This window comes from Lottia gigantea (genome assembly GCF_000327385.1).
Source record: "Lottia gigantea unplaced genomic scaffold LOTGIsca_3, whole genome shotgun sequence".
NCBI classification, from domain to species: domain Eukaryota; kingdom Metazoa; phylum Mollusca; class Gastropoda; family Lottiidae; genus Lottia; species Lottia gigantea.
The window spans coordinates 2,110,152-2,162,006 of NW_008708986.1; the positions used below are offsets into that span (position 1 = coordinate 2,110,152).

A 51,855-nucleotide genomic window follows, 5' to 3' on the forward strand; every position below is an offset into this window, starting at 1 on the left:
TTATAGAGTATTATTCACTAATTAATAGCACTTTGCTTGTAATTGTGTTAGTCAATGATGATATTACGTGTAGCTTCATTCTTAATGTATTCAGGAATGTACATGATTTTTTTACTTCTAAGTTATACGTACAGCACAGAATACTTTCATAAAAGTGTTACATGTAGGTATTTGTAATTTTAACAGCTTCTAGGCTTAATCATAGTGCCAAATAAAACAGCAAGTTACAATTCTGTAATCATTAAAAAAGGTCATCTGACAAATTCGATATGTTGATAATTGTTAAAAAAAAATTGTCCCAATTGAATATAATTTGGCAAAATAAGCAAATAAGCTGAAGCATATCAAAGTCCAAAGATCTTGTTAGTGTTTTCAGAAAAATATGAGGATTATATCAGGTAAGATATAAAAAAAAACTGGCTTCTAGGATCTATTACCATCACTTTAATACAACAATCACAAATGTCACCCTACATTGGCTAAAAATGAAATATTTTCTACTTAAGTCAATTGATTTACTTTCATTTTTAATCTTATTCTGTTGAATAATGCATACATTGAATGCTATACATTGCACATCACTTGTAACTCTATGTAGGGTGTATGAATATTTTAGACCTATAATATAATTAGGAAAGTACCGGTATGTAGAAAATGATACAGCTTTCTCAGATGTTCGTATGAAAATAGCTGTGGATTAAACCTTTCCTATTCCTGCAGAGTTGTGTATAAGTCTAAATAAAAGCCATAAAGTTTGATGTCAAATATTGAATATGAAAATGAAAATCTAGAATTCCCCAATTAATCTTTTTTCTTGATGTGCCATTATGTCATAGGGTCATGTGAACTAGGGCCGGTTATCAATTACCAAATTGAGATTGATTATAAATGATTAATAATCGAAATGATTTAATTGAAAAAAATGCCAGTAAATTCTAAGTTAAAAACATGCCAAAATTATTAATTTTATGGGCTATATTTGCATATATTCTTGCTTTGATCAGTTATTATAGCTTATTTGGGCAACTTGGGCAACTTTGTGTTAACGGCAAACAATAACAGGAAGAGTGGAGAAAATGTAACTTCGTCATATAATCGATTACTGAATTCCTAGTACAATTTTTTCCAATACTAATCTGACAGCTACATCACTTTATACTTTCATTCAAATACTACTAATTCAGTAAACAGGACTGTAAGTGTATATGTACAAGCGATTGGTCATGTTATTGTGTGTACCAGGCCCACTTTGTTGTTCAAGTTACATACTTTTGCCAACTTGACTTTTTTCTGATCTTATCTTGCATCAACCTTATGAAATGTTGTTGTTTATCCACTCTGGCTAATCTTCAAAACTCAAAGTTTACCTGGGCTATATTGTATATATATTTTACAATTTCAATATACCAGAATTTGGTAATTCTTGTACAATACCTAGAATTTGAACTGATACAGATCCTATACACGTCAAATTTTAGAAATGACACCAAATCAAAAGAAATCGGTCAAATTTCATGACTTGGGTTCGAGGCCAAGTTGTCTATTTTTGGAGAGGTTGAGAAAGTGGGTGAAAAAGTTTAAAGGTCCTCACCTGTTGTGAGCAGACATTTCAATTTTCGTTTGTTGAATTCAACTCCTCAGATGATATAGAAGCCAGCTTGAAAACTAGAAAATAAAACGACGGAGTTCAAGTGAAATTCACAAATTTGTTTGGCTTCTGCTAGAAACTCCGGCCTACATGTTGAGGCCGTTTAAAAGTATATTTCCCTTAGAAGTTCACAATATGTCACTATAAATGAATGCTTAACAGATAATGAAACAATAAATCCATTTGGTTGGAAATAAACATGAAATCATGGAAAATAAATCCACAAGACATGCAGACAGCAATTTTTATCCGCCATCTTGGATCTCAGTTACAGTATTTACTACACAATCATGAATATAACCTTACGCGACAGCTGAGATTTTTCATATTCGCCTAATATAAAAACTTTTAACAAATAGAAGCCTGGTGTCGTTGGTTTGTCATTAAAAAAATTGGTTTCAAATTATTATGAAGACAAAATTTGTCTTTGCATGGCCATGCAAGTATATTCTCAATGGACTATTTGAAAGACAGTTCTTACGCGTTGAGTGAAAGAGTTTTGGAGGTACGAAAAGAGTAACAATGTCTCTTTAATGAAAACACAATGTTATACAATGAAAAACAATTTATTTTATAGTATAAAGTTATCATAAATAAATATTCAATAATAGACCGAAACCTTTTACATTAATTAGAAAAGTAATGACAATTTTGAAATTTTTTCTCTTTTCTAATTCTCAATTCCGATGAACTTAGATACACTTCACATAAAGAAATTAGCACCTGCAGAATACTCTTACTGGGTAACAATTATCAAATTACTGTAAATTGCAAACGGCTTCCGGCTCCACTTTGCAGTTAAACAAGTCTGCATCTTTTCCGCAAATTTGTTAAATCGCTGAAATACTGATAGGTCTTAGTGAGGCATCATCGGTGCTGATGGTCATAACTTCTGTAATTTGAAATGTGGAAGGGCATAGAAGGCATGATAAAAAGATATTGGTTTTTCCGTCAACTACGCTCTACCCATTTAAGAACACTTTAAGAGTAATTTCATGGTTTTCGTATAGTCTACCCGAATGCATAAGTTCATAACCTGTCACCGTGAATAAAATGTTAGACCTAAGTCCTATTTTAGTTAATTTGCGGCTTTTATAAACCAATGATGATAAAAACCACCGATATATTTCAACACGGATAGATTTGTCAACGAAAATTTGGAATCTTTCACTTGTCACCTCTGTGTTTATTCTGTGTAAAATGTAACCTAAATGAATCAAATTTTCATTTGTCATTATCCAGCAATTGGTCATATTAAGTATTCAAGGCTAAGGGGAGGCAACCACGTTTCTAATACAAAAATTTATAATCCGAAATTCTGATTGAAAAAAACTGGTTAAGCCGACGGAATAGATTGGCTCTACGGCGATACTGGGTATCAAAACAGTGTGAAAACAAGATAGTTGAATAACAACAGGGACAGGATAAAATAATTTTGTTGCGCTAATCAAATAACCATTGACATCAAGAGAAAATTGGGTAGGATGTCGTATATAGTGATGACGTTTCTTTCATTTATTGGGACCGTTATAGCTTCTGTTTGCACCATACAGTTTTTTTTTTTGTCTTTAGTACGTACGTGTAATTAAAGAAATACTTTACCTGGTAAGACGTCACTATCACAAAAGCTACTAAAATGTAATAGTTACGATAGTGGTGTCATAAAACGCCTAGTAGAATCTTAGTGGAATGGCAAGATACAGACAGGTTTTGTAGCTGGCTTAATAAATCAATGTGCTATTCGGTTACAAACTAAATAATTTATGTATAATATGCAGAACTTACTTGAATATAATTAGCTATCTATTCATTAAAGGAACTTTTCAAGAAGATGCACTGGTCAAGATCCCGGGTCTAAGATCATAGTTTTATATTGCCGAAATATATTAACATGCATGTCGCATTGTTATTTTATTGATGTCATATTGTGTATGTATTTTATAGTGAATAAACCTAATTTCAATTCCAATTAAATTTTCGACTAATTGTGACGACTTTGGGGGCCTAAGTTGGATAGTTAATTGATAGTGGAAAAGTTGAAGTTAAAATAGGTTACCCCCCTTTGGCCATTAAGTCATAGAGTTATAATATGGTTAAAGTAGATATTTTCTATTCATTCGCAATTTCACCTCTGCAAACTTGAGACAAACACATTAATTGTGTCAGACTGCTTTAATTCAACTCAAATTGGATTAAAAAGTCCATTAATTCCTGGAATGTTTTACCAGATTTGAAATTAATTTTTGTGTGGTCTATGAAAATTCCAACTAAATAATACAGGGTTTTGGACTATAAAATTTCTCACGTAAGTTACCGAGTACAACCGAAATCATTCGTGGGTAAACTTCGGAAATCTCCGTCACTTTCCGTCAATAACGGGCACCTGCCGACGCTAACGGATATCCCACAATTCAATTGTCAATGTTCTGTTACTTTACAAAATGGCAGGCAAGTTTAAAGTTGGAGATCTAGTTTGGTAAGGTTTTTGTTTACTATTCGATCATATAAAGTAATCATCGATTTATGCAATTGGAAATGCTTCTGTGACATATTTTCTATATATTTTTCAGGGCGAAGATGAAGGGCTTTCCTCATTGGCCTGGAAAGGTAAGATTTAAACTCGCCGGTCGACTTTCAAAAATTATCCGCATTGTGTGAGAATTTTGATTCAGCAATGAATGGTAATGTAGACCTGAGTTTAGTGTGTCCGTTGATAGATCATTAATATGTGTGTTCGCGATCTTATAAATGATAAGTTTTGTGTTGCAAATTCTGCTTAGGATCGTTATATGGGTGGTGCAAATTTGAAAAGACATGTACATAGCAGAGTTATCTCCCCTTATGGAAATGAAATCTTTCAACAAACAGATTGTTCATGATATTGAACTTGGTAAAATAAAAGGGAAATTAACTCTTAAGCTGGAAACAATCTTCTATTTTGCACATATTATACTGATGAAAGGTGAATTAGTTGTGTTAGTGAAGTTCTTACTGGAAGGATCAGACTACTGTTGCACTGTCCACTGTCATATCATTAAAAATAACATTCAAACGAAATTTCGAAAATGTATTTCATCAAGGCTATGTCGAAGGTTTGAAGGAAATGCAGTCTTGTCAGATTTACCACATTAGTTTTTCGGAACTTGTTTTCTTGGAAAGTGTTTTCTCTGTGAAAATTTGTTTTAAAGACTGAAAAAAACATTCAAAATCAATAGTTCATTATTTTACATTACAATTTTCGTTTACTTTTGTTTGCAGATCATTGAGGCTAAACCTGACATCAAAAGGCCATCAAATAAAAAACCTCACCAATTTGTTTTCTTTTTTGGATCTGAAAATTAGTAAGTATTTGGTTTGATATAAAGAATGGTAAGTTCTATCCATCTCTTTCCAAGAATATGGACTAGAATATTGATTTAAACAGAATCTCATTTGAGTGATGTGAGGCCTTGGTTAAAACCAGAATGAAATACAAACAATAATCACAGTAATTTATTATATTAGATTCACCTGTACATGAATTTAATGTTGTGCCATATTTATTTCAGTGCATGGATAGCTGAGGAAGGTGTATTGAAATATGGTGAGAATAGAGATAAAGGAAATCCTTCCAGCCGAGTACCAAAAGGATTTAAAGAAGCAGTAGAGGCTGCTGATGATCTGTACAAATCCATGCCTGTTGAGGTAAGTAGAGATAAGGGTAGCATCTTGAAAATTATGGTACGTTCTATTTGTCACATTGGTGTAAACATTTAAATAACATTATCAGTCAGTGTTTGAAAATAGAATTTTAAACATCCAAAATTCCATAATTTTTTATTTTGTAAACTGTAAGCTTATTTCAGATAATCTCAAATTTGTGTGTGACATTTTTTATATAAAATATTTCAATTCTTGCTAATTACAGACTGATATAAGCTTACACTCTCAAAATTTGAAATATACATGTAATTATTTATACAATCTTTTTAACTTCCCCTCTCACCAGTCCTGTCTATACCTTTAGATGGCAAATAATCTTCTACATTTTTTTGTTATATTGTTCACATATTATGTCCATACCATTATATTATATGATATGTATTGATTGTTATGTTATCTTTCATAGGGCAAAAATGTAAAGAGGCTTAGGGCCTAATCTTGATATTAAAGATTTCATTATTATTATTATTATTATAGTAATAGTCTTCACAGCTCACCGTCAAATTAGAAAAATCTGCATGATGTCTTTTTAAGGTTTATATTTAATCAATCAGAATACCAATAGTTTTGGTCATTATTTCAGGAACCAGAAGAAGATTTACCCAGTATTGATGAGGAATTGGCTCAAATATTCCCAACCAAGAAGAAGACATCTGCCAAAGACTATTCTCGTGAGCCCCTCTCTGGCAAAAAGGTAGCTAATGTTTTTTTTTTTACTTTTGATAGATTTTGCAGTTGTGACATACAATTTATACACTTCCATTTTACAATTGTCAAGATATATCACTTTCACTAACATTAAAAGGACAGGTGTGGCATTTTCATGGAGTAAATCATACCTTGGTCTCAGAAACATGAATCGTTCCACTAAACTAATCAAGTAATAACGTACACAGCTTACTGTCAAATCCATGTGTATCCATAATTATTTATGTTTGAAAGTTATTTTAATGAATCGTCATTTTGAGAGACTTTTTTATTTTGAATATCTGTTGATGACGTCATATGAACAGCTGCCAGAGAAGATGTCATGGTGTCAGAGACTATATCTACAAGACGTTCAACTTTCGTAAACCCCAAATTTCAGAGAGAAGATAAGCTTGTAAACGATAAATAAAAAGTTAAATTTCTTGTTTGAGGTCTATTTGAAGGAATTGTGCGATTTTTGTACAGTTTTAGTTTTTTAGTTCTGAAGACTATTTACATATATTCAAGGTCCAAATCAACCCCAGGAAATGCTGCATCTGTCTCTTTAACCAACATTAGGTTTTTAAACCAAACCTGGCCTTTGAACATAGTGAGATATAATCTGTAACCTGTACATATAATTTTACTGAATGCTGTGTCTATCGGGCTAAATTGATTTTCACATCATTGTTATGGTCGATTAGTCAGTTATATCTTGTACAATCAACAAAACTTCTCTGTTTTTTCAAACTTCGTATGTTTGTAAAGCTGTATGTTCAAAGAATTAAATTCAACAATTATTTAAATTATACTGTTTTATTGCAGAAGAAATTAAATAAGGTATAATATTTGTGTTAGTGTATGGTATAATATTTGTGTTAATGTATGGTAATAGCTAGATGGGTTTGTTGTATATAGCAATATAGTCATAATACATGTAGTAATTGTTTTCCATTATCAGAGTTTGATTTAGGATGTACACTTTAATACTTATTTAGAAAATTTTCTTTTCATGAAGTCCAATTCATTAGACGTTCCTCATCCAAAGTTTCTTCAATCTCTGGTATATATATCTGTCTAATGCACTTTGAAATAGTCAAGCAACCGAATTACCTACCATTCCCATTTCAACTGTCTGGTTTTCATATCAAATTAAAGTCGGTTAGCTTAAAATTTTCCATGCATAATTTATTTAATGTTTCTCAAGGCTAGATATTCTAAAGCCCTCATATCTAGATATAATGCTGCAGTATTGATATTTGTATTGAAATTGATGTTGTATTAAAATTTCGCGCAAAAAGCTGCAGTATCCATGGTTTTTTCTGAAACTTTGTAGTATTAATATTTGCCTCATATAGCATTGTTGATATTTGTCTCGTATTTGTTGCATATAAATCTAGCAATAGGATTAAATCAACATGTCAACTGCTTTTTCCATATCTCTCCTTTTAATCATCGCCATGAAATTTAACATTTTGTGTGAAAGTTAACTTCAATTATGATTTTCCTTTGTTTTCGTATATTATGTGGATGTGTTTATCATATATTGTCTGTATACTCTGTTGTCACTGTATAACTAATATTACCATACTAACTAATTTTCACCAAATGGATTTCAGTCTTTGTTTATGATTTATCAGAATTAATATGCTGAAATCACCTTTGATTTATATAGATATAGCAAATTTCTAATTCAAGGGACAGGTTTGCCATTTTTGGGGGTTGATTTTTGACTCAAATATGTGTAAATAGTCTTCAAAAATACCAGAAATGTATGAAAATCGCATTATACCTTCAAAAATACTTAACTAGGAATTTCACTTTTTATTTTTTATGTGTCTTTTCTGTATATAACAGAGTCTCAAGAAAATTCGAGTCATGTTTTTAATTTTCAAACATGAATAATTCTAGACACACAGGATTTGAAGGCTCAAATATAAACGATGACCTGTGAACACTATTTCTGTTTCTGAGACTAATATACGATTGGTCAAACAGATGGTGAACTTGTCCCTTTGAGATCTGAATTAGTGTGGTACTCTTAGGAAATACCTAGAGCTGTATTTTAATGAGATTTTTGAACACGCTACTCCATATAGTGAAAAGAAAAATGCATGTGCTGTTTGTTTACTTCTGCTTGCAATGTATTATAATGTCATAGCTTATTGTGATTCTATCTCTATTGCACCTATAGTCTATACTCACTAAGAAAGGTATCATAGATAGAAGACAACGTAGAAAAAGTGAACCCATTAAAATGATTTTTAAAACAAGGGTAAATAAACAGGTGAGATATTAAAAAGAATTGAAATTGGTTTTTGTTGCATCAATTCAGGCTAGGTTCTTGTTTCACAAAAAAAAAAAATGTATGTTTTAGGAAATACATTAAAAAAAACTGTAAAAATGTTTTTGTCAAAAATTAGTGATTGCAAAAATGTTTCTGATTTTGTGAAATTTGCCCCTTGTTTTAATTTTGAAAAGTTTTTTTTAGATAGTTCATGTTTTTTTTTAATTAGATTATGATTAGAATTGTGTTCATTTTGATCACATGTTCATTTTGACAAAATTATGTTGACAGTTAAAAGTTAAAGAAATTAATTAGTAGTTGAAAAATGAACGTTTTAAATTGGGAAGAAAATAATGACATGAATTTGAATATATTTTGTAAATTTGAATATAAAGTAGAATACAAAATGAATAAGAGTATTATGTGAAATTGAAATATTCTCGTACGGTAGTGTTTCTGTAAAAATTGATATATTTGGACTGAAACATAGATTCACTGTGACAGGTTGGTTATTCTGGTTATCTTTAATGGTTGAAGAACTGTGGAAGCACAGAAGATTTGTACTTCATATTTGATATTTCTTCATTTTATTACAGCCAGCAGAATCAACTTCAAAACAGAATAAACCTAGGGTATGTTGCTTTCATTTTTTATTCTAGCTGTGGTTCAAATTAGCATTCGCCCAATTGAATTCTGTTAGGCAACCAAAATCCTAAAAAACGTTACCCATAATGGACGGTCTATAAGTAACATAGACATTGTTGCACATGCCTTTCTACTTTTGTTGGATTATCATGTGAGACTGGATGTCTGAATCTGACGTAATCTGTATCTTTGTTAATTAATGTAATTTTTGATTCAATCAATCATGAAAAATGACAATATTGATATTATCTAAACCCTTATGAAGATTTTGAAGGGTCACTTAACTTGTATGTTGATTGGTAGGTGCCTTACTTGGTATTCTAAATCTTAGCCACTGTTTTATCTTTTCTTACCAGAGCTAGATGTCAGATTGACATTCAGCTATTTACTGAGTCATTTAATTAAAGTTATCGATTAATTTGAATTGAAGTGAATTTTAACAGCATCTTCAAATTAGAACTGAATAGTCTGAGAATTGCTTTAAAAAATGTTAAGTTTAAATCAACATAATTTTCCTCCAAGAAACTTAACTGAAAAAATACCCAAATTTGGCTGTAAATTACTTTTTTATAAACAAATTGACATGTGCCACGTGATTTATTCAACACATAGTCATTCTCAGACTATCAGTATTATTACTAAGCAGAGATTAAATAATCTGTCAAATACCAACAAGTACAAAGAGTCTTTGTTGTATTTTATTCTCTTTCCTATGATACTCAATATATTATTACCAGTATATTATGCTTTGTAGAGTAAAGAAGGTGGAAGAAAAAGTATCAATAAAAGACCATATTCACCAACCTCAAGTGGTGGAAAATCACCAGCTCCACAGAAACGTCCTAAAATATCTAATTCTGTATCACCAACATTCTCTAAAACACCCATCTATTCACCTAAAGCTGATAATAAAATGGCACTATTACGACAAGAGCGAGGATTTCAAGATGCTTTTGATTTTCATGATGAAGAAGATGCTGTAAGATTTTATTATTTACCATTTGATACAATAAAGCAATATTGGTATGCGTTCCAGATTTCAGCCAAATTGGGCGGTGTGACCACCATTATTCAAATGACCATAGCTCAGTAACCGATTAGTCAAAATTGTTGAAATAAGAATTTGGAATATCAGCTTTTTCAGCCCAAATAAGTAAACCAAATTTCAGCAAAATCAAAGAGCGTACGGGTTACTTTTTTTTTGGATGATTTGACGCGGAATGATCCTGTGAATAAACAGATGATGATGCACATGTAGGGAGTAGCATTGGGTATTTTGTAAAGCATACAAAATTAAGGTAGTAAAGCTGCCAGAATTGAGACTTGCCTAAATAAGCTTGGAATACTGTTCATTCTGTGCTGGAAGTTATTTTAATGCTGTACAGAATATTTATTGTAATATTACTGCTGTAAAAAATGTACTGAATGTGATATTACTTCTATTCAGAATGTACTGAATGTTTTATTTCTGTACAGAATTTACTGAATGTTTTATTACTTCTGTACAGAATTTACTGAATGTTATATTACTGTTGTGCAAAATGTACTGGAAGTTATATTACTTCTGAACAGAATGTACTGAATGTGATATTATTGCTGTACTGGATGTAATATACATACGATGACAAGTGTGTCAAGTAACCCTGTTTCAGCAATTTCAAAGTTAATACTCGACCTCTAGCTAAGAAATCTCCATACAGAGAGCAAGACATAGTGGATGAGTTGTTAAATGTGATGTTATATTATTGCTGTACAAAGTGTTATGAATGTGATATTATTTCTGTACTAACTGTACTGAATGTGATATAACTTCTGTACAAGATGTACTGAATGTTATATTAGTGGTGTACAGAATGTAGTAGATGTTATATTAGTGGTGCACAAATTGTACTGAATGTGATATTACTTCTGTACTGAATGTGGTTTTAGTTCTTTACTTAATGTACTGAATGTGATATTACTGCTGTACTAAATGTACTGAATGTGATGTTACTTCTGTACTGAATGTACTGAATGTGATATTACTTCTGTTCTGAATGTGGTTTTAGTTCTTTACTAAATGTACTGATGTGATATTACTGCTGTACTAAATGTACTGAATGTGATATTACTTCTGTACTGAATGTGGTTTTAGTTCTTTACTAAATGTACTGAATGTGATATTACTGCTGTACTAAATGTACTGAATGTGATATTACTTCTGTACTGAATGTGGTTTTAGGTCTTTACTAAATGTACTGAATGTGATATTACTGCTGTATTGAATATACTACATGTGATATTACTTCTGTACTGAATGTGGTTTTAGATCTTTACTAAATGTACTGAATGTGATATTACTGCTGTACTAAATGTACTGAATGTGATATTACTTCTGTACTGAATGTGGTTTTAGGTCTTTACTAAATGTACTGAATGTGATATTACTGCTGTATTAGATATACTGAATGTGATATTACTTCTGTACTGAATGTGGTTTTAGGTCTTTACTAAATGTACTGAATGTGATATTACTGCTGTACTAAATGTACTGAATGTGATATTACCCTCTGTACTGAATGTGGTTTTAGTTTTTTACTAAATGTACTGAATGTGATATTACTGCTGTACTAAATATACTGAATGTGATATTACTACTGTACTAAATGTGATATTACTACTGTACTGAATGTGATATTACTTCTGTACAAAATGTAGCTGGATGTAACATTAATGTTGTACCGAATGTTCACTGCTATATATGATTTTAATGTTTGAATGTTAATGATAGATTTAATGTTTGATTTTGTAGGAAGTACCCAGCACTACAACCAATAGTGTAGGTGTATCATCCTCAACACAAATAGAAGAGAATTTGTTATTGAACAAAGGTGTATTTACCAGCAGTAAGGGTATTGTACCCACTCCATTACGTATTGGTTTCCTAGGACTAGGTATTATGGGACAGGGTATGGTGATGAATTTATTGAGATCAGGACATGAAGTTACAGTGTGGAACAGAACAGTACAGAAGGTTAGTAGGCATGTTTCATTTACTTGGGTCAGACTTTTTAAGGACATAAAGTCATGCTTGACTAACACGATTCAAAATTTCTTAAAAAGATCTCAGAAAAATATACATGTAATGGCATTTGACAAGTTAAAAAATGTAAGGGATTTTCAGTAGTTTTATTGGAATAAATCTATAATATTTTAAGAATAAAAACATTGTTTTAGACATCAATATAGCTCTCTTTCTATGAACATTTATACAATTAGTCATACATATATATATATAGTATATACACTTGAAGCTGAAATAAAGTAACACAATTTTACTGCATGGCACTCTTGCTATTATTGAACAGAAGGTATCAACAATTTACATGATGACTACCATATAATTCTGTAACATGACAAGTTTATATTGCTTGTACTTATTTGGATAAGACCCATTCTGACTCAACATAACAAATAAAAACATCTAATATGATGACATGAGCTCTCAATATCAGTACAGCAATCCAGTTAAAATATAACTGTTAACACATATAAGATTGCAATATCACAATAATCAAGGGGTCAATTCTTCTTTAGAAAATTCTGAAATAAATAATTCTGAATAGTATTGGATTTATTAATGAAATAAAACTAATATAACAAATATTGAATACATGTAAAATTTATACAAAAATTTATATGTTAAATACATATAGTTAAAAAAAAATTACTAAAAATTAGTGTCAGTTAGATTAATTTAAATTTATGGTGCAAAGAAATTAAATTTAAAATTGGTATAACATTCAATTGAAATTAGAATTGATGATTGAAACTGAGAATTTTGTATGCAATGTTAAGATATATATTACATTGATAACTATTCTATTCATATTCATTAGTTTTTCTGAAGAAGTATGAATTGTCCATGGAGGATGGAGGTTCATTTATACTTTTTTACACATCAATCTGTGAAATTACATGAATTAATGATGATTTGATAAAAATGACAAAATTTCACTGTAAATGATGAAAGAACTATGAGGATATGTATCCAATTCAATTCATTTCCAAATCATTATCGAAGATATTGCACAAAGTATTTTGATGATAACATTTTGAAATAGCACTAAAGAAAATTAAGTGCTGAAATGTGATAGTTTTAATTTATTTTGAGTAGTAACTTACATTCTGAATAAATGATGGTCAATGATGTAAGTCTCAGGGGGTAGTAGTCTAAACATTGGGGCAGGATGTGCTGGACAAACAGAAATTTGAAAAAAAGAAATGGTGCTGCATGACTTAGTCCATTTTCACTAACCCTAGAAGGTATGATGTAAAACTATTTTCATTTACTAGACTGTACAAAACATGTGACAAATCTATTATATCAATTGTATCCATTGAAATTAAAACAAAAGATAATGATTTTGAAAAAATTTGATACAGAGTAGTAAACACAACCTAGAAATATTAAACTTAAAATTTTAGAAGCAATTCCCAAAGTAAATAATATTCATAATAAACTGGATAAGTTTTTTGATCATTGGCTTAACACAGAGAGCGAAATAAACTTTAGTTATCATCTGTCATCTGAAGATTAAATAAAAATAACTTTCGTTTATATCAATTTGCTTTGAGTTTTATGGAACACAGTCTTGTTGGAATATCACATGATTATCGTCACGATTGTTTATATGACTGTTTCCACTGAAATATCACCGAGATCTAGTTCAATAGTAACAGGTGGCGGTCTCACATCATCTGAAGAATCACTATCCACATAAGTAAATGGTTTTTCTCTATCTGACTCTAGACTAGATGGTAAACCTAAATCACCTTCTGGTGTCTGACTTCCATTACTTTTTGAATCGTCTGTGTCATCAGAAGCAGTGGTATAATCAGACTCTGAACCAATCAGAGATAAGTCTTGAATATCTACTGGTGGAAATATCATTGATTCGGCACGTAGACATTCAGTATCCACAATACCTTTACAGTTATCCATATTCATAGTCTCCATCAGCTTCATCACATTCATTTGACCTAATTTACAAGTTTCTCGCAGACGGTCAAACTGCAGTGAACCAAAATCGCGTATTTTTAATAGCTGGTTATTATATCCAGTACGCAGCTGATCAATTTGATGTGAACTGTAGTCTTTTAACCGCCCAACTTGTGTGTTATAGTTATCCCTTATTCTATCTACTTGGTGGGAACATCCACGTTTTACACGTCCCATCTGCATAGAGTAGTTCCCACGAAGACGTTCAAGCTGAGAATGATAGTTATCACTTACTCGTGCCAGTTGTGAGCTGTACTGGTCTCGTATTTTTGTTAATTGATTATGTTTGTAAGCATCAAGGTCTTCCAGAAGTTTTCTGATAGCATCACGTCTACGCTGGTTGACAATACGAATTGTACTCCACCTTACAAGAGTATAAATCACTATCAATACAAAAAATGAGGCGGAACAACAAAATCCTACGATTAAACTCCAAATTTTTACGTCAAATAATACTCCAAAATCCAACCAAATATACATACCGTTGGAAACGTTATGATAAGCATTACGCACTTCACATTTATACTCTCCTGTATCACTACGCAACACATAATCAATATATAAAGAACTATCTGATAAAAGTAGTACCCGTTCTTTACGATAAATAAATTCTGAATGATATGAGGTACTATTTACCCATTCACGTGTTTCGTTGATATAGTCTGGATCAGGCAGGTGCTTTGTTGCGTCTGGATGAAAAGCATGATACGTCAGAACTTTGTTTCTTGGTGTAGTCCATATCACAATCATTGATGGGTCAAGGAGGACACCACAAGTCAGATAAGCATCTGATCCCAGTTTATGATAAAATGTGTTTATTTCGTTTATATTTAGGATAGGCTTGGCACAAGGAAAGGTGTCATTGGTCACTTTACTCAATGGAATGAGATCGCCATTATGTTCACAATTTATACTGTCATTTACATATATAGTTAGCCACTTGATATCACAGCTACATTTTAGGGCATTGTGGGAAAGGTCAATATAGGAGATGTTAGGGTTATCAAGGAATGTAAGGGCTGATAGATAGGATATATTGTTACTATGGAGATCAATTGTTTGTAGTCGAGGCAACACTGATAATAAGTGAGGATTGATAAAAGAGAGATGAGGATTTAGACTTAAATTGAGGCTAAGTAAGTTATCTAATCCTGCAAATATATTAAAACTGAGGTCAGATAAATAAGGCATCTGAGAAAGAGACATAGATGATAAATTTTGAAGCTGTGAGAAAACTGGAATGTTTATTGCAGATAAAGGGTTGGAATCCAAACGGAGCACTTTTAAACTGGATACATTGTTGAAGGTCCTTTCTGATAGGATGGTCAAAAGGTTGTGTGATAGATTAAGTGTATGTAAGGCATTTAGTCCACTAAACATAAAGTCACTGGTAGATTGAAAACTATTATACGACAAGTCAAGTTTTTCCAGTTCTCTTAACAATTGAAAAGTCTTCATTGATATGTATTTTATAGAATTATGGGATAGATTTAGTATTTTTAATTTCATTAATCCAAGAAACATATTAGATTCTAGTTGATGTAATGAATTTCCACTTAGATCCAGAATTTCTAGTTTTCTCATTTCCAGAAAACTTTGATTTCTTATAGCACTAATATTATTCTGACTTAAATTTAGAAGTTGCAAAATATGTAATCCATTGAAAATGGTTTCATCTAATTCTGAAATGGAATTTCCCGCTAAATCCAAAGAAGTAAGGTTTGAGATATTGTGAAAAGTGTTTGGCTGGATAACTGAAATACTGTTATTCTTGATTACCAAGTCCTGTAGAAGAGACAGATTGTTGGAGAAGACATCACTGTCCAGTGTTTTTATCTCATTATGACTGAGGTCCAAACTTTTGATGGTGTCTAGGTTGTAGTCTTGCTTATCAAGACCTTTAAGCTTGTTGTAGCTCAGATCAAGGCGGACAACTCCTGATGGAATATTTTCTGGCAATTTCTTTAAGTTTTGTTTCGAGCAGACAACATTTTCAAACTCTAATTTTGATTGGTCAGGTGACATGCTGTTCAAAAATATACTGCTGAGGAGCTTGTTGCCTGGTAACCTGGTGCAGGAACATTCTGTTGGACAGGCTACAGTCACATGGAGGTACAGAAGCAATAAAATGATTTGACTGAATTTTATCCACCATTTTGACCATGACTCCATTTCTTCACTAATAACAAATCAAATCTTGAAGCATGCCACTACAAATGATTCTCTGCTAGGACTTCATTCTATTTCCCTGAAAAGATAAAAGATGGTCAAAATTTTAATCAAAAAGTTAGTCAGTGGATTTGTTAGTTGTTGCTAAAAGTCTTATGTCCATGATTATGCAAAACAAAAGATTATGATTTTATTATGGAAATCATAATTAAAATGGAACTGTCTCAATATCAAGACCTTTTGCAGTATTCTTACAGCAGTTATTGCTCATTCTTTATTGGTGAAAAAGTTCTGAATATGTTTTCATATGGATAGGACAAGCCAACTGAATGTTTGCAGAAGTAGATATTGAGCAACATAGTGTTCTGTATATAGTAAGCTAAGGTTGTTTCATCTGTAAATATAATGATATATTGCCAAAATAACACTTTCCTATTATCATTGTAATTGGCTGGGGACCGTTTCCTATTCTCGATAGCTGATTATGTCTACAGAATCATCGGTAATATTTATACATCAGTCTTGGAACTGTTTGAAAAATTGATCCGTCTGGACTTAAATTCTATTTTATAACTAATTTGTTCCAAATAACATGATGAAACAAAAATCGTAGCCTTTTTAAAAACTCCTCAGCCCCTGTCACCATTCCTCCTGAATTATTCAAAACCACTAAACTTTCATATCCTAATGTAAGCAAAGCCCTTACCATTTGTAACTTACATTGCTACTCACACCCCTCACCTATATCACTGTGTATTCATGTTTTCATGTGAGGTAGAAATATCAATATCTCTGACTGTTAATGGAGACTAGAATCAATATATCTAGTAATATTCTATGATTTATTGTTTATCATGTATACACAGAAAATATATTTGACATCATTATTACTCTTATTTATAGACAATGTATAAAATAACTTGGTATTTAAAATCATAGTTTATCTCAAAAGACAAAAGATCACATATTCACTGTAATACAAACATGTTTCAAATATAAAATTTAGCATGAAAATAAATCAAATTTACTTGACACAGTATTGAATAGTCTTGAACCCAAATTCTTACAATTTAAAAACTTCTAAATTTATATGATGAAAAAGTGCACTCTTATTTTTGATTAATTAGTTTCATCAAAATTGTCTCAAAGTGATTTTACACAAAAAATAATACATGTACATCCATTCGAATACAGTCAAACAACAGTCACTAAAGCATCATTCCAAATATGTGAATACAAACCCCTCAATCCTTTCCAAGTTCTGTACATGTAATTTATAACCTAATAAAGTTGAAACCATTAGAATAGCACTTTTATGCGACTAATGACGTCAATTCAGTGAAATATCAATATTTAAGACTTTTCATATCAAAACTTTGTGAATATCAATAGTTAGTCTCAACATAAGATAAAACACTAGTGCTTTCACCAGCTTTAATTCAGTCAAATATACTTTATTATCATCATCAATATTTGAAACGCTAAATTTATTGTTCTAATTCTAATCTTTCTAAATCAATAAAATATCTGACATGAAAATACTGCTTGTTTTGCAAGTGCAGCTGGTCTATTTGTTTTGTATCTTTAATTCTGTTCTGAATAAGATTTTCAAATCTTATTCCTTTTTCTTCTAATCTTATTTTAAGCTAAATTCAATATAACAATTTTGAATTATTTCTACAAAATACAGTATAATTATTTCTGTATTGTATTGTGTTGCTCTATGCAAGTAATAATAGGTTTTTGTAAGCCCCTTGTAATGTTATTAAATTTTCTTCACTATTTTATTTTTAGCTTTAATAGATAGATTTATTTGAGAGGCAAATGTATATTATAAAATTGAACATAAATACAAATAATTTGTTTTTTGCAATAAGTCATTAAGTTGATTCTAACTATGTTACTTATAAACTTTTTCACTTCATAGACCTTAAGTGATGACATTTGATTGGTTTTATTCCATAAGACTGGCCTTTAAATAAAAATGATGAATCAATTATAGTGTAGAGTTCTTCAAGAATTTCTGAATATCTTAGAACAGTAATTGATTTCTGCAGCAGAATAGAAGTAAAGGAATTGATTTTTATGTGGACAATTTCATTTTGTTTATAGCCTGTTATTTTAATAGAATTCTTGTAAGGATAGAAATGAGATGTTGTCTCTGGTTTCTTTACAGAAGTCTGAAAATATTTAATGGCTGAAGCCTACCAGATTATTGTTAAGGTGTCTTTGATTTAAAATTTGAAAAATAATGAAACCAGATTGTTGTATAATCTGATGATGGAAAAATGCTGCAGGGTTGATAAAAAGCCATCCTTTGAATGTCAGGCTTGATTTAAAGTAAAATTGAATGTGTCAAGTCTAGAGAAATTGTTCTTTTTAAGACATGGAAAAATGACATCACCATATTGGTTAAACTACTGATGAATTGGAATAATTTGGCTGTCATACTCTCTTGATATTGTGGATATGTTTTTCAAAATACTCAAAAGTTTTACAAATTTCAAAATCATGCCACAATGTCAGAAATTTCAGCTCTGGTTGATTTCATCATGATTGATATAGAAAGAGGGTGTGATTATGCAACTTTCACCTCTTCACGATTAAATCTATGATAAACCATGCTATCTCAAGATAAACAAAACTTAGTTCATGACTGAGGATGAATTTATGATCAACTGATACTAGGTAGATAAAATAAATATCATTTAATGTAAATGTAAATAAATAAAAAAAATGTGAAGTAAGGCAATATAGTGTAATGTATTTCTGTAAATTAACAGAATTCTTCAATTGAGAAAGGAGTAAATACCTGTCCTGTCATAATTACAGGAGGAAGCTGGTATATATATAATAAACATACATAGTACAAATGAATCAATCCTAAAAATTGACCCAATTCCTCAAAATTTGAAGTATGACTAAATAACAAACAAGATAAAGTCTGTCTTGCATTGAAATTTGGTTCCAGGACTCATCTTGAAGGCAATAGGTTTTACCTAGATTTAATAAGTCTTGACAATAACATCAGTCTATCAAATTCTGCTATTATGAAATACGTCATTTAAATGTTAATTGTATTCAATAATCTGTTGATACACCAGCTGTTACTCTATCATAAAATAATAACAATTACCTTTATACTTTGTTATTTAGATTATAGTCTTTGTTCAATCTGATAGTATTTGTATTACAGAATCTCCTCAAAATATATTTTGTGCCTTCTCTATGTGTACCACTACCACTTGTCATAAAAACCTGTCCACTAATAACTCGTTATCACACACATTTTCAATATATATCAATCTACAAAGTACATCTGTTGTGACATATCAGCTATTATCAGGTGATACCTCAAAACTTTCACCTTATTGATAAAACAATACAACCAAGTGGATAACAGATAAGATAACATACTTTTAAGTTAAGAAAAAAATTCTAGATTAATATACTGTATTTTGAAATTTCTAGATTAATTAGTCTATTAGTATCCAGTATTAAACCTGAGATTCAACCTTAAAATTGTCCATATGAGTAAGAAACTAAAATAAGGGTGAGCACATTGACACTGCTTCCTGACATGGTACCCTTGTATGGAGAGGCAAAATGTTAGTTCTGATAGTGGTGATGCAGCACTCTTTGATTGACCAATGCTGAGCTGTTCCTAATTCAAATGATATGTTGGGTTAAAATGGGAAAATGATGTAGAAATGTTCACCTGAAGGTATATGATAAATATATCTAGTAGTTCTATTAGCCTAGTTATATTGTTTATACTTTATACTATCATTTTACCTACCAATATTTACATTATCAGACTTACTCTCTTCTCTATCTCTAAAGGTTATCTTACTTTTCTGGACCAGACTCAAGATTCCAGCTGATATCATGGCTATTTGGCTTCACTATCATTCACACTTGTCAAAATGTCAATAAAGCACTGAACTCATTTACTTCTGAATTGACACCATTTTTCGAAAACATTGAAAACAGGCGGTCTTTGGACTTATTTATGTAATTTACCTTGTTCAGTATCTATCCTCATTATCTCAAAAGTAGGGTGTAAATCTCTATGTCATTTATTTCCCTTGTAGTTAAAAAAAATTGCAGCTCAATTTACTGTGTGAAATGATTAAGAAATATTACCTTACCACTCTTAGAAGAAATTGAAATGAAAACAATGAATTTCTGCTGTGTTCTGTTAAGATAAAGTTACAACAATGAATTTCACTTTGAGATCACTAGTAAAGGTCAAGTGACTTCTTAACATGTATATTTTATGTACTAATGTCAGTCTTGATGTTCTACTTACCTATAAACAATGTATTCATTTATTCATTCATTCATCCTTTGATGTTCAGTTAACCTGTCATTCATTCTGACATTAATGACACTAATAAATAATGTGTCTATTGCTTCCTCAAAAAAAATATTTAAATATAGAAAAAAATACTTTTCTGTCTTCCTTATTAATGGGGAAAAATATGATTATTTTAAGAGTGTGCATATATAAAAAGCTCTCAGAATAGCATGAGACTTAATTTTAAGAGGAGAGTTGGTACTTATTGGAGGTCTAGATTTTCATTCCTGACGTTAAACATGAAATAAGCATCAGTTCTCTTTCTTTCTCTAGTCCCAGTGTGATACACATCTTATTGTATAAAACTTACATCAACATACGTTTAAACAGTATTTTTATTTCTATTATACATATAATTTTTACAGAGAATAAATAGGGTTTCAGAAACAAGCCAAGGCTTATGTTAATCTGTCAACATCAACATACTTATATCTACCTTTATTTATATGATAAGGTTATTGTATAATATCAAGTCACCTTTCACTTAACCTTGAAAGTTTGTGTACTCCCTGTAGGTAGACTAGTAGGGTCACCTAGACACGTTATGCAAACATGGTTAAGACATTCTTTTTTGGAGCTTTCTCAGAATTTATTTAAAATTAGGCCTTTGCATATTTGTTAAGTTATCAGTCTTCATTCGATAACCAATGTCCTTAAAAGTCATTCACCATCAGACACTGAAAACTCATAGTTGACTTTATGTGCATTTCATTTCATTTTTTCAATTTCTGAACTCTTTTGACATTCCAGCTTTTATGCCATCATTTCCTTATTCATTCATTTTTTGTCCACCTAGATTTAATCAATAGTTTCCTGTATCAGTTATTATTATTTATTTACATATGTCAAATTCATTGATAGAAATTTAAGTAATTTTGAAGGTGTGTTTGACTTTTTTTGTCTGAAAAAATCTTGTGATCATTTTCTTTCTGATAATTTTGGTAATAAATATATATATTGACTTGATATAGATAGTAGATATGACTCCTTTAACTATAATTTTGATCTGTATGTTCTATTTCTCCACAAATGAATATCAAAACAAGTGTATTTTACATAGGTTCCACTCTAGTTGTCACTCTATTTAATGACCTGAAACTTTGTAAAATATAAAATGTGAAAAGGAGAGAAATTGGTCAAAATTTGTAGGGAACAAAACTATTTGAATAAAATAATTTTAAAATAAAGCAGTATATATATAATATATAAAGTAAGCCTCCCATAAAAGCAAAATTTTAATGGTTGGATTCTTGTCACATTCATGCTATAAACTTTACTGATGGAAATTTCCATTTAAAATTGCTAGATACATAAACTTGCAGAGAGACTGGGTAGCTAGAGAGTTATAAGGAGAGCTAAAAGAACTAAATTAAGCAAGTTTCAACAATCATTATCAGAACAACCCATTCAAACACCAAACTAACAGAATTTTTTTTAAAAAAAGACAGAATAACGAGTTAAATTTAGATACAGACATCATAAAAATAATGTTAAGTTTGAAAAGAATCATGTTTTGTCATAAATGGTTTATATGTCTGATGTCATTGAGATCAAAATAAACATTTACTCACATTTATCTTCTATTTTTACATAACTTTACAATATCTTCAATATCAGTGAGAATTTATTTCTCAAATTTATCAAAAGAATTAGATATTGTCAGACATAAATTAGGGAAGAAATAAAAATGAATATATATATATGTATATTTAATGTGTAGAGTAGAACTTTTCCTGTAAAATCATGAACAAAATTCTATTTTTTTCAATGAGTAAAAAGGATAGGAAAGTGAATGTGACTCCATTTTATTTCTGCTATTGTCATTGAACCAATCAAATTTCTGACCTTTTCATGATATTATAATTTTTAAACAAAATGTATGTCCAAGTCACTTTTTTCTGGTGGATTTAGAACCCAACACATCAGGTAATTCAATAGAAAATGAGGCTTTGTTTGTTTTTATGCAGGAAATATATAAATGCAGATTTTTATGCAAATTTCTTATTTACTTAATGACATCATTAGTATAATCACATTTGTTTTTAATGAAATATGTGATTTGAATAATGATAAAAGGTTTTTATAGAACACTTCTATTTACCTATGATACATAATAATGTACACATGTATTAAAAAATACAGAGATGTTTTATTGCAATATCAGTTACATTAACTGTATTTATAATTATCCTTTCAAACACAATATTTTAAACCTATCCTATTAAAATTTTAAATACAGTATTCTATGTTTGTATAACATGAAAACATGTACACATGAATAGTATTGGATGAAATTATTTAAGCTTGATATCCAAACTCATGTTTTAAAAGATATTTGGATTTGGTTCGCTGGTAGCCTCAATGATGTCAGCAAATATAATGATTAGATGTGACTTCTTTGTACATTTATTAAATCTTGTGGACCAAATTAAAAAAAAAATTTTGTTGACTTTCCTTAAGCTGTAAAGAACGATCCTAGCTGTGGAAGTAGAATTAATCGTAATGCTGCCTTCAAATGACAAATTAAGATTGTATTTACCTTGACAAAGAAAATCTTGAACTTGTATTCAGATAACAAAAGTAAAGTAATAGTAAACTGAGGTTGTCTTACATACAGTTTTTAAAAAAAATACCTTTTTATCACTGATTGATAACTTGACTTAAGAGCTCCAGCCACAAATATTATTTGTTTACTTTGAACTATGTCTTATACTTGAACTATATATGTTCAAATAACCCAAAGATTAAACAATTGATAACAATCAACTTCAGTAGGGATGTAGGCTGAAAATAGGTCAGTTACCTGAAGATCGCATAGCTGAGTAACACCTTTCTTAGGTTCTGATTTAATATTTCTATATTTAGAAGAAAATGTCAATACAGAGAAATTAGGTTAGCAATCTATATTTCTATTTCAAATTGACTAATTTGACTGATAATTTGAGGTAGTACTTGTATTAGAAAAATAGAGTTACCTAATTTGAATAATGTCCTCTAGGTTACCTTAGTGAAATAAAAAACAATTATCATCTGACCACTTCTCTACCTACAAACTGTCAACTTGACAGCTTATATAAAACAATAAACTTGTAAGTAACTAAATTATCATCTGTTAGATAAGATAGGATGAACAATGGTATACATTCATTTGAGCATAAACTTATAAACTGAACAGCTAAAGAAACATATTTTAACTTTTGCCTTTCTGAAAAACACTCGAGCTTCTAAATGGCTGTTCAACACTAAAAAACTAGAGTAGAAACAAAGTCATTATTGTCACAATGTACAATGGTCCATGTGATTGTAAAAAATTAAACTTAAACTTAATATATATTAAAAACTGATCAGTTATAACCTTTCAATAAAAAGAGCTCTATATTTACCTGTGAAATCAGCAAAATAAGTGAAAATAGAGGTGAAACTTTATTTTCACACCATAAAAACTATTGAAGTTATGACTTACATAAAACAAAAAGCTTGGAGGTAGAATGATGATAAGATATGATGATAGAAATAGATACTAAATGTGACTAACACAATGAAAAATATATATCACACTGTATCTCCTACTTTCTTAAATGTAGGCCAACCTGTCAAACAAATGATCATCTTTATATATAGAAACCAAAATTATGAATTTGTTAGTAAGTTTTACAATTTAAACAAGATAATTCTCTGATTCTGTGATATAGTTATATCCTTTTGAGCCATAATGAACCACAATTATCACTAAAAACTTAGTTTGAACTCAAATTTATTATCATAAAGTACTGACTGACTGCATGCTACAGCCTTCCTACTTAAAGTTCATCTTAATTAGTAGTTATTATCATGATTAGTACCATCTATTGATTGATCAGGTGTTTTTTTCTCAGTTTTTACTCCTTGGCTTATTAAAGGTAATGATTATTGATTCAAGGAGTGTATGATTCAGGTGTAAATTAATTATTCTTCAAATGTCTTCTGAGCGTTGTCAAATTAGGATGACCAAGGTGGTGCTAGTTATTGGTCAAACTTCTTTCAAGCAATCTTTACACCAGGCAGATTAGTAGGATAAGTTAAGATATCTAATTTAAAGAAGCATGTATATATATAAATATTCTAGAAGTAAAGAAGGCCTCATTCACTTGTCTGCTTATAAGTATTTTGATATTCTCATCGATAAGAACTGAAACATGTTCAATAATAAATGATAATAATAGCCATGGGGACTGACTGTGATCAGTAATACAAGTCACAACAATAGCTTCATTTAACTAGAGTGTACTACTAGCTGGAACGTAAAATAGCTACTAATATTTGTAATCACGCTAAATAATTAATCTATAATTGGTCTTTATAAACCCCTCATTTCATTGGTCAATTACAAAATTTAATCCAGGATCAAATTACCGTGTATCGTGCCTTAAAGCATAATCATTCCAAAGACACATCAGACACGTATTTTTTATATTCATCTTACTGAAACTACCACATACACATGGTGGTATTGATACAAATTTTATTTTAATATATTTTAAATTTGCACTGCTCTAGATTTCCATTATGTATGTACTATTTTAAAGACTTTCTGATATCATTATTAGACATTCTTTACTGCTGTTTAGTATAAAAGATCTGATTTACTGAGCTTATTATTAGCTGCAGAACTTATATTTATTATCTGTGATCCTATCTTATTGATCAGAATTATGGTTATCAATGCCAATACCAATTGACGAACTTACATTTAACAAAATATCAACTTAAAGTCGCAATATAATCTCTTAATTATTGCTCAACTTGTCACGATAAATTGATGACTGTTGGGAATTCAGCGACGTAGAGGGATGGCCTTGAGGATACTTAGCTATTTAAAGTAACATAACAAAACCATCCATTAGGCATCAACAAAAGCACCAATTTGGCAATAATTGTGTTGTCAAGATGAATTTTGTCAAGGAATAGTCCTTATTTCTGAATATAACTTGTAACTGTAACTTTATATGATGTATGACTTGTGTGATGAGTTTGTGAAAAGAGCAAGCACATTCTGTTAAATCCAATTTTGTTTCATAGTTAAGTATGGGTTGGAGACACCAGCCATTTCTTGTATTGACTGAATCAGGTCAATTGTGATTGATTAGCTTCCATTTAATACAACTTATGTAGCAGACGCCATAAAATGTCTAATATAGTTCTGTTTAAAATGCAAACCTACTAAATTTTAATATCAAATTTTGAGTATGTTGAGTATATCACATACAGTTCTTGTCACATGATGAAAGCACAGTTAGGTTTGTCAGTAAGTCTGTTACACAATTTTCTATTTTTTTTCCTCCATGTTTTTTTATCTGAAAAGGATTTTAATAAAGCAAATTATATGGCCCTACATCTTTCAATTCAAGTTCTTTCTAACAATGATAATAGTGAAATGGAAGATGGTTTTATAGAAGGAATAAAACTTTTAGCACATTCTTGACAATTATTAGAAAACCTGTCACGAAATAATAAAATCAATCTGTTTATTTTGACAAGGAAACTAACATGATTTTTCGTCTGGAAATATCCAATTATCAAGCGGAGACAGAAAATTATACATGGTAAAATAGATGTAAATGGTATGTTTTCATACCAAGGTGATTGACAAATTCTAGGCTACCATAATTAAGCATTCTCACTCCTGTTTAAAGACCATTTCAGCACCTTTGTTTTTACGCAAAGGAAAATAAAGCTAGGCCATGCAACTAGAAAGTGGCAAATTAAATTTGTATAGGGGAAAAAGTTGGGTTTCTTTTTCGTTAAGTTTGATCCTAACCCTATAATTTATCATTGGTAATAGACCATGGTAAAAGCATCATTTTTAATTTGTAACATTTGATTGTTAGTTTATTGAAAACTTTATAAACATTAAAAAGAATAACCCAGATTACTACTACTACTACTTTGATATTTTGCAGTCATACTTTTTTTATATAAACTATAGGAAATAGATCTATTACCAGAAAATATAAAAAGCTTTTGTTATTGGTTAATAAAATAGTTTGTTAATTATTGATAATATGTTGCCATGGTAAAAAGGAAGCAATAGTCTTTATTATCAATGATTGGCTTTTTAAAAAAAAACACTCAGGCTACAACTGTAACAAGTTTTGAAATTATAAACTTTTCAATAGATTTTCTATAAAAGAAATAGAGTTCGCATTAAAATTGATAGAATAGAGCCAGAGACAATGAATTTTCATTGATCATCAATAGCAAAACCACATCTTTAACAATTTGTACATACCTTAACATATGTAACCTTGATAATACTTACTAGTCACTTTTGGAAATTGGAAGAACATTGGCCATTTTCAAACTGTAGCTCCAGAGAAGGTACTAGTTGTATAAACAACATATTATTTCCTTGCTGGATGTCAAGATTAGAGACATTGAGTCAAAGTATGTTAAAAGGGTTTGAATAACATTGATTGAATTGGAATGTCATTCTCCAATATAAACCTCTTTAAACACAATCTTAAGTTTATCATATTGATTAGATCTTGAAATTTTCTCAACTTTTCTTTTTCTTGACGTGATATCCTGGAATATTTTTTTTTTTCATTTCAAAATAACCTTTCTTTTTGCTGGTGATGTTACAAGATCTTTATAGAATATCTCCATTTACAATCAGATAGACTCATTTTACAAAATCTGCTTTCAGAATTTACAAATTAGATATACCACTTATCTGAATTGATATCTGATGTCCTCAATTCAAAACTAACGAAAAATGAAAAAGCGATGAATGGAGTTTTACGTCCTACTTTTCTGCAACGTGTGGACAGGCAACGCCATGCAGGGTGGAATGAGGTACAGCGACATTATCCTGCTCTTTTTTGATTTTCAACTGTTCAGGGTCTTGATATCAAATATATATCATTGTGTTGTCTACTCAGATCAATGATGTAAATATTTAGTTGAATGGTTTGAAAATTGATTTTCATGTCATAATAACCTTGTTTTCATGGACAGACAATGGATCAATCTTATGACTTAGCTTTAAAAATGACTTGAGTTTTTCCAAGATAACTAAGATTGTCTGAAATATAACTGGCTGTTCTCATTAAAAAGTAATTATGAAAATTGAAAGTTGAATAATTAATAGTGATCTTTTTATTACTATAGAAACAGAATGATTGTTTATATAATATTATTGTAAATATCAATATTCCTGTTATTGTTATAAAACTAGGTTAGTTAGTAGGACATTAGCAAATAATGTACAGAACAGTAGGATATAGAGCAGTATCCATTAACTCAGCAGGCTACAGAATAGTACTATTGCATTTCAATTAAGAATTGTTGTTAGAAACTGTTGCTGCTTTATGTTGTAAATTTATGGAAATGCCCTCAGATTTCAAACATTACTTTAATGTAATGAGGGATTCTCAGATTCAAGGGATGAATAACAAGTCAATTGCCAAAGTGGGTCTTCATGTGAGGTTGAAGACTGTACGTAGCTTGTTTTCAGCAACTTGCTGACCTGACCGGCATGCTGCTTTCAAGGTTAAGGAGGGGTGTTCATTTCCTTCTCCACCTATCCACACTGGAATTGCCTGTTTCGATTATGGGGGGTGTGTCATGTACAAACAGGTCAACGACCTACTGTACAGTATTGCCTTGTGAAGTAAAAGGAAAACCAAATAGGATAGTTAGTAAAACCTATTTCTTTACAGTTCTATGTATGGATTCATCCAATTGTTCCAATTTCATACAAAATATAACATCAGCAGTTTCAAATCAGATTATCAATAGACATATTGGTTAATTAGTTCGTCTTTCCAGAAAAAGAATTTCATCATTCCAATGTTTGGTTGTTGTTATTTCACAATCTTCATCTATTTTATGTTTAAAATAACCTCATTACAGTTAGTTAGACATCTCATTAGTTATATTGTCAGTCAAGTCATGCAATGTGACTTGAAAGAGAAAGAAATATAAGGAGTTTTTCAGGTGAACATAAGACTGATGTACTACTTTAATAGCTTCTGGATTGCTAATACTGAAAGTATCCTCTTCCTGATACTCCCACAAAGTTTCCCTTCCATGATTGGAATTTAAATACAATATTGAGTCTTAATTGCTTATTACTACTTGTCAATGACTTAACCATCCCATTTCCCAATTGGAATTGGTTCATGTTAGATTTACTGATAGATTTACAGGTTTTAAATAAAATTCCTGAGGGAGATATTGCAATTGATATAGAGGTTTATCAATAAAGATCTGTGGACATGCTCCCCTGTATCATGTGAAAAACAGTAAGGCATAAAACTTATAAACAGATATCAAAAAAATATATTGATCTGCCATCTGTAGGCCACTTTCTTAAACTTTTGAAAAGAAGGAAGTATAGTTTTGATGGTGACAATGTACTGAAAACATACAGTTAGGGGATTTCTGCTTCGTTGACTGTCATGCAGCTTTGTGAATGACTTGGATGACTGACTGACATCTCTTTGGTTATTTCACAATCCAAAATGGAAAACAAAAATAAACTCAATTACGCAAATAGAGCATGCACTCTTAAGTGTTTGACTCTGCCAAAATGATATTAAAAAAAACACCATATTTGCAGTTATTGGTGATATAGCCTTGTTTTGAAGACTTATTACTTTATATGGCCTTGAGCTTATAGATCCTAAGAAATACAAGCAACACAGCCAGTGCCACACACAGTGCCAGTTCATTTGGTACCAAAATTCATAGTGAGTTATTAGTGATATTTAAAAATGAAACCGTCTTAGACCAATACCTATAATGACTCCGGGTATATAGAGACAGAATATTACCTCAAATCTGATGTGTTCAGTTAAACATAACTAACTCACAAGGCTTCAATAATTCGGTGGATTTCTAACAAATGAAAGTAGCCTGTAAGCTGTTTAAATCTATTTGTTTGCACCACATTAGATAGAGTTAAACCCAGTGAACATCAGACTTGTTAGCAAATAGTTAACTTGAATAACTTGACTTTCTACACATTGAAACAATATCTATATAACTTACCCTTCATTACATATCAACCAGTCAATATGAGTAATATTGCCCTGCGTAAAGGGAGTTATAAACCATGATATAACTCCAATATTGAACAGTTTGAAGGTGAACAGATATAAATACACGGAGATGTGAAAGAACTTATAAAGATATTGATTGTCTGACCCTTCTCTCCCGCTTGGCACGATCCATCTAGCTATTTAGCATCCGTACCATTGTTGATGTGGTAGAGTTGATTGTTCACAAGGGGGGTGGTAGGTTATACCATACGGTTTTAATAAGCTATGTAGACCAACAAGCCGGCTAGTTCAGTTTTCAGTTTTATGTTCACCCCATGAAGCTGTCTGTTAATTTGCTTAAGTCGAATACCAGTCTAACAATATTTCTGTTGGAAGTCATGTTTGGTTGGAGTGGTACATGCTAGACATAGAGTTTTGTGAAACAGATGGGAACTCTATCTGCAGTAATTATTGATGACCTGCTGTTAAATATCTAAATATCAAATGCATCATATACAATATACCAGAAAATAGCGCCTTTTTAGTATAGCACCCATAGAGGGATAATCCATGCATGCAAAATGTATATAATGTTCATTTACAATGCATTGAAAGGGATGTACAAATAATATGTATGACCTGGAAAAAAGAGAATCTGCAAGATGATCATTTTGCAATATTAAGTTTAGTAGCAATCTACTTATTATGCATAACAAAGCATCTGCATAAAGGTTGGATAGGAAACGTTATTGCATTATGATGATCTTTATATGCGTTACAAGAATTGGTAATAAATGATCTATTTGCATTTAGTACAAGTTATCAATACAAGATCAGTAGGAAATTTACCAGTAGAATGAGATAAGATAGGATCAGATCTGTCACAGTGATGACAGTAATTCTTTATTCAGCCAGGATTGATATTATTCAATTTATCACTCTACTACCATCAAATTTATTCTTATACTTATACAGTTAAATTCAATTCCAACAATAGTTGAAGGAATATGTTATATTAGAACTATAGGATTCCATTTAAAGATAGAAAAATTCTCTGAACCTATTTACAAGCTTAGTATCTTAGTAAAAAAAGCACAGCTTTGTCATTGATTGGAAATGTTATAGACAGAAATTTATAACAATTTCCTATATATTCCTTGATTATCTGTGACAACATTTTACTTGAAGGAACAAGCATGTCATGTTATAATGTCACATTCCTTTTTTAATTCTCTTATTTCCAATAGTATGAAATTTGTGTAGGTTTCAGTTGGTGTTTATTCTCCATTATTTGTCACTATAAATTGAAGGTTATTTCCAACCTTTCTGTAACCTGTTATAAAATAAACTGGACGTCATACAAGTTTGCCAATTTCTATCTGTAACGGCAGTGTCGTCAGTAGAAAGTGTCATGTGTCATCCTAATACCATTATTTACGTCACGTTCGTAAAGTTTGAAACATCACATGGTTTTTCTAAGAGATTGATACAAGCCTGGTGATTTGATTTAATCCAGAAAATGGAACTTTAAAGGAACCAGTTCACTTGATTTCAGGCCAAGGTTCTCCTAGTTTAGAAATAATATAAAAAAGGAATATAATACTGAAAATTCTATTATGTATATATAGGAAGGTAGAATTAGTATTTGGCATACAAACATTGTTTTGTTTTGCTTCATAACATTATTGAATGTTTAAAAGCAATTTAGATATAGTAAGTAAATGAAAATATTGGTTTTACATTGAAATATTTATTATGTTCTTTGGAGCGTATGAGAAGATTTTAGTCCCATTCTGTAAGAGATCTAAAGTTTTCACTTTGGAATAGCTTTTTTTCATCTTTCACTTTAACAACATATTATGAAAATAATTTCTGAAAATTGAGACGAGCAGAGAATAAGTATATAAATGGTTTTTGTGCTGGCGATCTACTTTCGGTTTGTTTATCTTTCAAGTCTCACAGGTTACTGATGTGTACAGGATTGAGTACTATTGACTTTATCAGTCACTGCTCAGCAGGATTACTCAGCAGATTGTTTGCTGACATCAAACAGGAATTATGTTCATTTTTGCCCTCTGCGTCCCCAATCCATCCTCAGTACTCTGTTGTTTAAATTTTGTTTGTATGGCGGGTTTAATGTTTTTGTTAAGCCCTAACACAATTCCTTTATGTTATTGTTATTATCCTTAATCTGTTTTATTAAAGTTGTTTCTGGCATTAACTAATTTATACAATTTTTTGTCATTTATTACATTTGTTTTAAGTAAATAAATGACATATATCCTCCAAGACTACCGTTTGTTTATTTGTCAAAGAGGGAGTGAGTTGGCACAAATGGAATGCTGTAAATCAAATTTTCCATGACATAAGTCACCAAAAGGTTGTCTTGTTTTTATTTTTTTCAAAAGCCTATTTCGAAAGACTTACATATTGGATAAAACATGTCTGAGGGTTTTAAAAACCTAATAGGATTTTATGAGATAAGAAATTTTATAATGAGATCTGAGAAAAACCTAGTTCCATACCTTCAAAATTGAAATAGAAAATCCAACTCTAAAAACAGTCTTGTCATATCTCTGTCCAATTCACCTGATTTTCCTGTCTGAGTGGCAAAGAGAACAATTTGACCTGTCTCTGATATTATTTGTACATCACTCAGAAATTATGGTGGTATTGAGCCATTGTCTGGAGAGACGATCAACTGCTAGAAAGTAAATTACTCTGTAATTATTAAGTTGGCTGGATAATAGAAGATAAATTGAACAGTGTTACGTTTAGTGTCTGAGTATCGTAAGGAGAAAACTGACGAACCTGGAATATTTATTCACAATCTATACTCTGGCTACAAAAGTGCATCACCATTGATAACCATACGGTTAACACTGAATTAGTTTTCCAAACGGAAAAGGCACTTTGACATCTTTGTCTGAACAAAATGATATTGGGATCATGGTACGGCTGCAAGAATCCTTGAAGTTACGATTCGAAACACTAAACTATACTCATCCAAAAATACAATTTATTACAATAATAATTGCGATTCGTTCAATAGAAAATATCAAAAATAGTCCTATGTCACCATTTAGCACATGAACATACTTAGAAGTAAAGAATTATGAAAGAAAATTTTTGTTTTCATAGTTGTAATTGTTTGTTTTACAAATTTTGTATCAACTGTTATTAATGGGGACTTATTAATAAGCATGTGATTATTTTTCTTGAATTATTGCAGCCCTAGATCATGCAGTAATGAGACTTCTTTGGGGTTTGTGAATGCACTAGTTGCCAATACATTATCTAAGAGTTCACCTAAAGAACCAACCCTTTAGCTAACAATTTATGTCTTTTAATCCAGATAAAGTTTGATGCAAGCAATATTTATGGGAATTATTCCTTTTTTAAAGTAATACTACCTCTTAGAATAAACATAAGATTTAGATTTTCAAACTTGACCGAAAAAAGGATATGTTAAATGCGAAAACCTTAAAACAGAATCCTTATATAATCTGATAAATCCATAAAACAAAGTAATTATTCTAAAAATATTGTAAATAGTGGAAAATTCCTATCAGTGTTTTTAAATAATTACCTTGTTTTATGGATATATTGAATTATAAAGGGATTCTGATGTATAGTTATGACACTGGGTAAGTCAACTAATAAATATACATGTATGTTCTTTTGGATCAAGTTTGAAAGGTAAAATTTTATATGCATTCAATGAGGTAGTATACTTTAGATTTAACAGTATACAAAGTGCAAAGGAAAAAAGAGACGTGAAATGTCATGCAAGTTTTTGAAATCACAGAAACAGCCAATATCTTATACATAAATTCTCTCTAGGCTCTTCTTCTTGACATAAACATCTTACAATTGAGTTAATTTTGTATAGTAATTAGTCAGACAGATAGATCTCTTTTATTGATTTCTCAAGTTTAAATAATAAATTGGAAGGTCATAATATGTAGTTTGATTAGCTCAGTTCATGTCAACATTGAAACTGTAATATCCATGATCAAGATAAATTTTTATCTCATAATGAAGCTGTTGAGTGAAAAATTTTGTTTGAAATTGACTTGCATTCACAGTTACAGGAATATTAAGAAAATAGAAGGAAAAAATTCTGTGACAATGACTGATTACAATACTCACTCACAATAAAAAGTAAGGGGTGTTTGCAGCTTAAATCTTAAATGTTATGTTTTAAATAAATTGAAAGCAACTTTGAACGTAATGATAAGATTTTTATCTAATAAAAGTGAATTTATTAGGGTTTATATTACATTTGGTACAGAAGGTCTGTCTCATACTTTAAAATTACATACAGAAGTTTTTTTTTTTTACATAATTCCTGTTAGATTTGTCTACCGTAAGCCACTGAGCTGAAAGTGTCCTTGTTATTTTGATTGGTATGTCAAACATGTTTACCAATATCCAATTTCTCTGGCATGTCTGGATATCCTAATGTAATTATGACTAGTAAACTTTTCTGACAAGGATATTGATATTAGAATCGTTAGATTCCTGATAAACACAGACTTTGATTAATCCACAGTCTTCAGAAATTTTAAATTGATTCAAGACTCTTATGTCTGGAAAAATACCACGCTCAAAGACATTCTCTTTACTCCTTATTTCTTCTGTTTACTTCAAAAGATTTACATTTAAATATTCTTCTTAGATGTCTATTTAAGACCAAACAGCTGATCCATTAGTCAAAATCATTATTACAGAATCCTGATAAAATAAATAGACTAAAAAATATTAAGATATTATTAAATTGCTGACTTTCAAAGTAAAAACTTCTAGATGCTAAGATGCTAAATTGGGAATATATTTAGGCAATAGTGATTTTATTTTTCTATTGTATATATTACTATCAGACTTAGGTTTTTGAAGTAATTATAGTGGTGTCATGTCCGGCTATTTCGGGGATAATTACAGGACCTCAGACATTGGGAAATAAGAATATTATAAATAGTAGCTATTAGTATGCTAATACTAGGGTATATTTATCTTCATTATTTTATTAAACCTGTATGAGCTATATGTTATTAAATTTGTATATTTTCAGTGTAAAGAGTTTGTAAAAGCTGGAGCATTACGTGGCACGTCACCATCAGATGTTATAACATCATCAGATATAACTTTTACCTGTGTATCAGATTCACTAGCTGTTAGAGATGTAAGTATCAATGATGCAAGTCAAAGGGACTGATATGAAAATTCATTGAGGCATTTGGATTGGACAAATCAGACCCCTGTATCTTTAAAGAGAAGGCCTATGCTGCTGTCCTGGAAATGTATTCTCATTGCATACTGCATAGTTTTGTCTGTCCTCATAAGCTATAACAGACATTTGTTAATGTACCAGTAAATTGTTTTGTTATAGTGAATTTTTGTGGATACCTATATATTAGGAAAGCTTACGTATAATAAACTTTGCTAGATTGCTGGAATTATGACTGATATCTTTTTTATTGTAATATTTGTTATGAATTGTAGTTAGTATTTGGTAATCAAGGGGTATTACAAGGAATAACTAAAGGAAAATGTTATGTAGAAATGTCTACTATTGATGAAGAAACAGTTCAAGATATAGCAGAGGTAGGGTGAATAGATTGTTACAGCAGTCAAAAGTGGTTGAGGTAACTCTGTGATGCACTAATGATTATCAATAACAGTCTCCTCATTTATAGTGCCATATATGTTGCAAATTAAAAAGGTTCTTAGCCAATTATTTTTTCAAGCTTTGTATAACAGTTTATTAAATGGAAAGCATGAAATATGATTTGTAAAATGACAAACATGTCTTGTGACATTTTATCATCTGGATTGTCTCCCATTTTCCATAAAAGATTTACCAATGATTCCTTGAAAATGCTGAGTCTGCAGCATACCAGTGAAGACAGCGAAACTAATTCAACAAACATGTTCATGAATGACCACATTTCAGGATGACAAATCCAAAATACAGATAATTAAACTTGTGTTAACATTTTCCTGGAATTTTTATGGAACTTTTCAGGCAATAATGGCACGAGGCGGAGTATTTTTAGAGGCACCAGTTTGTGGAAGTCGTGTACCAGCTCTAGAGGGTCAACTAGTCATTCTCACCTCTGGAGACAGAAAACTATATGATGATTGTTATTCATGTTTCGAAGCTATGGGCAAAAAATCTTTTTACTTAGGAAGTAAGTATTGATAATCGTTTCTTAAATTGGAAAGTGTTGGATCTTGTGTCCAGCCCCATTATTCCATATAGCCCAGTTATATTGATATGGTATTAGGGATAGAGTTCTTAGTCAGTATTCTAGAGAACCGAAGTTGCAAACCTTGTTAGATATTTTCTTTGTTTTTCTGTCCTTTTGTAACCTGGGTTAAAATTTAAATGTAATGAAAATATATACCTACTCCATTGTCTGAGCATAACAGCATTTAACACTTTTAAAATTTCCTTGAATTGTGAAACCAATCTGATGTTTCATGTTATGTATTGTAATCCTAATATTCCAGATGAAGTAGGAACAGCATGTAAAATGAAGTTAGTTAACAATATGCTATTAGGCTCTATTATGAGCAGTTTGAGTGAAACTATGGCATTAGCAGAGAAAGTTGGTTTAGATCAGGAAGATTTAACAGAGATTCTTTCCCTTGGATCATTAGCATGTCCCTCCATTATTCACAAGTCACAAGGTTTGTAATTTGCTTTTTTCTTCATTGCTCTGTTTTTAAAGTGTTCTCATCCAGTCATTAAGTCCATATATTTTTAGAAATTTATATTTTCATTGTGAACAGTGATCGATTCACAAAAAACTGGTTCATTTTCAATAAAAAAACAAAAATACCGATTGATAGCAAAGTTACATATTCAAGAGCAATCATATGCTAGTAAAGATGCATGATTGGTATGCATAGCATATCACACAGCACTTTACCTGTCTTCCTTTTTTATGCCCTCATGAAATGTGAAGCGTATATTGTTGTCACCCATGTCCGTCGGTCCGGGCACAATTGCCTCATTAGCACTCTAGAAGGCACAAATCTTGACTGATTTTGACGAAATTTAGTATGATTGTTTGTTATCACCAAAGGATGAACCCCTTTTCAAATTCACTTTAGAAGGTGCAATTCTTGACAGATTGCTACCACCCAAGCATGAACCCTATAAAAAATCCGAAAAATCGAAATCCATTAAGTATGAGTTATTGTCCTTGTTGAAAATGCGTTCATATTTTAGCTCGTAAACACTTCAGAAGGCACAATTCTTGACGGATTTAGATGAAGCTTAGTGTGAGTGTTATTAATCACCCAAGGATGAACCCTATTGAATATCAGAAAAATAATTAGTATGAGTTATTGCCCTTGTTCTTGAAAATGCATTCAATTTTTAGCTTGTTAACACTTTAGAAGGTTGAACTATTGGCAGATTTTTGATGAATCTTGGTGTGAATGTTTGTAATCACCCAAGGATGAACCCTATTGAAAATCAGAAAAATCGAAAAATGTTTAATATGAGTTATTGCCCTTGTCTTTAAAGTTGCCAGTGGGCGTATATTACTTCGCCTGGCAAGCTATCTTATTAGTTGAATTTACTTTAATTGTTTTTTTAACCACACTGTTGTCTATTTGCTCATGGATCTGAAATATGTAGCTTAATTTTACTGTCATTGTCCGTACCAATCTGCTGCCTATCTGACTTTTGACTCAAAATCAGTTTGTTAGAATAGCATATGATTCTGTATGTTACTGTAAGTTATATACTAATATATGGCATGTTGTTTCTATTTTAACTTGTATGTTTTCAGCTATTATGAATGGTAAATACGACCCACACTTCCCACTACAACATCAACAGAAAGATTTACGATTAGCGATAAGTCTAGGTGACAGAGTAGAACAACCCTTACATATGGCTTCAGCAGCTAATGAGGTAACATTAATCTTAGAAACTTTCAAGCCCAGTTGTAAATTTTAATAGCAGGGTTGGTATATTATGGGAAGAACAGTTAATTTTGGTTAATTGGTATTGTGAAAGTGTAAGTTTATGCTATATTCGTGGTTGATGATGTCAGAAATTTGTCCAATAAACCCAATAATATACAAATGGATTTATCAATTGCATATTAGAGACACAATTTTCACATTAGATATTTTGAGGCAGTTATTGAGTCTAAATGTGGTCATCAGGAATATAATGGCCCTTATTTGCTATTTCCTTGGGTTTCTCATATCAAAAGTTGAATGGCTTCTAATTTTGTCATCTTATATGTTATTGAATGTCTGTATTCATTATATTATTCTGAACTTTGACATTGTGAAGACCACACTGAAACATAAGATTTCAAAACATCTTAAATTTTAGTCGAGTAAAGAAATTTTATCATTTGAAGATTTAAAACTTAATTATTTCAATTTTAATTTATTGTTTCTTTTCAGATGTTCAAAAAAGCCAGAAGTTTAGGATATTCAGAAGCTGATATGTCGGCAGTGTACAAAAGTTGTATTTCATAATGTTTCCATGGTAGCCATTACATCTCATAATTTCAACAGACATTTGTGTACATAGAAAATTATTCACCAAAGCTCATGTTATGAGAATTTAGAATTTGTAAAATGTGAACATTGGTTGGTCAGAAAAAGAGATTATTGAGTTTGAAGTGCATAAAAGTTTTTGCCAATATTTAGGTTGATGTGACAATAGAATAGAATGAAGTCAAAAAGTGGTGGTGAAATGGGAAAGAAATGCACAAAAATTGCATTAACTGCATAAGGAATGAATCCAGTTTTGCAAAAAATAACTTAAAGTGAAAAGTTAATTTTAATGCATTTGTTAGAAGAACACTGTGAAAAGAAATTTTAATATTTATGTACATTTTAAATTTAATAATGTATTTCATTTATCATATATCTTTAATTATTCATAAACATTGGTTAAAATGTATGTCACAATTTTTCTGAAACTTGTAAAATTTTGCTTACAATCATGAGGTTTGAAACTAAGAATTCTATAGTGAACTTTAGTACATGATCATACAACTTATGTTCTCCAATTGAAATTGGCTCTCTAAATTAACATTTATATTAAATGTTACATGATAAAACTAGAGAATTTGTTCAAATTGCTAGCCAGTCCCACTGTTTGTAAAAAAAAAAAAAAGGTAAGATTGTTCTTCATTATAAGTGATGAAAATTGTCATTCATGATTAGCTCTTTCAGGGAGATGAGTATAATTCCTTTTCTTGTAGTATAGTTTTAAGTGTAGTGCTATTAGATAAAAGTTTTCCAATTTTATTCTGTCAAAAAACCCTTATTATGTAGTCTTGTGCAGAAATAATGTATCATTAAAGTATAGTTTTTTTTTTAAAGATTATTGTTAAATGCTTACCTTTGCATGAAAAGATTATTGATGCCCACACATTGTCGACTCTTTCACTCCAAAATACATAAGTTTCTATATGACATCAGCAAAAAATAACTTGTCATGTATTTTTCATTGTAAATATTCTGATGTATGTATCAAAATTTTAATTAGTTGCCGTAGTAACACATTTATATTCTGTTTAATTTTCTGTTTTAATTGTTTATAATTTTATATGTGCTACTTTATTACATTAGATTCATTTTAATTTTTCATTACTTCCAGTTTTTATACCATTGTTGTGCATTGTTTTAATGTAACGCTATTATTGGTTGAGCAAAAAAGTCACAAAGTTCAACAGGTAGTATCTCAGCTGTTGGTAAACTGATCGCTTTCAAAATTCTTACAGATATACTTCAAATTGACGTTGTCCAACCCTAAAAATATGAAAGTAATCCAATAAAACTTGTATAAGTGCTGCCCTGAACAAAATATTATGTCAAAATATGCAATATCAACCAGTGTTCAATGTTTCCTCCATCTTCTTTTACCACCAATCACCCCTGTTTTTTTTTCTCCATTTTTTCTGGGTTTTTTGGGGACATCCGATATACTAATTTACTGTAACTGTATGGTCCAAAAAATTAAATCTACCTTTTAAGTAGAGCATCGAGATTATTAGGAAATAATTGTCTTTTGGTTTGATAAATTAAAACACAAAAGAAACCATAAATATTTTTCAATTGTTTTTTTGCTTGAAATCAAGTCAAGTGTCTTCTTTTCCAAGTGTTAAAATGTTCAAGACTGTCTGAAATTTCCACTCGTTGTTGTCAGATGTTAAACCAATGATTCCATAAGTCTGAGTTATTTTGTAGTGTTATTGTAAATAATTCATTAACCTGATTCATATTCAACACAATTTCTTTCTGTGTCTGTGTAAAATTGATATCTTTCATTTCATCTTTAAGAATGTATTTTAAGGCTCACATTGGAGAACAAGTAATATTTTCCCTTTGGAAGCTAATTTCAGGCACAACATGAAATAATGCATCCATTGACCTTTTGTGAATTAAGAGAACTTGTACTTGATCATTGAAAATCTTTGAACTATTGTGGTCTGAGAAAATTAGACTGAAAATCATTGTGTAAAATAATTAATATATTCTTGTATAATAATCATGAAGTACCATTGACTCATAAAGTGGTTTAATCACAATTCGCAGCTAAACCAGCCAAAATATCCAAAACATGTATTGAAATTCAGCAAATGATATTTTGACTGGTTTCTGACTAGAGAAACCTCTTTTGAATCCATTTGGTGTATGTAATTTGCCAAATAAGAAGCATGCATTATGTATCATGTATTAACTTAGATATTATTTTATAGTAAACTTATTGCAATTGCATTGTTTGTTTTAAGAAAGAAGTGAAAGAAAAAGGAAATTCCTAGTTTGAAACATTTTTGAAGGAATTATACGATTTCGTACAGTTCTGATACTTATGCAGACTATTTACGTATATAAAGGTCCAAATCAAGCTCCGAAAATGATGAACCGTGGCCTTCAGAAATGTCTTTGTAGCTCAAGGGTCCAAGAATCGAATTCTCACATGACACGACACAAGCTGCTAGTGCGACTAGGTGTTCAAAGCATAGGCTTTCAATCTCTGATTCCAATATGCAAACTGCGAGACACCCTCTGATCCACTTCCAGGGTACGCCAGTATATTTGACATTAGCTAATTAAGTTTATTGAAGTTCAATCAATTTCCACAACTTCATTTCCTTACACCCCATTGTTAAAATAACAATTAAATTGCCCCCGGTGCTGTGGTATGAGACTTGATAGCTATCTCTCACCAAGATCCTGATTTCATTGACCTGTAAGTGCTATCGTTTAATTAATTGTTAAATAATTGAATTATATTTCCCTGTCGTAATTCGTTTGACAGTGGTGGCTGAAGTGTTTGTGATATACCCTTTTTTTACTCCGTTTCCGTGAGTCAGTGTTGCAGATCGGAGGTGCTGACATGTACGTGTACTGTAGACTGTGCGTCAAAGATCCTTCAACAATATTGGAAATGAAAAAGTGTAGTGTAACGGAGCTATACATGCAATTTCCCTTAATACAAAAATGAGCTTCATTCGAGAGATTCGGACGAAATTTTCACCCCATAAACTTGAAAACATTTGAATAGAAAGTAAAAGTAGGATTTAAATAACCTGTATGAACATGTGCATCCCCCTTCCCATCCTCAACATCTGATTTCGAAGGAAACTACCAGGTTTCTGATAATGCACAATGGTTTCCAAAGGTCAGAACCAAGAAATAGAATGATTAAACGGTAGTGGTTGTTCATTGGACTCAGATTAATGAATCAAGTCAAGAATCTGAACATAACCCTATAATAAACATATTCACGTTAATGGCCAGTTACAGACAGGTTTGGAACTTGATTTATAGAGATAACGACTTATTCTTGCTCAGTTAATAAGTTTGGTCTTGTATCTAGAGATATAGCAGTTCGTTGTTATTCATCTAAGTTGAACACATTGTAAAGGGTACGATTCAGAATTGGGAGACCTATAATAGTTCTTGAAACTAAAATGTTATCCTTCGAAATCATCTGTGCCCTGACCGACTCTCCCCCAAAAGGGTTCCAACTGCCTATTTAAACGCTATTCTATAATGTAGAAATATTTACGATTATTTCACTGAAAATGTATTGATTGAATGTTAAATAATGAGATATTTCAATATAAAAAGCTGATAATGTAGGTTATATAATGTAACACCTGGCAAGTCAAATGGTGGGTCAGTTCAGACTAGAACTTTAGGGTGAAAGTCCTCTCAGGCATGATACATGCAATAATTGGTAACCTTCAGTCCCATAGCTGGCAAGATGAAATAGAGGAATCCTCAACCTGCTGCAGATTATTCCTGAACCACATAATTATAGTCCTTTAAACATTCCTGATATTGTTACGGTTTTGATCTGATAACAACAGAAAGGGATTGTAAATTGTAAAAAGATTTTCCAAATCTTGTATATTCACTGGGGACACTGATAGCATAAATTTGTACAATTCCAATTGTGGTTCCTGCAATTTCACACAAAATAATTGTTTGATGACGTCACTAATAGCGAATTTTGTTTGTACCACATATTAAGGTCCTTTGCAATTAGTGACGTCTGACTTAAAATGGGGATGGTGCTAATTGATGATGTCAGTGTCCCATATACACATAATTTTTTTTAGAAAACCTGTTTACAATCCCTTAACGATTTAGATACACTTGGTTCCTCTTAAAGGCAGAGATTCGTCATCCGCTTGACCAATTACATATTGTATTCTTTAGCTTCAGAAACAGGAATTGTTATCTGCTAAGCTAAACATAGTAATAGTTTTATCCTTCAAATCCATGTGTCCAGAATTATTTGCGTTTGAATGTTAAAACTGATCGCCATCTCTTGAGATTGTCTTTGTAGCAATAATATTGAAATAGTAAAATAAATTTTTAGTTTGAGGAATTTTTGAAGGAATCATGCAATTTTTGTACATTTCTAGTACTTCTGAATACTATTTTCATATATTCAAGACCCGAATCAACACCCGAAAATGGCGCATCTGTCCCTTTTAAAACCATGATACGAGGGGAGACATGTCGCCTTCAAACAAAGATTTTCTGGACCATGGGTATTCTTTTTCAGTTTCTTGTTCTATTGCTAGGCCTATATAATAGGCATATTTGTGACCGCTTCATACAAATCTATGTATATTTTTCTTTCAAATTTCCAGCAAAGAAATACAGTAGGCCATTTGTATCCAATTTTTAACAAAACATGCCTTCAACATAATTAATTAAGCTAAAGCTTAAAGTTAAAAAAATAAATCATTCGAGACACATTTCAAGGTCGAACAATGACAAACATAGCAAAACAGCCCGTTTCGATTCAATCATACTTGAACCATAAGATGTCGAAATGTCAAACTACTGAGATCAAAAAAGTTTATTCCAGAAACTAAAATTCTGGCATCAAGAACAGTAGATTTAACAACCATCGGATAGTTTCGCGCCAAAATGAATTCGACTGTAGGCCTACGTACGTGGAAACCTATTGATCGGTTGGTCGTGTTTGATTTTGTATACTTTAGTCCTAATACTGGAAGTTAACAGAACAGACGTGACGGGTCCATGGACAGGCACCAATTTTCTCTTTAGAACCAGAACTGGATAGACTTGGGATACTTTTGGCGGTAAGTTTGTACATTCTTACATATAGGGCTACGGTATATTAAATTTTGCCTTTTTTTTTTACTGAATATATTAGATTTTATCATGGAATCTTTAAACCTTAGGAAGTTTACTGGGACTTTTCTGGTTCCACTTCTACCAGTTGTAAGATTATAAGCCAGATTTTAACACGGAATTGGAAGTTTATTTATACATCGGTGGGATTGATTGATATCCCGAAATATCAGATTTCAATAGATATATAGTGCTACTTTGAACCAAGCCTTCTAATGCACTTTCTGGTATATACCTTCATATTCGTATTATCCGTATGTGAGAAATTCAAAACTTTATTCTTTGCTTTTGTTGAGATGTAGAGGGGCTGAAGTGCTACCGGTATCTGAAATTTACATTTCGAAAAGCGATCATTTAGTCACTACCTCTCTTAAAAAATTATTTTATCGAATTAGGCAATTTGTAGGTTTTTTTCATATATTCAAGAAAAACTAATGGCAATTGGGTTTCAATTTACACTAGAGTGCCTTGCTCTTAAAACATTCCAGTAACAACCCTGATTTTTGTAAGACAAGATCAAGTTGTAAAAGTGTAGAAATTCTGATTTATTAACATAGTTTGTTCTCAGAGGACATAAGTTAATGAAGTTTAAATCCCGGGTCTTATTATCAGGCTCTCATTTCATATCAGACACGTTATCTAGGATATGGTCTAGCCTTCAGTCAGCAGTCTGGGATTACTGTACCAATTGCATTAGAATTGACAAGCCTTAGCTTAGTTAATTAGATAATGGAGAATATACAAGAAAAGGCCTCTAGGGAAATAAATTTCTGAACAGAGAGCTCCAAACAATATTCTTATTCTAGTCGTAACAAGATTACCTTCTTTTTGTCCGAAATTGAACACAAACACACATACATGAATAAAGCCATTGGATATAATGTAATATTTGAAACTAAGAAACCGTATGAAGTTTTGGCTTCATGAATTAGATTACAGTGCCTTATTTTCAGCATTTTGCCTTGTTTTAATTAAATTTCTACAAGAAGAAATGGCATAATTGCTTGGTCTAAAAAAAAAAGGAAATATGATATAGGATAATTTTTAATTTTTTATACACATGGCGAAGAGGGTTAAAATTTTGACGGTTAGCTGTGATTTTGACGGTTAGCTGTCATGTTTCTGTGATCACGATTGACTTCTGAGAATGGTGAATCATGGCCTTTAATTCAGGAAGTTTAAATATTTAATCCTTTGAGGATTAGAATTCAAGCAATTTAAAGGTTTCCTTAGAAAATTTTAATGCAAAATAATATCCCAATAGACCATATTATCATTTTTTCCAAATTGTTGGTGGATTATTTTTTTCTCAAATTATCTATCATTATCCCATTCTGTTATCTCATATAGTTATCTGTAGAAAAACAGCTGAATTTACATACTTGTTTTTATGTTATAAAAAGTTATATTTATCTTAAAGAGATGTTCAAGTAGGCTTACAGAAAGAAAAGAGTGTCGCACAATACCATAATTGCTTTCTTCTCATTTTTATACGACAACACATTAATGTGTTCAATAAAATAGAAGACACACAAACCATTTCACAAAGTTTTTTACTGGTCCATTTTGAGTTGATCCAAATAATGTGCATACTCTATATCACAACACATGGGTAAACATTCAAAAAAAATAATCAGCTATGGAAAAAACTAGCTACCTAGTTAATTAATGTGGGTGTATATACCGCTGTCGCCCCTGTCTGTCTGCCTATCTACAATTTTTGTGAACACGAAACTTGGTTTGAGTGTTTGTGATCACAAAAGGTTGAACCCTATTTGAAAATCAGAAAAATTGAGAAAAATTATATATGAGTTATTGCCCTTGTTGTTGAAAACGCATTCAATTTTTTGTGAACCCCATAGAGAACTGGTTTCTTGATTGATTTAGATACAATTTAGTGTCAATGATTGTTATCATCTAAGGTTGAACTTTATTGAAAATCAGATAAATCAAACAAAAATTTAAATTTTTAACTTGTGAAAGGTCTAGAAGGCACAATTCTTGACAGATTTAAACAAAATGTGGTGAAATTGTTAATTATTTCCAAATGATGTACCCTATAGATATTAAGAGTATTTAATATGAGTTGTTGCCCTTGTTCTTGAAATCACATTCAAGGCACAACTGACAGATTAAACAAAATGTGGTGAAATTGTTAATTATTTTCAAATGATGTACCCTATAGATATTAAAAGTATTTAATATGAGTTGTTGTCTTAGTTCTTGAAATCACATTTAAGGCACAATTCTCAACAGATTTTAAAAGAAACTTGGTTGAATCACCTGAACCTTATTGAAAAGCAGAAAATCTAAAAATATTTGATATAGGTTATTGCCCTGGTTCTTAAAAATGTGTTCAAGCTTTTGCTCATAAAACTCTAGAATACTTTTATTCTCGAAATATTTAATTTATTGATAGCTCTTGTCAACCGCCCTGATGACTTGGCATACTGTACATATTACGATGGGCCATTGCTATTTTTGTAACGTATTGAGATGTATTTCAAACGTATGTAAGTCATTTTTGCAACATATATGAGATGTAGAAAGGTCCCTCTCTACAAACTTATTTTTCCATACTGGATACTAACTTATTAGCTAGGAAAAGATATCAGATTACAAATCAAGACACAATATGGTTGTGACTCTTAAAAGAGCTTTGGAATGCATGTCAAGCAGTAGCTGAAGTCTACTGAAGATTATATAATGAAGCTTTCCATATTTAATGTCAGTCTTGTATCATTACTTGTCATCTAGTTTATTCTGAGATGTTAATGAAGTGGTAATTGTAGTCCATTAGTGGCCTATGTCAAAAGTTACATGTCAAAAGTTACTTTTTTTGAATATAATAAGGAATCTACCTAATTTTGGTACTTTTTCAGGTCATTTCTGTTGTTGTTGATTTTAGTTTCAGGCCACGTTATTTCATTAACAGATTATTTAAGTACTTTGATATTTTGGTATCAGACCATTCCAATATATCTACTGACCCTACCTGTTCCTCAGACCTGATAAACAGATGGGATATTGTTCAATTTAGGGCCAGACATTAAATGTCTACATTGGATTAAGTGGCACATGGCCATTAGTATTTTGTTAATAACTTACAAGAGCAGTGGATTTTCAGTGAAGTAAAGAGCCAGTCACATTAGAATATGGATATTATGGTCATGTTTGTTTATAACGCTGTCCCTGGCAGTACAGTTAATAAAGATGTCTAGTCTATTGTTGTCATTGTTATTGGATAATGAAGTTTGAGACTCTGGGATTTCTTCCATCCTGTGTTGAATTCTAAGCAAGAATTGTGAAATTAAAACGCCTACTGTAGTAGACAGGATTAGATCATAAAACTAGAACTTTACTTAATTGGATTAGTAATTACTCTCTTTAGGTCTTCTTTTGATCCTAGGAACAGCATGGAAATAATCAATGTTTTATTATAGATCCAAGTTTAAATGGCGAACAGTTCATTGATATAAAGTCACTACTCTTGTTATCTGACACTTCATATGTGTATAGTGGATTAATTCTGAAGATTTTGAGTTACTAACAATAAACATAGGACATATCTGGCGAGTATACCTTCAGTTTATTATACCTGGAAATAAGGTAATCAGCTACTGTATATCTTTTTTACCTACAAATAAATTAGCTTGACACATGTTTGTTTATATGTGTAACTATGATTATATACTATATTGTATACATTTATTGATCAAATTAGCCAAGTTGGTTTAGAGTTTCATTTTACGACAATTTTTGCAGTAAATATTAGTTGATGATATGGAAATAGAAAAGTAGGTTGAGAGTTTTTTTTAGTTTTCAGCAATGAATATTTTATTTGTATGTTTTGTATTGTTAAAGTTGTTTTAAGATTATTTTTTGAGAACTAAGACTGAAAACATTTCAAATATCAATCTATATGCCTGAATCTTAACAAAGTCCTGTTGTCAAATAGTCTTCAGTAGTAAAAAGCCTGAAAATTCTGATTGGTTTGTAAATTTCACCATATTACCATATTTTAAAGATTGATTTAAGTTTTGAGTATTCTGACAAGTTCAATACTTAAAAAACTTGGCAGTAAATTTAACAACAAGTGCTTAGTCTACTCTCTCCACAGACACCTGGGTCCTGTTTCATGAAATATTTTACAATCGATTTTGTGGTATTTCTCTCATAAATTAAACTGTTAAAATGAAATCTTATAGAAAGATTTTTTTAAAAACAGAGCTCAGACTTTGCAATTCTTTAAGATTTGAAATGGTTCAAGATAGTTTTTGAATTCGTCAAGTGCATTTTTGTCTGATGAGAGACTTCACTTATGCTTTTCCTGAAATATATAGGTCTTGGAAATTGCTGAATCTCATTTTTGTTTGACAAATCTGACAATGATTAAAGAAAGTAGTTGAAATTGATTGAAAATGAAAGCTGCATGGATATGGCAATAAGATATACTTGAGATTTTCTGAAAGGATGAGGCTGTGACCTATCAAATTTCACGACTTCAAGTTTCATTTGAAGGATATAGATGTTCCATACTTCACCAGTTTAACAGGGTTCAATATACCCTTGTTTTACATAACCAACTAGTCTGCTCCCAACTATATTCACTGATTGCAGATGACACATTCAAGGTCCCTCATAAAGATGGATTTTGTGAAGTCATTATTATCCATAGGGAACATGTTCATCTAGTCTACTATTATCATCCTCATAAATGTTCATAAATCTACTTAATACATAGACAAAAATATAGCTTAAGATTTTAATGAGTTTATGAATAAGACATTTTGTAAGATTATAAGCTTTTTTAAATTGAAGGAAAGTGAACAATTTCCATATATTTTATTATTCCTGTAATTGGAAAAGATAAAATGTATCATTCCAATTTAACTGAAAATTAATATAATAAAAGATTGTTTTGATTCCTAACTCTGTTGAATACATACATACATATATGCTACTGGTAATTTATTTTCGCCCCCCTCTAACTCCCTTAACACAATGAGAAGAAATGGTTGGTGTGAAGATCTTTTATTAAAGATTAAAAGTATTGAAATATGAGTCTACATATATATAAATAATAACACTAGCCCTTAACTCATATTCCAGTTGGGCTTAACAAGTACTAAATTATACCAAACACTCTGATAGGAGTCAAACCCTTTATTTTGTGAAATAAGACTAGGAATATCTTTGACTGTAATACATGCTATAATATAAACTCTTGAAAATCTGTTTAAAACACAGAGAGCCCCCAAGTCATTTGCATAAATCATGGCAATATGAAATTTCTTGCTTATTTTGCATCAGTAATAAGAAACAACTTTTATGTCTGTTGCAAATTGATTTCCCCAAATTGGTCTGGAAAAGACAAATTGAAAGTGTTATTCTAATAAGCATGAATTATTCTAGATTATACATGATTAGCTTTGTCTGGTTCATCTGTCTCTATCATTTTGACACCAATGATTGGTAGGGATGATGTAAGATAAGTTAATTGTGGACTGATTCAACTGATTTGCTTAGTTTGAAGTTTGTTAGGCATGATTATGGATATTTGCAAAATAGATCTTTTCAGGATCATCAGTAATATTGATTCTGTTAATTTTCTTAAGAAAGTTAATAACCAGAAAATGTCAATCCTAATTCTATGCTGTAATAGCTGGGATTGTTTTCAGATTAAAGTTAATATCAACACCTAGTACCAAAGAGACATCCAGTACAAGAAGAGACATCAAATACAAGAAGAGACACCCATGACAAGAAGAGACAACCAGGACAAGGATAGACAGCCAGGACAAGAGGAGACATCCAAGACCAGGGCAAGAAGAGACATCCAAGACCAGGACAAGAAGAGACAGACCAGGACAAGAAGAAACATCCATGACAAGAAGAGACAACCAGGACAAGAAGAGATAGCCAGGACAAGAAGAGACATTCAGGACCAGGACAACAAGAAACATCCATGACAAGAAGAGACAACCAGGACAAGAAGAGATGGCCAGGACAAGAAGAGACAACCAGGACAAGAAGAAATAGCCAGGACAAGAAGAGACATTCAGGACCAGGACAAGAAGAGACAACCAGGACAACAAGTGACAATACTATCAGAAGAATCATTCTACACAGAGAAAAACTCCAAGTGCAAAAGAATCATCGGGTTCAAAAGAGACATCCAGAACAGAAGAAAAACTGTACAGAAGTGACATCCAGAACGAAGAAACATCCATGACAAGAAGAAACATACTGTACAGAAAAAACATCCAAAACTGAACAATAATAACAACATGTACATGTAAAGAAAAAAGTTTCAGTGCAAGAGGAAACACCAAGTACAAATTCAAACAATCATTAGAAGATGAAACAAGATGAAAAGTTCACAATTTACAGATTTGTTTATCCAAAGTAAAGATCTATTAAGGTGCAATCTAATTGAGATTAAATTACAATTTGGCATCAGAAAACAAAAAAGATACAAAATTGCAATCTGATTTTTATTAGATTGACTAAGCTGTGGCCTTGTTTCTGGTAGTTTTATCTTTGGGAAGAGATATCATCAAATATTTAATATGCAGTACCAAAATAGTAATCTTCAATCAGTTCCAAGCAAAATTCAAATCGTATCAGAATATTGTAAAGGATAGTCTGAATTCCCTCAAGTCTCTAACACCCAAATTAAAGAATCCATCAGTCAAACATCAGTCAAACAATGTCAAAATATTCCTTAAATCAACATATGATGGAATATTTATTATATTGATTAAATCTTCTCATTAGTTTTGGCTCAAACTTGGGCTAGAAATAATGACAAATTTCTCTAGATTAGACATCAAGCATGGTTGATTAGGTAAATCTATCTGATTGGTGATGCTGAAAAGAAGCCATTGATTGCACACTTCCTCTGATTTTCTGTCTGATGTTGTTTCAGCTTGCAGAAAAAAGGACAATATCCTGTTGCTTTTGACTTGTAATTTCATAATTAATATTAGTACTACCCACCTTTTTCTGACCTTTTCATGTGTAATGGTGGACACAAATGAAAGAGAAAAGTATTGATTAATCATTATCTAATTACCATTAGGGAAATTATTGCTAACTCTAGGATCAGTTTCACTTAGTTACTGATGTAATATATATTAAAATAATACATTAAAGGATTATAATGGCCTTTATTTTACAACAAACCTGTACTAAATATCAGGACACTGGAGCTGGATCATGGATTGCTGCACTGACTTAAAATCAATTTCTGCAAGCAACTTTATATACGCCCACATGAAATAAAATAGAAGACACACAAACCATTCAACAATTTTTTTTACTTTTACAACCATTTTTAGTTGATCCCCAGGGACAGACACACATGAAATGTCAGTTGAAGTTCAATGATGTCGCTTTCCTTGATAGTTGTTAAGTAAAATTCCAACATTCTTCTCACAATAGGATTCCATTATAAAATGATGATCATTCAATAGCCTAAGCTAAGGAAGATGCAGTGGGTCCAATGGTTTAAGAAAGTGAGGTATTTTTGATGAATGATTTTTGAGTTATTGCCCTTGACATAGGAAAAACGCATCAAAATTTGTTTGTGAACACAATAGAGACTACAGTTTTTAACTGATTTGAATGAAATTCGGTGTGATGATTTATATTAATGAGATCTTGGTCAAGTTTGAATTTGACAATTTTTCTGTTGTTGAATCAGAAAAATCACACTAATGATAAATTCTACTGAAAGATCTAGTGTACATAGGTAATAATGTTATTAAAATTATTGATTACTTTTACATTCTCATTATATTCATTAGTAAAGTAATTAACTCTCATTAATGAAATGTCTGTTGTTATTCAGTAGTAGGATTTATTAGAATAGTCAAGTTATGTACAGATAGAGCTTTCTAAAGATAAGATTCTGTGTATGAGTTAGTATGAGTTATTGCCCTTGTTTTCTTGAAAAAGCATTAAATTTTAGCTTGTCAATATTCTAGAAGTTTCAATTATTTACAGATTTTGACGAAACTTGGTGTGAATGTTTGTTATCAACCAAGGATGAACCCTATCGAAATGCAGAAGAATCGAAAAATATTTAGAATGAGTTATTGCCCTTGCTCTTGAAAACACGTTCAATTTTTGGCTCATAAACACTTTAAAAGGTTTAATTATTGACCTGTATTGATTAAACTTGGTGTGAGCGACTGTAATCAACCAATGATGAACCGTATTGAAAATCAGAAAAATCAAAAAATATTTAATATGAGTTATTGCCCAGTGGTTTGACAAGAATATTAAAGGAATCGTATTAAAGAATTTATGTGTACCCTTAAATATTACCAGCAGCTTGTGCGATAGTGACATCATATTTAAACTGTTTTACAATAACAGGATCCACAGACATTTGATGGAAAATTGGAATGATGCAATAGAAATATTTTCCAGATTTTCTGTTTGTGATTCCTTAATTAGGGTTTTCATCTATTCAAGAAATACATGAAAACCCCAATTAAAGAATCACAAACAGAAAATCTGGAAAATATTTCTATAGCCTTGACTGTTTGGAGGGAAAGTCCCAAAAGTATAAAATCTTATCTTCTTGTCTGATTTAATGTAAATGAATTCACA

The 51,855-nt window shown here is 31.0% G+C and overlaps 2 protein-coding genes across 2 annotated transcripts; both read left to right on the top strand.

The window, feature by feature from the left end:
• Nucleotides 1–4,089: 4,089 nt before the first annotated feature.
• Nucleotides 4,090–12,211, top strand: LOTGIDRAFT_153226 (hypothetical protein; the record flags this gene model as incomplete). Its single annotated transcript, XM_009057143.1, has 10 exons — nt 4,090–4,124; nt 4,219–4,255; nt 4,907–4,989; nt 5,197–5,332; nt 5,934–6,044; nt 6,863–6,877; nt 8,921–8,956; nt 9,724–9,948; nt 11,761–11,982; nt 12,167–12,211. The coding sequence occupies 10 exons, from the start codon at nt 4,090–4,092 to the stop codon at nt 12,209–12,211; spliced, it is 945 nt and encodes a 314-aa protein (XP_009055391.1).
• On the top strand, nt 11,863–38,076 carry LOTGIDRAFT_105065 (hypothetical protein; the record flags this gene model as incomplete). Its single annotated transcript, XM_009057144.1, has 7 exons — nt 11,863–11,982; nt 34,637–34,747; nt 35,068–35,169; nt 35,591–35,756; nt 36,079–36,258; nt 37,371–37,495; nt 38,002–38,076. Coding segments are annotated over 7 exons (879 nt in total), but the record flags the coding sequence as incomplete, so codon positions are not given.
• Nucleotides 38,077–51,855: the final 13,779 nt, after the last annotated feature.